This window comes from Nomia melanderi, chromosome 9 (genome assembly GCF_051020985.1).
Source record: "Nomia melanderi isolate GNS246 chromosome 9, iyNomMela1, whole genome shotgun sequence".
Taxonomy (NCBI): domain Eukaryota; kingdom Metazoa; phylum Arthropoda; class Insecta; order Hymenoptera; family Halictidae; genus Nomia; species Nomia melanderi.
In genome coordinates, this window is record NC_135007.1 from 8795943 (window position 1) to 8868031 (window position 72089).

General features: G+C 42.7%; 1 long non-coding RNA gene across 2 annotated transcripts; it reads right to left on the reverse strand.

Moving 5' to 3' along the window:
- Nucleotides 1-31910: 31910 nt before the first annotated feature.
- Nucleotides 31911-60047, reverse strand: LOC116427788 (uncharacterized). Of its 2 annotated transcripts, none has more exons than XR_004235156.1 (4): nucleotides 59860-60047; nucleotides 33017-33189; nucleotides 32617-32904; nucleotides 31911-32524 (listed from the first exon to the last, which is right to left on the reverse strand). It is a non-coding gene; the product is annotated as an uncharacterized LOC116427788 (long non-coding RNA). The 2 variants fall into 2 exon arrangements; XR_004235155.2 differs by lacking the exon at nucleotides 59860-60047 and adding an exon at nucleotides 33561-33654.
- Between the last annotated feature and the right edge of the window lie 12042 nt (nucleotides 60048-72089).

The window sequence follows — 72089 nt, forward strand, 5'->3', positions numbered from 1 at the left end:
TGACAGTATCTCCTATAACTGACATTTATTATTGTTATTTTTATTATAAACCATTTCTTATTACAGTCAAAGATATGCATAATTAATAGGAGGAAAAAGCGAACGCAATACTGGTTGTAGTTCCTTATCAGACATTCTTAAAATGTATGTTATAACTGTTAACTCGAAACATTGAGCACAGTTTTTTTCGCGCAATTACGTTTCCTAAATGGATGTCGATCGTAATTCAAACGCTAATGGCCTAATTTTAATAAAACTTTGTTATTTACCGTACCGTTACATACGAATAACATACAAATTAAAACAGCTATTCCTATATATCAGAGCAGCACGAAAGATTCGAAATACTTTCGTACTTCTTAACGTTGGAAACTTTATACGACAATGTTTATTATTTTAACCTCTTCGTACTTAATCTGCAGTTACGTAAATGCAAAGCAAATACCAATCCTACTTTTCATGAAAGAAGAATAACTTCGATCAAAACTGGATTACGTAAAATCAAATAAAACGTACAGATCGATACGAAACAAACTGAACCAAATCATTCGATCAACATTATTTATAACAAACATCGTCAAAACAGATGTTATCAATTACAATTTCGTATATCCACTGTTCTCCGCCTATTTCTCGCGGTGATCACATGAAATACAACAAAATCTCCAAAAGAACAATGAATGAACTAACCTCGAAAGTATTTTAATATTCTCCGTGCAACATAAAATATTAATTATATTCTTATTTTCTCGTTAAGAGTGTAATGGTGCACGAAATCATTCATTTTTATTTCATAATATTGATGTCGAGGAATGTTGAACGTTCACGAAAGGTTCCAGTACTATTAACCGAACATCAGCGGAACGTTCTCACGGTAAATCCTGAAGTACCAATAAGTTCTCGCCAGTAATGGCGAACCGAACTCGTTCCAAGTTAATCGAATCCTCTTAAAAATCTCCTGGATTCGCGAGCTGATTCGCCTTCGTTGACCGTTTGCCTGAGCAATGCTAATCGGGTACGCGAGGCCCCGGCGTATTATGGTTCGCGGGGAAAAATAATAGGCCGAGCAGGTCACTATGGCGACATTATCCCGTTAGGCTTGAAAGTATATTTTCTACTTGTTGTGGCATTGACTGCGCTGCCTGGCCGGTGCGCCGGGCCTCTTTGCAGGCCGGCAGGACGACGTTGAACCGACACCGATGAAGATTACCGCTTCGGCACCTGAGCCTTATTCGATTAACCGGTGGCGTGTATCGACTATTTTTACCACCGAATGTATACGCACGCTTTTCGAACGTCACAGTACTCATAACTAATTTTTGTTCACTCGATTTCGTGTTACTTCGTTTGAAATAAGAAATTGTAGTTTACTTTTAGAAGGCTTTTTATTTATATGATTCGTTCGATGAATTTTGTGCTGTGTTTGAAATGTTTAGAAGCAGGATGGACTGGTTTATAGAATTGTTTTTGTGATAACGACAGAATCGAATTTTTGTTGTGGGAACGTTCGATACGGGAAAATGTACATGTCGCTAACTTGTTTTATGTTTTAACGGATTAACAGAGAATTATTTTAAATAATTGCCATAAAACTTACCTGTATTTACATAAAACCTTCGCCAGCCTCTTAGGAACCTTTATAACTTCCCGAGTCGTATTTCACGATTAGTAACAAATAGTTTGGTGCATGCTTATGTAAACTCGTATTTACTAACAATCGTTTAATATTTTAGGTTCCAGATTATAAATTCTTCGTTTTACTGCTATTTTCGTTCTCGATAATTCAGGAGTATTTTTCAGTAACACGTTAAAGCATCTACTGAACGTAAGCGTCCTATATTCTGGATAATAATAACAATAACGTGTCTTCATTGTCCTAAAAGGTATATCGATATAAAAAGAAGAATTTTTATTTATTAATACAAGCATTTCGTAAAGTTAGACCAAGGCTAAAAGAAAGGAATCACAAGAAACTGAAGGGACATCACACAATGCAGACAGGACGTTGTTAAGCGGAGGCGTTAAGGTCAAGTGAAGGTTAAGTTCTTTCAGACATTTTCTATCTACTTCAACCACAATATCCAACATCTGACCTTCGATTAAACCTTGACCTCAATATCTTCAAGTACAAAGAACAATGTACATTAACATTTAAAATAGACCATTGACGCAATTCCTCTTTCTTACTCTCACACCATAAACAGTTACTAAAAACGAAGTAATAAAACAAAGTAATAAGTTACTTAACAACGATAAAAAAAATTACTGAATTCACCTTCTGAAAATAATACTCAAAACAATTAATATCTAACAAATCATCGATCATTAGAGCACAATCACATCCAACACCATAAATTGAAATTAATCAAATTTAAAACTACAAATTGAATGATAAATCAGGAAATTTACTCGTGATTCATGGAAGAATTTCAATGGGAACGGTGCCTCCGAGTGCCTCCAGCACACAAAGGGTTAAAACTGCGTGGCGATCGGGCGAACTCGCACGAGAGAATCCTCTCGGCCGCATCCGAAGAATGCTCCGCGACGTTTATTAACGCCCCGAACAAGCGGGTTCTCATGATCGCCGGTTTCGCGGCGCGCGGCGCGCAACTTCTTCCTCTTCAGCATCTTTTTCCTACGTCCTGCCTCTTCCTACATTCCCTCCGCCTCGTGCGTTCCACCCGTGGCCACGATCTCCTTTCGAAACGAGCAGCCGGGTTCGCGCGTTTTACGGTGTTTACCTCGGCTTCTGCTATTCTGAGCCGTCCGTTGTATGAACAGTACACCGCGCCACCGGTTTTTTAAACATTCTTCCTGCGTGTCGTGATGCTTTTTATTGTCCAGATTATTTTGAGCGCACTCCGCCGAGGGCGGGCGTGGAAAGAAGAACGGCCGTTCTGCGGTTATCGGGAAGGTTATGGTCTTTAACGCTGCTCTCGAACCTTTATCGGCTGAGGATAGCAGTTGCTACGTGACTGCAAAGTTGTTTCTAATTGTCGGTGCTGGAAATAACGGAAGATTGTTAATATTACGATCAACAGAGGTGTTTATGGGAATTTTTGCGAGGCGTCGGATGTTTCGAGATATATTAAGGAACCTTGGTAAAAGAGAATATTATTATTTATCAGTTCAGTTTGTTCGTTTAGAGTTTTTTTTGGGACTGTTACTAGAAATGGTAACGAAGGGAGAATGAAGCGTTGTTTGCTCATTCTCTTTCATAGGAACAGCCGTTTTTTTTAAACAAGTCCCTATTATCTTACATTTTCCATTGTTCACTTACTATTGTACACTCGACTGTAGACAAAGAAATCAATTTTCAACGGTTTTAATTAAGTTAACTGAAGAATTTCAGTTCTACAATAAAGCTGGGTAACTGAAATGAACTCAGTCGCCAAGGCGAAATCGTCGATACCGTTTTTATCGTGTTTAATACGTTATCCATTAATCGAATAAAATTTTGCCCACAGCCCGCTCTCCGTCTTCTTTTATCTCGCATCTCCTACACCCTACGCTTTCCTATTTGGGCAAACGAATCGAATCCCATTAGCAGATTGTGTAACCTAGTAAATAGATACGGATCAGATTAAATTTCTTTGACGGTCCTGTTGCTCTCATTGGGGTCTCGAGCAACTAGAGCGGTAACTATCGCCAGTTCTCTTAAACGAATAATGAAAAGAAATGTGTATATATATAAGAAATGTGTATATGTATATATATAACACATAAGTGTACATATACATTTATATACATATAGAAACGCATAGATATATATACAAATATATACGTGTACATACATGAAATAATATAATAACACCGCTACTTTCGAATGCGCGCCACGCGAACGGTGTTTATACCATGGATAATTAAAGGAAATATGAATAAAGTGAAGTTTTTATTAATTTGGCGCTGCGCCAATTACGCCAGCTTTCGTACGATTCGATCGAAACTATTCTCCTAAGAAGGCGCATGGCTGTTTTAAAAATAGACGCCGGCCATTACTACTCGCCGGGCCGGAAAGAAAAATTTCTGTTTTCACCGACGGTCTTCCTTAAATAGCAAAATATTCCGTACGGTAGGCGTCGAGGAATATTTTCGGAGGCGACTTGTATCTACCGTTTGAATGGTACCCTAAATTATCCGGGGTTTTAACACCCGGATTCCGAAATTAGCAGGCCCTTCGAACACAAACGAGAACGGCGAGGAGGAAAGGGGGCGTCCCGGTTTTCCTTCGATTTTCCGTTCAAACTGAGGCGAGCAACAATGTTGACAAATAGCGGACGGTAACGGTGACGGAGATGCTCGTTCGCTCGCAGGTCGGTCGCCATTGTTGCCGACAGATTTGCAGACCTGCGACCCTCCGTCAATCAGCCCACCCCATGGTGTTTTTGTGGAAACGAGCCTGAAAGCATTAACGGAAGCCCGGGCAAAACACGGTATTCTCTTAATAACTTCTTTTCAATTATGCATCTGAGCGCAAGCCACGAAGAAACGAAAGTGTTTCAGATTTGAAAGATAGACTTAATTAAATTGAAGTAGGTTAGTACGGAAATTATGATGCCCTCAGGTGAAGGTTAACAGAATCGCTCAGGTTAATTAAGAATTGGAGTTCTAATGCAGAAAGTGGATTGCGAAAGCAAATTGTGGTGGGAAAGGTAGTAAATAGTGGATTTGTTAATTAAGAACCTTCAATTCTGTGCTTTGTTTGAATGGGACTTTACTGTTTGCTTAGGTAATCGTACTTTTTTCATTAGGTCTATCGAGCTGTTAATTTTAAGTAGTATAAGTTAGGTTTAATTGAAATTAATTGATATGTAAATAATAACAAAAAAATGTATTGTACACTTTTGACAGCGAGGGTATAAATGAAACATTCTAAGTAAACGTTAATAGTGTTTGAAGTACTCAATAGTTTGTTTAATTTGCGTAAATATATTTCATAATATTTATTAATGATATATACATTTATTTGTTCGTAAACGATTCAAATTTATTTAGACAGGTAAAAACGATCCTCTCGTAAAGTATATGGTGTAAAATGAATTCGTGTTATTTACTGTAGCTATAATAAATTTGTCATCCCTGGTGTCAACAGGGTTCTTTGAAACACATTACTTGATACTTGTAACATGAAATCAATTTTACCATCAGAAAATTACAACCTGAACCGTGTTCTATAATGAAGTAATTACCAAAAAACAACCCCATTGGAACATGGAATAAAATGGACTGGTTACTCAATTTGACAGACAGAGGGCGTTTGCCTGCAGACCTGCGTAAATGCTCGAGGCATAGAATGGTGGGATAGTGAAGCAATATGGTGGGGATAGCTCATCACTGGCCTTTAGTGGCCAGTTAATTTCATTCCAACTGCAATTTCAACACCTACAACACTGAAACATTCTCAGAATAATAAAATAATTCAGCTTTGTAAGCATAATTTACTGTATGCAAATGTATTTAATGACAAACTTCTAAGAATAAATGGACTAGCCAATGGAATAGCCTTCATTCTTCAAGTCTCACTCATTTTCTTGAAAAATTGATTCGCCTGGAAAACCCATTTCACGATGTTATTTTCATGTTCTGTTTATTTACTATATAAAATCATTTCTGTTAATATTACAACATTAATACAAATATTTACATTTTTTTGTCCCTACTTTTTCAAAACTTCAGCAATTCTAATCGATCTCTATTAAGTTCATCGACTTATATTAATTATATTAAGTTCCGCTATAATTTTATATCTCACTTCCCATTCGTTCTCTTTTTCTTCCTCTCATTCCCACATTTCCCTGAAATACTTTTCAATTAGCACGCGTACAACTGTACATCCCTTCACTTTCTTTTATTCTCCATACGCCCGACGAAAGATAATTAATCCAATAACAACAACAAACGTCCGAGTAACCTAACACTCGAACCATCCTCGCCGCAGAGAACCGTGCAAAGAAGCCAACAACATTTGCGATGACCTAATATTTCCGTCCGCTTATCTGAACACAGGGGCGTCAATATCGGTGCGTCGTATCAGCAATTTAAAAGCTCGGGGATTCCTCAACTTCTGTTTATACCGAATACACGTGTATCCGTGGATGATCGCTGCAGGTGCGGCAAGTGGCCACTGTCCAGTTAATCTAAAACTCGTGTCTTCGACGGCCAAGAGGAATCCTTCCGCTGTTTTACGAGAGGCATCGGTGGCGACTGTAGGGCCGCCTATAGGGTGTCCGAAGGCTGCCCCCAGATAAAGCCGACCCTCGAACGACTTGTTCAGCGCCGTAGGGTGACTCTTTTTCCCCGGGTGCCGCGGCACCCGTGGAATAGTCGCCTGGCCCGACAGCTGGCCTCGGCTCGGAACATCGCTCGCACCGAGGCCGAAATTTTAAAGCCAAATACTATCCGCCTCTACCGCTTCATCCGTTCATCCGTGCCCCGTTCGGCGTACGATCCGCACATCTGGTCATCGCTCCCGCCTCAGCTATTCGTAGTCCACCGCAGTCGCTACTCGCTACTGCTAACCAGCCAATACAGACGCCTAGCGATGGAGTCGAGTGTCTCGTGTCCGACCTCTCGAAACGATTCTTCTTCGTATATTGGAATCCCGCGGCGCGGCTGCCGTCACTCGATTAGATTACTGTCCGCTGAAAATGTTAATTGAATATCCAGGCTTCGGATGTTTCTATGAAATGTTTCGGGTTGTCGGAGATAATCCGCGGTAAATGGACGTGGGAGGTGTATAAGTACTTGTTTGCTTTGTTGATGACGAGGCTGTAGAATTGCTGGTGTAACTGATTCGTTGTTTTCTTATTGGAGATTGTAATAATGTTTAGTGGTTTGTAGTTGTATTTGGTAGTAAATCCGTTTGTTTAATGATGTTCGGTAAGGATAGTTATATAGTCTTTGCGAATTATCAAAATGTACTGATGTTTACACACTAATGAAAATTATTAATTATTCTGTTGCTCGTAACGGAATAGAAAATCGGTGAATAGAAATTATAACGAAATATCATAAAACTCGTATGCTGTTTTTAATGTTATAATTAATATTACGAAATTTCGATAAACAAAATCAATTATTGTTCGCCATTTTAGTTTCGTGAATTAATCTCTGAAAGTCCGTAATCGCCCGTATGAACGAATCGTCGTAATTGAATGATGAATGGTGACTGACAATCGGTGGATAATAGAGGAAATAAACAAACGTGCGTATTACACGCGCGTATCGATCGTTGGATAACTTAAATGAGCTCATAACGGGGTCCGAAGAACAATATTTGAGTATCTGATCGCTTAGTTTAGTTACTTAATCATACCACGATGCACGGTCGAAAATGGAACATGGTTGTCTATCCTGGCTGCGGGGCGAATCAATAGCACTTCACGCACCGAGTATCATCGGGCTGACGTAATACACAAATCAATGTTACGTACGTGTTCCGTGAAGCGCGCATTATTTCTCGCAATTCGATCGATACAATCGATAAAGATACTAGCGTACACAAAATGGAAACGTCCGATCGATAAACGCTAAATAAGTACTAATCCCTTTAACCGTTAATCGACATTTCAGTCGATCCTACGGTAATGTTTATACAACTTATAGGCAATACTGATAAATACATGGTTTATATGAATTTATGGCTAATACAAAAATTTTTTTAAAGAAAAAATACAAATTCTATGCAGAGTTATCTTACTTTCAATTAACTGAAATTATTATGTTAATCATATACTGTTTCACATTTATTTTTAACGCATTCAACGACCCCCTAAAGGATTAAGAATACGTTTGAAGTCTTCGTGTGTTTAAAACAATTCTGAATAATGGTATTAAAAAAAAGTAAGTTGTAAAAATGAATAATAGCGAGGAATGAAGGATTTAAATATGCAATAATATAAGAAGATAATTTTTAAAAAAGCAGTAGTAACGTAACAGCAAATAATAAAATTCAAATTTGAGTTCTAATAGGTCCGAACTCTATAATCCAAGAATTAAATCAAAGTTCAGAAGTATTATAAAAGCAAAACATACGAAGACCATTGTTAGCAGGCACTTACAGTATATCGATCTCACGATACACACATGTACAACTGCTTAGGACTCTGAGGGTTAAAGTGTGCTCAAACTATACACAACACAAATTATTAGTCTCGACATCGCAATTTCCCACATTACACTCGTTTTCTGTAAAAACAGTCCCGAATAACAATTAAAAACTCCCACGTACCAATTTACAAACTACATATCTTCGCCTTGCATCTAGGGTGTAACAATTTGCATATCCTAACACAACGAACCTTCCACAACAGATTAAGGGTCGACCTCCATGGAAACCAGTATTGACCACTACTTCCGTCGAAACGGGAAAGCGAAATTTCTAATTGCAGCCCAGGGGAAAGGTCCCCGCACAATTAATCCCAGATTTCCATTTCGCAACATCGAAACTCATGTTACATCCGCTAATACTAAAACATCTTTAGCACTTTGGAATCTAGCGGAATAAAAAGAACCCCAACTTCTTAACATTTATATACGAACAATGAAATGTTTCTCATCCTGTTTAACTACCAAAGAAGATACTTTGTACCCGCAGTATCATATCTTCCACATTTCTTTTTATCAATCGACAAAAGTAAAATTCTGAAAAAAATACCGTTTCAGTACAATTTAAATGTTTTATTTCCTAGTAGACTCAAACAGTTTACCACAAATATTCAAACTTACATAACCGTTATAAACAATCACACAAACAGCAAATATTGATTACGGTTACTTATTTATTTTAATAACTGAACATTAGACCCTAATTAAAAGTAACGTGGCGTAAGATCAAAAGCCGTGCACGACAGCAAAAAAGGAATAAATGCAAGTTCCAGGCTGTTTTATAGACGTTCCGAGGTAGCTAGGGGTTAATCAAAAGCAAAATAATGAAAGTCGAGTCGAACATAGCGTTATCGCGCGTGTGGCGTCTACGGAACGCGAGGGTGACGAAGGAAGCCTAAGCGGGGCGGAGGGGTGGGATGAATCCGTCGCCGAAGGTGTCCCCGTGTGTCGGGGAACGGCGTCGACGTAGGCGTCGCGTAGCGCGACGCGGCTCCGTCGTCGTCTACGCTCAAGATATCGAACGTCACTCGGCTCCCCGACCATTTCGAAGAAATATGGGGCAAGGCCGGCACCTTGGTCCAAGAAGGGCGCATGTCGACTCGGCAAACTCTATTATCCGGACTATACATAGGTTAACCCCCCCCGGACTCGTGCTCATCGGCGGCGTCTCGGTCTGTGTGCACGCGCGCACGGTGATTTTCGGCTGGCGGAGCAGGAAGGACGAAGTAGAAGAAGAGCGGGTGAAACGAGTGGCGGGCGAATAACTGGAGGAAGAGAAGAAGAAGAAGAAGCGTTGCCGCGGAAAGCAGGGAAGGAGGGGAGTTATACGCGAGAGAGTGAGTCCGGCGCAGCGCGCAGTGGAGCCCGAATGAACGAGGCACGCGGTGCCGATGAAGAAAGGACGAAAAGAAGACGGAAACGGATACAGTGTCGAGGCGATAAAGAGGAGCAGAGAGTGCTGTGTGCTCGGTCGGAGGGTGGAGTTTTGCGGGAAGGAAGTATCGCGGCGCGGGAGGTGGGAACGGAGAAAGGAGCAGAGGGCAAGGGGCGCTGGTGGTAGTAGAGGGGAAGGGTGTACACAGTTACATAGTATCCGATACATGTGCACGCACGCGCTGAAACGTGCACCTACATCGGCCTGTTACACATCGGACTCACGAGCCGTATTGAATATTAAACCAATAAACAGGAGAGGAGGAGCGGTTACAGATGGTCGAGGACACTTGGCAACGCCGCCAATAGACGGAGAACCGTGGCAGCCAGTTCAAGCCTCGTTCACAGTGGCGCACCGCTCGCGAAGGGGAAGGAAGCTGTGTGTCGACAGCGCCCGCTACGCTCTTCCGAGCGTGCACAGGGCCCGCCAGATGAGGAGTGGTTTAAGACAGAGAGGGTAAAGGATTGCGCGCCTGCTGGAAGAAGGGCGAGGGTGCCCCGCGACCTGGAGGGGTGCAAGAACTGGAAGCGGATAAACGAAGGGCCAAGCATACAAGTGCCGGGGAGTAGTACGTGCGCCTCGGCATGCACACGCTCGACTCGGCTCGCCTCGCCACGCTCTTTTCTAGCGGGTGTTCGTGGAGGAGCCGCAGGATCCCGTCTCCGGAGACGAGAGAGAAATCGATGACGTTTCCGCTTCCTTTTTTTCCCTCTCTTCCCTTCCCTTTCGAGCTGCGCGCTCTCCATTGTCGCGCGCATTTTCTTCTTTTTTTTTTGTTCCCCTCCTTTTCCTTCCCCCCGCGCCCCTTTCGACGAACGACGCGGCGACATATGGAGGCTGAGTCAGTTTTCAGATAGCCGGCTGGAGGGGAAGGAGCGCCGGAAGCGCCACCATGGTGTCGAATGGGATTTGAAAAGACACGGGGGCCAAAGGTCCTGGAAGTTGTAAAAGAATGGAATGTAGGAGAGTCGGATGAAATAGGACGTAAATGTTTTGACAGGGTGCCACGGATGCAACGCGCATATAGTATTTTATCGGAAAAGTAGCTTTTATTGATTTATCTGTTGATACAGGGATACCTCTATCCCCGATAAGCGGTCCGTATAGGGATTTCGTTTGTCCAGCGTTCAACTCGGACGACACACCTCGTGCGAGATTTGTGTGCATTGGATCAGCGTTTCGGGTCTTCGAGCGATCGAGAAACGATCAGTATTCGAGCGTGGAACGGCGACGAAAGAGGAACGCCACGTCCGGGCTTCCCCCTCGTTCAAAGAACCAGGCATAACGTGCTGCAACCTAACGGCGGATACCCGAAGCTTCCGGGCTGCGTACAATGTCTGGCGCGAGAGAACGCGTTTCGAAAGGCCGGAAGGACGCGCGCGTTCAACCCTGCCGTAATCTTTACGGCAACTTATCGCAAAGAGCAGTCGTTAAAGCGCGTCTCCCTCCGCTCCCTCGCCCCTCCCCGCCCGCGACCGGCCTCGAACAAATAATTTCCCTGCAATTAGCCGCTACGGCGAGTCTACACCTCGAGCGGTACGATGGTAGCGTGGCCGCGCGCATCCGAGCGGTATCGCGTTTCTCAAACAGCAGCGTGCTCGCTCGCGCGAGCGCGCGGCCGATGCATCCGTCTAATTGAATAACAATAAGTCACGCAACTGCAACTGCCTTCACCCTACCGTATCTGTTTCTCAGCGATCGCTGGAACAGCCGCGATCAACGAAGGAAACTTGGGAAACCGAATGAAACCGCGGTAAATCGGGGAGCCCTGTCTCTCTATCAACGCTTCGGACTCGCGAAAAACGGTTTCTCGGACAAAGGGAAGTCCCCCAGCTACTTAGAGCTAGCTAGCATGCTGCTCAGGAAACGTTGCCGTCTAGTCGTGCGCGACCTACGATCCCCCCCTTCTCCAGTGGCAGCGCGCAGGAGCCCGAGTATACGCTACGCGTATCCTTAGGTGTGCACGCGAGCAAACGGCGGCAGGTAACCGCCTTAAGGAGTTTGTTTAATTCCTCGTCCTTGCAAGCCACCCTGTATTGCACACAAACGAAAGCCCGCCACGGCTCTCCATGTGGCGCAGGGAGAGGAGAGCCGCCGAGAACTGTCGCTCGAGAGTTGAAATAGTGGGGACGACTGTGGCAGGGCGAGGCGGGAGGAGAAGAACGGTACGGCGTTTCGAGTGAAGCGGACGACAGGAAAAAGAGAGCGTCTTTCTGTGTTCCCTCTGGAGGGAGAGCGAGCGACAGCGCGAGGGAGCGTGGCAGGGAAGAAATCGAGCGAACAATGAACAAGGATAGTGGGACAAGGGGACGAAAAGTAGGCACACGTACGCATACGTATATAAAGCAGAAAGAAAGAAGGAAATAAGGGAAGAAAGAAAGAAGGAAAGAAAGAAAGAAGGAAAGAAAGAAAGAAGGAAAGAAGGAAAGAAGGAAAGAAAGAAAGAAGGAAAGAAGGAAAGAAGGAAAGAAGGAAAGAGGGAAAGAGGGAAAGAAGGAAAGAGGGAAAGAAGGAAAGAAGAAAAGAAGGAAAGAAGGAAAGAAGGAAAGAAGGAAAGAAGGAAAGATGGAAAGATGGAAAGAAGAAAAGCATGAAAGAAAGAAGGAAAGAAAAAAAGAAAGAAAGGAAGAAAGAAGGAAAGAAAAAAAGAAAGAAAGAATGAAAGAAAGAAAGGAAGAAAGAGAAACCGAAGAGAAGAGTACGAGTGCGCAGGGTGGGGATGCGTTCGCGCGCTCATCGGGGCTGCCGTGGTGGGGACCGGCAGTCGGGACGTAAGGGTGAGAGAGCCGTGAGTCGCCGATGGTAGGGAGCCGGAGGTAATAAGTGGTGGGTGACGCGATTCGCGCGCACGGAACGAGACGAAGTAAGAGAGAGAGAGAGAGACAAAGACTTAGCTTGAGAGAGCAAGAGGAGATGAGAGAGGTTAAAGAGGGGAATCAGGCGCGACGTCGACGAGAAGGTCACGCACCGTAGTCGCCACACTATTTAAATAATGTATTATTTCTATCTGGCCGGCTATGTGTATCTTGCACGGCGGCGGAGAAAGGGAGAGAAAGGAAGGAGAGAGGGAGAAGGCGCACGGGCCGGCGCGAAGAAGCGAAGCGTGGGACGGACGCCCTGGCTGGGAAGGTGGTTGGGGGCAGGGTGAGAGGATGCGTCTCCGAGAGATCCACAGACTCAAATTCCATTGCCCTTCCTCGCGCGCGGGTCACGCCGCCACGGGGGGAAAGTGTGAGATGAAACGGGCAGAAACGAGCGGGAAAGACGCTGTTCTCGACTACGTCGGGAACATGCAACAATGGGACAACGCCGAGCGGTGTCCCGTCCGCTCGACGAAATTCGGCGTCGACTGACGATTCAAATTTTCCCGCGGAATCGAGTTCCACCGATCGATCGCGAAATTTTGAAAAACGACTTGTATCCACTTGAAAGAGGTTACTTGTCCAAAAGCCTCAAAGACGGGGCAACCGTCATCGACGTAGATGGAACCCGCGCGCTTTCGATAATCGATTCCAGTCACGGTTCTCAATGTGAGATCTTCGAGTCGAAATACTAGCGTCGACGACTGTATTTGCGCGCCTCGGTGTCCTCGTTGCATATGTTCGTCATTAGCTCATCGGCGTCGGTTGTGAGTCAGTCCGACGTTTCCCAACGAAGGGATTCTTTCTCCGTGATTCTGCGCCTCCCCCGGCCCCCGCCATCGCTGCCACCCCGACCTCTTGCTCCCCCCGTTCAACTTAGAAATCACTGTCGGAGCGTGCATGCGGAATACACGATTTGCGAACGCGCACGCGTGCACGGGCGAGCGGGCGAGCGAGCGAGCGTGCATGCGCACCGCTTCTCTTCTAACATAAATGACCGTTGCTGGCCTGTTGCTACCAGCAGTTTGTTGGCCACAGGCTGGGCGACGCCGCGCCGCGAAACAGACTTTGTTCTGACAAAACCTCCGGCGGACTCTCCCGGCTGCGGCGCGCGCGGTGAACGTTTTCATCTGCGCAGATGTATGCACGCGTCCATGCAACGGTCCCGACCACCACGTGCGTCCGCTGAAAATCTATGCAGTTCCATATACGATCTACCCGGCTGTGTACGGATAGAAGAATACTTCGGCATCGCGATACCCCAAGCTCGAAGAAAAGTTCGCGGCAACAACTACCGTGGAAGTAACGTTCCATGGTTGTGTAATTGCAGCGTAATTTTCTAAACGAGACGCCAGCCATCCTTTGGCCAATAGCACCGGATGAACGGTGTCCTTAAGCGAGCTGGTCCTTGGAAGATTGATTCGGGATCGTGATGTCAGTGTTTCCTCTTTGGCGCGCTCCAAAATGGATTGCCACCTAATAGAGATGCTTAGACTTTTATTCGGTTGAAATAGAATTAGCTTGTAATACTATTTCTTTAATCTACCATTTGATTAGCTTCGATTAGCACTATAAAATCTGAATCCCATAGAAACCTGAAATGATCCTTTTTCGCAAGGAATATTATCAAACTATCCCGTTTACGTAGGCTAGCTCACAGGACTCGAGTAACAATCTAGCACCATTGTACACGCGCACTAGGTCAAAGGTGATGCTCGCCGCGTCGTTAAATTAATCTTACTTTTAATGTAATGCCCTCTACAAAACACATTTGTATTTTACTCCGTCTGGCTCGTAAACATCGGGAGACAGCCATGCAGTCGGAGGCACGCGAAAACTTCTCATCGGTCCGAGCAAAGTTCACCTAAATACTTGGGGCGACACGCTGCGCCTCGTTCCGGGTTACGATCAATCCATCTCGACAAGGTCATGATTGGTCGTCACGAGCGTTGTCGTATCGTGGCCGGTTCGCACGAACGACAGTCGCGATAGGAGAGAAAGTCAACGCTCTAAATGTCCGAGAGTGAAAGATCGGCCGTGAGAGTCGCGTTCGCGCGCGCTCGCTCGGCTCGCCCGAGAGAGGCTCCCTCGCCTCTCCTTCTCGCCCGCTCGCTCGCTCGCTCGCAAGCGTTCGTAACAAAGTGGAAGCAGAGGCAGTTTACGGTCCACCGTTCTTTCTTTACGCCGTTTATTGGCCCCGTTTCAATTAAACCGTTCAGCACTCTCGGGCCGCGTCTCACTTAGCCCCCACTCTCCCCGAGGCCCGGGCCGCGTGGACCTAAACCGCGGCCTCCTATAATCCGTCTGATCTACGGCCAATACGGTTCCGCCTTGTTTTCAATTATCCTACGTGCCCGGCCCCGACGCGGCGTGGCGCGTGCACGCATTCTCGAAAAACTTTCACGAGCGATCTCTCGTCCGGGAGAACGCTAGTTGTCCCGAGGATCCTCTATCCATTGTGGATCGTCGCGTTTTTCGACCCCGATTCCGGGGCACCGCCGTGGAGACGCAGAACGCGGTCGAGATCTTCCGAGCATCGCAGACCTCGCCGGCCCGATTGTCTCCGCGTTATCTAGATAATTGATCTCGCCATCTGTAAGCAGCGTTGTTAACATTGATTGCGAAGGGTGATCAATACCCAGTAGCGGCGTGCGGCTATCACTCGTGCCATAAGGGTTCTAGCCTCTCTCCCGCTCCCCCGCGCCGTTTCCCGTCCTCGGTGTTTCTCCCCTTTGCTTCACCCCCGTAGAAACGAAGGACGAGGAGACCGGCTCCCACCTAGAGCGATAGAGACGAAGAACCCTGACGCAGATAGCGCAAACCCACGGCAAAGGGTGGCGGGGTGGAAGGAAGAAAGAGACAGGGGTAGATAGGCCACGGAAGAAAAGAGCGAAACGCAGAGAGACGGCCGCCGTGAAAGAGGAAAGAGGAAGACAGAGCGAGGGAAATGAAGGGTGTGGAAGGGAGAGAAAGAGAAAGACCGAGCTAGAGAGAGAGAGAGAGAGAGAGAGAGGGAGAGTAGCGCACGCCACACCACGCCACGCCATACCGAGCCACGCGACACGTGAGCCACCGCTAACAGTGGACAATGAAATTATTTCGGCGTGTATCGCATGGTATTGATCCGCTCTCTCTTCGTCGCTCCCTCTTTGCGGCTTGCCCTCCGTCTCTCTCTCTCGGGGACCGAGCCTCTCTCCTCGCGTAAGCGAGTGCGGCGAACGCTCGCGCGGAGCGTCTTACGAGGAACCCTTCGAGGAACCGTCGCCGGCTTTTTACTTGGCCACTTTTGCTCCACCTATGCGGACCCCGAAACCACCCGACACCACCAACGAAGAGGACGAGGAGGAACGACGAACGTTTCCTGAGCGTTTCTCGCGCGCGCGGTTCGATCCGACTGTATATAGCTTGAAACGCGGCGTGCCACCGAACCGCGGGGCTGCACCTACGCCAGCCCATTGCGAGCTTGAATTACTGGCCAACCTGTTTCATTGGCTTCGAAGGCAAGCCGTGGCATTCTTTCCGGGCATTCGAAATGGAACCCCGTGCGCACCGAACGCCACGCTCGGCGCAGGGACGTGCACGACGCTCGGGGCGCCCTCTTCGGTATACCCTTTTAGAGGGTATGCTTGGTTTCGAGTCTTTGACGGTTTTAGTTTCTTTTCTTTTTCTTCTTCTTAGACTCCACCAAAAGATTGATGTTGCAATTTAACGTATCGGGGGTGCGTTGGGTATTGGTAGTTGATGTTGGGATTGATTGTCGGAGTTGGTTAAAATATAGTATAATATTTGGGAATGTTTGTAACGTTGATTGGTGAGCTTTAGTAGAATGAAATATAACGACAGGGTGGTATTCGATCAGTTTTTATATTTTACCGTTATATGTAGGGATGTATACACGGTCTAGGTTCCAATAGATTTTCGAGTATTGATTTTACATTTTGCGGGGAGAATATAAATCTACGATAAATAATACGTGTAAAATCTGAAATTAGTCAAAGTCAATTTGCCATGCCTAAGCCAGACGGGTTTCGGAAGTCTAGTGTAGAAGTTGAAATATTTGTTACACAGCAAACTGCGCGTTTAAAATGATAACGTGCAAATAAAGACACGCGGCTTAGTACTAATTCGCATTTTTCTGACGTAAGAATATTTTTTGCATAACGATTACGTTATTGAGATAAAAGTAATAGGAAAGTTGTAACAATGGTAAAGGGATACAAACTTGAATGGATCGATATTGCTTATCTGTTTAAAAACTCTATTACGTAATATCTGCTTGATTAACTAAAAATAATTATCTTTCCTGGCTCTTTGCGTGATTCGAAACGCAATTTCTTTAGGAAAAATTTAGGCTACACTATTATCAGAGGAAGATAAATTAATGACTCAAGGTCTTTCGCCCCTATATGAATCACATCAGGCGTGGATAGTAAACCAAACGCTATAGTGGGGAAAGCCACTCGATAACATTGATCTGTCTATTTCGTTCCGATTATACAACATGTTTGCCTTTTCACTGGAAACCATGAACATAAAACAAAAGTAAAGATATTTCACTTTGTTGTCAGAATCGCGATATAAAAGGGATTTAAATATAACAAAATATTATGGTAAATCAAATGTTTTTTTTCTGACATTCACGAATTTTATCGATTCGTGTTCCCTCGGTTTATCTTCTGTATTATATATTTTTAATAAAGCTTTGTTATTTGAAACGAAGCCTGTGTCTCACCCCCCATGGGATTGGGAAATATTTGTTGTGCGCGCCAAATTTCGCTTTAGGTATGCATCCGAGGACCATACCACACCACAGCAACATCGTCAATAAAAAACAGAACCTGCACTGAAACTAACAATAATCGAAATTACAAAAAATATATTTAAATTTCTGGTTGAAATCTATTTCCATGCCACGTTCAGATTTCGGATCTTGAAACTTTAATCGCTGTTGGAAATGAAATATTCACAATTATAATACTGAAATGAATTATTAACACTTCTGATTTATTCATATAAAAATATATTACGCCACAGGAACATGTCATTTTTAATGTTCCACTTCTGTTGGTAATAATCTGTTCCATCGAAATACGAATACAAATGGAACGTCGCTTAAATTACTAAAACAAACAGATAATTAGATGAATCTGTTTTTCCGTTGCAGTTATGTTGGCAAGTCTCGATCATATCTAGTTGAGTGACGAACAGTTTGCACAGTCGAATTCGAAAGCGATTAGAAAGTGAAAAATATCCTTATCGGTCGTGGTCTGTGCGCTGGTGTCGTCGAACTTCGCTGGAAGTTTGTATCCGAGAGAATCGCAACGGGGATAAAGGGAACTTCATTTATGACAAACCTGTTGTCGTTGCGTCCATCGATCACTCGTTGCGCGACGCGCGACACTTACGGAATTCGCCGGTTGCATTTATTGCCGCGGGGGATGGAATTCTTCGTTGTCGTTGCCGAATAAATTTCTGTGGCGAACGGTGTATCGGAACAGCAACGATTTCTGGAACGTTATCAACCGTAATAATTCATAAATACATGGCGTGAAACACGTTGCGAATATTGCTCCGATCAAATACAATCGTTAATTAATTCACTGATCGAAATGATTTATTTCACTTTTTGAACGTTCTCCGAATTTGCTACTAAAACATTTAATTGGTTCGGTATTTATATAATTTCATCAATTTCTTTCACTTCTAATTGGCGAAGTTGATCAGTGTAACTTCTTGAATATTATCAAATTTCGATAAAAATTTTAGTAACTTAACAGTCACAGTCAATTATATTCCATTTTTCTGTTTTCCATTTTAACGAGTTAATGGCTATCGTGAGTGAAGGAACTTCAAAAATTAATATTAATCGGTAAAAATTATTATATTGCGAATTACGAAATCGTTGGCGGTACGACAAATTTACCGTGCACAGAAATTAGTACAAGCAAGCGGAGCCTTGTCTCCGTCGCTGTTCATAATTTGTCGCGCACAAATTGTGTCGCGAGAAAGGACGATTTAAAATGTATGAGCCTTGGCGGCCGAGGGCCCCAGAATCCGCGTCGCCTATACGCACGAGCTTCTTGGCTCGATAGTTGCGATTCAACCGCTTCTTCCAGCTGCAGTGATGAATTTATACAAAACTGATCATTCGGAATTCATACAGATAAGTGAATACCGTTCTTCTTGTATAACTGTTGTAAACTAAACACGTATTGCAAAATATTCCTTGACATCTTTTAGACATCGGCAATCAGACGGCTGGCACTTGTACACCATCAACCTAAATTTATACCAAATTTTAAAATCATTATGTTATTACAAGTACGCAAAGCCTTCCACACTTAATACTGTCATGACGCATTCAATACGCGATACATCTGGAAAACAACAATTCCTCAAACAGCCTTCAGCGGATTGACATCTACTTCTGAAAATAGTTCGTTTGTTCTCAAATATTTATGTGTATGCACAATGTCTGTGAGTCCCGTATAAATTACTACATAAAAAATTCGTGGAACTACGTTGACAGTTGCTAGAAGGGAAAAGGACATTTTCGTTGCATTATTAAAATACAATATTCTGCTAATTATTTCAGTACATTATACGGCGTTTTTGTTTAATAAATATCATATTTTCATTTTCGCTTTATTCCCTAGATGTATCGTACATGTCACGTATAATTTGTAGCACCGCAGTGCTCTAACTTCGCCAGTCTTCTAAAGGACAATTAAACAAGCAACAATGCCATTGAACGGCACCGCCGCGAAAAATCGTCGCAACGAAACAGCGGTGGAACCGAGCAGCCACCTGCTACACCGTCGGCGGGTGCTACGCCTACGGAGCGTCATCCATGTTTCCAATTTAATTCGCATCGTCTGACGTAAAACGAAGACGAGGTCCCTTCGGGGATCACGGGCCACGTTGCTCGTTACGCCGAGGAACAGCTCTCCTCCGCGCCCCGCGCGACACAGCGAAATCTCTCGCAAATCACAGTGGTAGCATCTCGTGACCGGTGCACGCGAGCGCGATCGACACCGTGGCGGAACGGTGAAATCGGCGTTGAAATTGTGAATGGTCGCGGCGGGCATAGGTTTTTCGAGCGGGGTCGGTATTGCGGCAGGTGGCAGACCCGCTCTGCGCGGCCGCTCGCTCGCTCGCTCGTCGGGGATCAGGACGCGGCGTGTAAGGACTCCAACCGATTATCGAGAACGCGGCCGGCCACGCCACTGAAAACGAGCAAGACCAAAACGGAGCGGTGTGTTCTCTGGAAGCGCGGACGAGGAGAGGAGAGCCGCTCTCGTGGGTCGTAAGACACGCCATTCGGCAAAAGGTTGCGCGTGCGAGAGAAACCCTGCGTCGGACGAGGAGGTGCCGACCCGGGCCGCGAGAGGGAAAAAGAGAGTAGAAAAGGATACGGGACCGGGTAGCGGGAGAGAGGTATCGAGGAACGGGGAGGGAGAGGAACGCGCTGCTCTCGGAGGACAAGGAACAGAGGCGCGCGGAGAGAAAAAGAAAAGGAGCCGGCCGGTTGAAAGAAAAGGCAAACAAGCCGGGATAAAGCCCGTTGAACGGTGATGAGTTTCGTGGAAAGAGCCGACACAGAGCTGCGCGCGGGGAGCGAAAGAGAGAACCCGAGGGAGAAGGGCAAGCTTAATCCCGGTGCCGAAGACCTTACCGTGGAGGAATCTCTTCTCTTTGCCTGCTTTCGGACCTACAGCCTTCCCGGGGCATTTCTCGGGAATCCCCGAGAATTCGACAGTCGCCGTGGCTCGCCTTCGTTTTTGAATCGGACCGGGAACGGACCTGGTCCGTTCCCCGACACAGCCTGCGGGTTCTGTTCGAGATGGCCGAGCGGCAGACTTTGTAACAAAGCGTCGTTTTCACGCCAGCCGTTTTGTAATCGAAACAAACGCGGACAGAACGAGCGAGCGCGATGGTGGTGGTTAATTAGTGACGCGACGCTGGGGAAGGGAGAAAGAGGACTCGGAAAGCTACGACCGCTCGCGGGGAAGGTAACGTCGGGTTGAGACTATATTTTTGCTAAACGGTCGCGAAAAAACTCTCGGCAAGAAAGTTTCGCCGTGAGAGGCCTCCTGGCCGTGCTCCTCCGCTCGTCCTCTAGCCCAGCGTTTTAATGGACGCTCGCGCGCGTATAAACACGCTTCGGCCTTATCATCAGCGCCGTTTGAGATAATGGCGCGAGCTATCGCCGCAGAAGCAACGGACGGAACAAATAAGACCGTTCATTTCACGCGTCGAACGAGAACGGGGTTCAGAACCAGTTCACCGGGCAACTAACATTAACGCCGCTGATACTTTTATCGACGCGATTATCCTTTCCAATTTTCTTCCAATAAAACTGTAGAGTCGCTGAATAATCTAGTATTGGATCTAACTAAATGCTCTTCGGCCTACGACGCGAACAATTCTCGTATTTCACATCTGAAGAACCGATTCCTTACCAGGACTCTAAACGCGGCCGCCACTAGCGCCACCATTGTCGTCGCAGAAGTGGAAGCGTTCACGGGCTCGTTCGAATCCCGCTAAAGTATCCGAAAGTATCCCGCTAATCCGCCGCCATCGGGGGAAAAGGATTACCTCTTTCTAATCAGGTGATGTTTATTCAATGTCTCTGTTTGGTATTTCATTGAACGGAGTCGAATTTCGATGGGGCGGGCTGAACGAAGCGCGTCAAACGGTTTCGAAGTGTTTCTCGATCGAGCATCGAGCGCCCCCGCTAGAAAAACGACGCACGGCGCACGCTCGGCCGTTCGAAATCACGCGAGAAAGTCGGTGTGTGTATATCGCGTGGTGAGAAGCGCGACGGAAGGCACGACCGCGACGACACGATGAACGACGAGACCTCCGCTCTTCCTCCGGACAAATATGTAATACGATATGTGTACGTGTGCTCGCGCGCGCGAGCAACCCGGCAAGCGTACGCGTACACGCATACGCACACGCAGCCGTGTAGAAACGCACAAGCTGGCCAGCCGAGTGGCCGCAAGTACAAAGGGGCCACGGCAATATAGTTTTAAAACGGAATCGAGCGAGCGAGCAAGCGAGGCGGCGAGCGCAGGAAGGGCAGAGAGGCAGCAAAAGCGAGTCCCGACGAGTAACAGTGGGCGACCCTGCTGCCGGCTGCCGACAGCATTCCTACAACAACACAACGCGGTCCCGCGAACCCACACATCGCGTACAATACACGCCAACTACTGATGGCCATTCAATTCCCTCCGAGTTCCTCGCAAGTTTTCGAGCAATTTATCGAGGTTAGGATCATTTCCAATCGCGAAGGTTGCTCGCGCCGGTGATCCTTGAATTAGCAAAGACGTTTGTTAGTTTCCTTTTTTTTTTCTTTTCCTGGGGTCAGGTCAAAGTCTGCAAATCTCACGACGCCGATTTGAATTCGGGCGGTACTTGTTTTCACAACCTTAATCCCGGTCGATCAACTTGGTTCGAGGATCCGTGGGTCATTCGAGAATTTCATGTTTCTACAGTTTGTAATTACATTATTCTTGAAACGATCATTTGAAATTAACGTGTAATTGATCGATCGGCGTTGCAATCTTCGCACGATCGCTATTCGTTCGCTAACGACGCGACTCATTGACATGCATTGTACAGGAAGTATAACGTTATACAAACGTTTCGAGTATCCGTCGAGGCGGACGCCTCGTCAAAGAATGCCTTTTGTGTCGAGCGTTTATGGTGGGTCCTAGCCGATGACGTCTGATATAGTGGACATTTTGTTTACGGCCCCGAATCCTCGAATGCCGTGGGCCTACGAGCCGCTTAGGCCACCGGTATACGGTATGCTATTTTCGACACCTTGTTTCACTGTAGGATATACACGGAATTGGGAAACGTTCAACAATTTTGGAATTAATGCGAAACTGGTTTCGCGAAAGATCTCGGAGGCCTTGGAACAGTGGATTCTGTTTTCTTTTCTTCTCTTTTCTCTGTTTTTTCTTTTTTTTCGGGGAGAGAGGAAGAATAGAAACCGAAGGAAATCGTGGACGTGTCGAAACGTCTGTACATAACTGTGTAAACGCGGTTGCATTGCTTCGAGATGTCGAAACCCGTGTTACCGCTTAACACGTCCGCGGCGTTCAGAAAATTCGAGACTCTTCGAGCGTTTTACTTTCGACGGTCCGCGGCTTCGAGACCGATCCCAAAGTTTCGTATTCAAAGCGGTCTTAAGCCCATCGCTACGCGAACAGTGTTGGATCAAGAATCCCCATCGCCCTTGGTGGCCGGCAAGCGCGATTGCTACAAATGAGTCATCCGGCCGGATCGAATTTTATTAACCGATTTCCACCGGTCCGTCTTCTTCTTCGTTCCCGATCGGCCTGAAAGGCCGGTTCGCCGGTCACGGCGTGGTAATCGACGCCTATGGAATTCATTCGCCGCGCCGGCTAACCCCGTCGCGTCGCATCGCGCCACGCGATCGCGTTTAACGAACTTTCGACGATGCGGGACATCGATTGTCTGGTCTCGCGAGTTCCGGTTCAAAAACCGGGTGAAAGTACGGAGGATCCAGCGCGGACCATTTCACGCGCAGGAAAGTACCGGGGAATCGCGAGCATTAGAAATTACCTTCCGAGGCATAGCCGTCGGCGGGTATGTCGTGTGATTGATCCGCTCCTGACGCATGCGCGGTCGGGGGCAAGGAGACTGTGCCTGTACTTACACGAACCATTTTTAAATCGATCGTTATAGAAACGATCCTGCACGATGTTTACCCTTCCACGCAGAAATTTCTCTTACGGTCTTACTATGGAGCTAAACACCTCGATTAACAAATATTCAAACCTCGACGAGTAAAATCTTCCTTTAAATTGATACCTTCTCCCATTATCACGTTGAATGTCATGGGTTCATCGGTGACCGACAAAATCGAATTGCTATAGTTCACTCAATTAAACGATGATTATTTAAAAACATTTCTATATTACAAACAACGCTACCAAATGCCGGTGGCATTCAGTTAGATCACCGTGCAATAATAATAATAACAATTACGTCTTTTTCATTTTGTATATTTTACTGTATGAAATCGTGCGGCATTCAACGTGTTAACGACAAAGTATTAACTCCCAAATACCTGAACTTTCGAAACACTTACACATCATTATAAACTTACCAGTTGCTTTACAGATTCAATCACGTTCGAACAGATCGACCCTACCGAAACAAAATTCGCCGATCGATCCGAGCTAAACACGCGGATGATCGCGAAGTAGTGCGCCGATCGGGTGTCGTAATTCACAGACAAATTCAAACAATCGGCCCCCGTCCCTCCCGCCGTCCCAACCTCTCTGCCGGTCCCCACCCCTCGGCCGCCTGCCCGTGATAAAGATCGTTGGCAGCGCGTTCGGAGCCGGCCCTGCTGCAAGCGTAACGCGACGTAACACGATGCAACGCGTCGCAAGATTTCGGACTCGATCGTCCGTCACCGGTGTTGCTCGGGCCGCGTCGGTGCAGCTCGGCGTCCCCCGTGCTCCGTGCTACGTGCACTCCGCGCGTATCGTTCCCCCGTTGGCTGCTCCGGTAGCACAAACACACAATACACAGGTTTCAGGGCAGCGGCGGCGGCGAGCTGGGGCCGTGCTCTCTCCTCCGCAGCGGCGAGGAGGCGGCCGGCCTCCGCGGCAGGAGAGGATGCAGCGACCCCGAATAATAGACCGCTTTCGAATGACGCGGAAGACCGATGATCGACCGGGGGTTAAAGCAGATCGCGGTTGCCACGGCAACTCCCGTCCTCGATGGACCATTTCCGGTTTCGAGACGCCCCTCGTGTCCCGTGCTTTCGGCCGACCTCTCCGTCGCCGCCTCTCGCCACGCCGGGCTTCCCTCGACAGACAGCCTCGACAGCTTCGAACGCACTCGAGACCTAGGTCGCGGAAGGACGATCGGTCGGCACCGGCGAGCGGAGCCCGCGTGAAAGGATATCCAGGAAAACCGAACGGGGAGAGAAACTCTATGCCCCCGTGCGTCCCCTCCGCTACCTTGACTCTCCGGTGTTCCTCGCCCGACGACACCTTGTCCTCGAATTATTCGACGATACACGCGCCGGTCAATATAGCGCCGATGGCTGTTTGCTTAGGACGAGGATCTCGGGTTTTTGGAAAGAGGACTTTCCGCTGGGTCAATAGATCCCGTAGAATTATGAATCGAGAGCGATATATTTGTTGGGGTAATATTGGGCGGAGATCATTGTGGTTTCGGTGTTGCTCGATGTCGATGAGGTCCTTCACCGACGTTGGTTTCACTCTTGAGTTTGCTCCTTTTGTAACGGAGAACGCGGGAAGAGTGTGTATAAAGTGTACACTTGGTTTATGGGATTCCCGAGGTTGACTCCTGTGACATTTACCGTAGAATTAATCAAATTCGGGGTAGAGCCTTTTGTGTACCAAAGCTACGCCCATCTTTTGCTACGCGATGGAGATAATCTAGAGATTATCTACAGAACCTTTCGACATTTCTAGAAATAATCAAGAATATGATTAAGAAATTAACAAAGTACATGACGGTCTTCTTTACATTCGTAACGAGTCTGCGAACCTTTTGTTGAGAGTTACATCGCAAGCCACGCAGTCGTTACCAGACGTCAGGAGGAATTAAAATTGACTCGCGTAGTCCGCTCGTCAACGCAGAAATTCGTCACAAAGCGGATTCGGCCGCGTATTCGAGGTTCGCGGTCAGGATCGTTCCGCGGGGTATTTGTTTGCGCAGCGCGTGGACGAGTCCAGCATACGAAAATAGCCGCGTGCATACACAGCCAGGCAAGAGATCGCAAGGTTACCTGTTCGCACGCCAACGATAATGCAGTCGAGCACTCCGGTCTCGTGTCAACGATCGGCGAACGGCCACGAATCTCGACGTGTGCACGTCCGCCTAAATGTACCTACCTGAGAACCTTACGCCACCCAGCTGCCCTCTCCCTTGCATTCCCGCGCAAGTAAAGACACGGCCAGATTGTGCGATCTCGAGCGGCGCGCTCGCGTATTCGTGTTACCTCTGACTGCGATCCGCGCCGGCCCCCAAGGCACGAAATTATAAAAGTCCTTCCTTTCGAGGATTATTTTAATCCCGTGCACGTTATCATTACATAAAATCTCCCCGGAGCCGACGGTGGTCCCGCTAAAGTAAGACTTTGAGAGGAGAAATTCGAGCTTCTGTTTTTATGGCCACCGGAAGCGCTCGTTCGGGACGAAACTACTAAATATGTGGCGTCGCGTCGTGCCGGACAAACAAGAAGTCCAGAGATCTCGCGATACTATTAACTCGATTATTTAATAGTATGTTGGAATCGTTTAATCCTATTAAACATGTCTCCTGTTCAACTTCTATTCGCATCTCTTAAATATTCATCGAAACTGACAGAGATATAAGAAGTAATAAGCTTAATTCTATGATGAATTCTTCCGTCGAAACTTCCTTACTAACATCTCAGTGATCATTAATTTTTGAATTCTCGAAACTTAATGTTTACACGTTGAATGCCGCACGATTTCATAGTACAAAATACTCGAGATGGAAAAAGTATAATATTAAATCATTTGATTGAATTGCATTGTTATTATTGCAGGCTCATCTAGCCGAATGCCTGCACGTTAGCTAGCATTATTCTAATATAGAAATGTTTTCAAGTAATCATGGTTTAATTGAGTGAACTATAGTAATTCGATTTGGTTGGTCACCAGTGACCACCGTGACATTCAACGTGTTCTCCGATAGTGTCTTATTCAGACCGCTCGATTCAATGATCACCTTCAAATGGCAATACGCCTGTTCGTATAGAAGATACGAGGATTCCGATTAAAGGAGAAAAAAAAAGGAACGGCCAGTGAAACGGCGGAACAGAGTAGGTACTCTCGCAATCCACGGTATAACCGTGGTTCTCGCAATCGCAGCTTCTGTCTGAGCGCGGTCGCGGTCGCGCTCGCGCGCGCAAGAAATCAGGGTTCCACTATTAAACCGTCACGTCGCGGAATAATGCGCGACTATACAAACGAGCCGGCTACACCCACCGCGAAGTTAAAAGTTCTCCGCGACGGGAGAGAAAGCAAAAGGAATTTCGCAGCCGCGATATCACCCGGCAGAACATTATTTTCCCTTCACCGTCCACCTGCCGTCCTCCGACATTGCACGCGATTTTCAGAGGCAACGGTGGCCGCCGTACATGTAGACGGTATCCGCTTATTCATACACCTACCACATCTTCATTAGAGGCGCACACCGGCCACGGATGATTTCGTGAGATCAGCGAGCGCGCTCCTCTCCTGCAGGATCTCTCCTGCAACGCGCGCCCGCGCACTTTTGCGTCCACCCGTATTCGTCCTGGTCAACCGGACGCCGTGCACTTTGTGCTTCCTCGTTGCTTCACGTTTGATCGCTGAATTTGAATTTCGCCTCGCTTTATGTAATTTAAAGGCGTACCACCGAGTAATTCGTTCATTGGTCTATAATCATTTATGAAGCAACAAGTAGAGAAAGTATATTTTTTGAAGCTGGTTATATATTCATGACGGCGGATCTGGAAGTTTCGCGCAAAAGTTTTTCACATTCGGATAAAAACGATATTGATGAATACCTCCGTTTCGTGTGATACTTTTTCTATTAAAATACCTGTTCCATGCCATTAAAATTCAAAAGCTGCTTTCCTATCCATTATTTATAGATCATAAGAATACCAATACTTTACCAATACCTTATCAATAACACAAATACGGAGACTCAGAAAATAATCTACAAAACCAAAGTCAACCTAAAATTCCTTAATTCTGCGTAGCTTGCATCCGAAACCATATAAAATAAAGCACTGCAAATTTCAAACGGAACGTCATAAAATTACTATACCGATAAAAATATTCCATCCGACCGCTCCGTTCTTCCATTCACCCAAGACCAACTGCGCATCATGGAACAATATATTCTCGAATCGCAGCCGTACGGGTAGCGAACGGTGGTCCTAAAAAGCGCGTAGTACGTACCCATCGTTTGCGGGACCCTCGATCGGCCGCAACCCCACGGAACCCGGCTCGAGTCCCTTTTCCCATGGCCGGGCGTCTGAAAACGGCGCGAGGATCGAGCGAGCGATCGTCGCAGGGACAGCGCGCGGCGCGCGTCCGCACGAGCACACGTCTAAATAGCGCGCGGAGAGCGTTAAGCGGGCACAGGCGTGTGCGTACCCGCGAGGAGAGAAGCGAATTCCCACCGTGGCGCGGCGCTGGGGCCTTACAAGTTCCTGATGGTGTGTTCTATAATATAGGCAGAGTTGCCGTTCGTCCGAGTCCTGGCCGCGGGTTGTCCGGCGAGTCCACGGCCGGGACTCCCACCAGGCCGACCTAGCCTTCTTATGTTGTACCCACCTACTCTATCGAGCAATCCAAATGCATTCTTTCTTCTCTTCTTTCCGTGCCCCCGGCACGGGGGACTCTCTTCCTTGGTCACCGTTCTCAGCCGCTCTTTTCTTCCCACAGACCCCCGGATCTCGGCTCGTTCGGGAGGCGCGCGCGAGCTCGATCCGTTTCTCTCTTTACGCCGCTTCTTTCCTCCTTTTCCACAGGCCCATGTCCTCCCTGCTCACCGTTGTTCAGGAGAAGTGCCCTGTGATGGCACAGGGGCAAGAGTATCTTGCCATGTGTTCTGTTCGTAGTTTCATTGGCTGCGTCGTAATCGGATTAACGCTAGAACTACCGAACGAGTCAAAATGACCCATCCCAGATTTCCTCTTATCGCGATTATTAAAAAAAATAGATGCTCCGGGAGTTATTAAAGAAATTAATTTGGCAATACGCAAATTGAGTCATGAGTTAATTAACGCGTTGCATGTCGCACGGTTTTATCTAGGAAAATACATAAAATGATAAAAATATGATATCAGATTATTTCATTGTATCGTTTCATTATTATTGCACGTTTATCTCGCCAAATGTCACCGCATTAGGTAGCATTATCAAAAATATAAAAATGTTGCAAATAATCATCGTTTATATCCCTGAATTATAATAATTCGACTTGATCAGGGGTCACCGGCGACCCCCACGGCGATCAATGTGTTAAAGTCTCAATAGATGCACTCTTGAAGTTTCCATAGAGAAGTTTCAGAAAGTCAATTTCAGTGCTCGGTAATTCTAGTGTTGTGGAATAGAAAATTAGGGTATGTCGGAGAGATGGGCCATTTATCTTCGAAGAATTGTTACATATTAAACATCGTTAATATTTCAGAGAACAGAATATGTTTAGGAAGGTATGTTACGTATACGAAGAATAGTTAAGCGGGGATCTGTGCGAGATGCAGCATGCCATTAAAAACAATTGAAGACATAAGTGTTTCACGCAGAGCTATTTCACTTGAAATTATTCTAATATCGAAAACGAGGTGAGAAAAGATGAAAGCTAACCGATTAGACCCGCATTCCTTTCGGGGCTCTTCTTCTGAACAATGCTGAGTACATGCATGCTTCTCCTCTCGTACTGGTCTCCGACGTGTACCACAGGCCACGGGGAAACGCGTCAATCGGCTGAGGAAACGAAAACACGATCCCGGGAATAAGATAGGTTTGATTGGCTTCTGGGAGTTAGCCGGAACGGTCTGTCCAGCAGGCAGACTCGATCGATGATGACGTGGAATTTTCATGTTTCGATGGTTTGCGCGTGGTGAAGGTGTAGGAAGGGTTTCAAAGTTTGAGGGTAGATGGTATATGTTAGGTGGATGAAAAAAGGTGTAATGAGTAAAGGTTGAGAAATTAGTAGTTTGCGAGTTATGCGCGATTTTTGGGTTGGGATTAAGCGGATGGCCTGGCCGAGCGAGGCTCTGCCGTGACAGGATAACGAGGGATTATTGGTCCTTTTCACGCTTTATGCAGACATATTATGATAGTGAATTACTTTATACTGGAGATTTAGCAGTCAATAGCTGCAGAAAGTGAGCACAAAATGCTTATAGTAAGAATGGCGTTTGCAAGAATGCAATTTTTTTGGAAAATGCAATTTTCTGATAAAGAGTCGAATGCACGTAGAAATAGAAGGAAAATACGCGGAAGATCTTTTTGAATTTTGAAATATTAATTTTTCGAAATATCTTTTGTAAGGATTTTTTCTCCTGTTTGGAAAGTATTGTTATTGATATGTTTTTATAGACTGTAGGAATATATAAATAAGAAGTATTCATTTTGTTCAGATTTAAAGGAAGAATAATGTATTCTGTTACTGATACGGTTAAACGCAGTACTCGCCGGTTAAATAAATACAAGTGTGTGAAATCGATTGCGAGTGACGAAGTAACTCGGCTTCTTATGTAAGCGCAAATGCATAAAATACAGTCTCGGTATAAATAAGCTTCTTGGAATCATGACTGATCATCTGCATTTTCTATAAACTTCTCGGTCTTACCATTATTAATTTAAATGTTTTACATATTATATACATTTCATAGCGAAGCGAATCTGAAATGAATAATTATGTGACATCTGTCTGGTATAATTCGTACGAAATATTATCGAAATATCATAACCTACATACATAGTTTAATTATTTCATGACGATTAAAATACTACAGACCCTCGTGCATTTTTGTTTCAGTCTGAAAAAAAGTATACAACACAGGAAATATAGTTCTCCTATTATTTTTCTTGTCTTACTTATTATAGATTTCACGCCAAAAAGGTGAATTTATGTAAGTATCCTCAGCTTATCGATCAGTTTGACTGCCGCGAGGCTCGGATATTAGGTAACCAAATAAGTTCGTGCGGTTTTCCCCTCATTTTATTACCATTTGCATTCCTTTAATCGTTCGACGGTCTATCCTCAACAGTGTGTCCCTTTACCATCCACTTTCACAAAAACTGATTTCCTTAGACAAAGAAACCTATTCCAATCAAATGATCCGAGTCATAAAATTCTTTTTATCACAACTCCTACTATATACGGTCTCCTGTTATTTTACTGGAACAATTCCCCAGTAAATTTCTCTATCAAGAACGATATGCTAATGGCGAGCCCTTCGCGCCAACGGATGTATTCCAAGTTTCTCTAGTCCCCTGATGCATAAAAGTAATAAAAACTAGTAAAGTACCTATGTAACCACTCAAAAAGGACCGCACAAACTTTCTCGGTTAATAATACGTTGCAAAATTTATTTAGCAAAGGATTCCGAGTCTCGCCGGCGAGGATACCGGTATACGGTTGTGCATGTAACAGCTCTTTCCATATCTGCGTGCAGTTCGTGCATACGTGCACTCATCCTCCTCGGTACGGATCCAAAAAGTAGGGTCTCTCTCGTTGCTTCCCGCTCGCTCCTATCATCGACCATAACGCCATTTCTCTCTGTTCCGCTGTCCCTTTCCCTTCGTCAAGCTGCTCCAGCCGCTAAGCCCTCTCTGTTCAACCGAACGCTGCCCTTCCTCCCACTCATTCCACCCGGACGACCGACGACGACTCACGCGGGGACCTTACCATGCGTTACGCACTGATTTCGATTAAACTTTCTGGAAACGTGAAAGAAGCTTAGCCCTTGTGTTACCAACTAAAATGTTTCCGCTCTAACTCTGATAGTATATTGTCTGCACGCAAATTTTATATTTTACGAAAGTCAAAGACGAAGTAAATGAATGGAAAAAGCTAATATGTGGAATACTCATAAATAATGTAAATGTATGGAGAATTCAAAAAAACTTTCTGGAAATTTAAAAGAAGCTTAACCCTTGTGTTACCAACTAAAATGTTTCTGTTCTAATTCTGATAGTATATTGTCTGCACGCATATTTTATATTTTACGAAAGTCAAAGTCGAAGTAAGCGAATAGAAAAAGCCAATGCATGGCTTTTAAAAAAGAGCCAACACTCATAAATAATATAAATGTATAGAAGCTATTTCGCTGAGTCTTAGTAAGAACAGAACTAATTGTATACCAGAAAATTGTAAAGATGAATGGTAGCTTGTTAATATAATGGTGAAATTGTAGCCCACGTAGGAACGTATTTGCAGGTATGTTTAGTTTATTAGTTAGTTATATATACAGTGTTGTTTTAAACGTTACAGGAAGTACTCGCTATTATCAGCGAGATAATACAAAAGATAATGGAAATGAATATTTCAGTTTGCAATGTAAATAACTGGTTGTACTATTTATATAAGATAAGAACTCCTAAGGACGATCTGCCTGAAAATATGTTTTTTTTTGTAGAAATATTCTTTTTAGTCTAAGGCAATTTGTTATAAATTCTTTCTGTGCGAGAAAAAATTCAACTGTTCCGTATTTGTTTATCATGGTGGCACGTTGAACAATTTTAATACGAGCGTTATTTCGTAAGAACTTCAAATATTCACAAAAATATAATTATCGTGATATATTTTTGCTATAAAAAATTAATATACACGGTGCACTGCGTTCAATACCATTTTGAATGTAAGAACTTAATATTACACTACTAAGTGACTTATTACAGGAATCAATTTCCGTTCATACAATGTTGTTTTCGTTCAAGAAAGTGTCTGGATTGATATACAAATTTTCCTGTGACTTAATATACTAGATCAGTATGTCAAATGGGAAGTACCCTTTGAAACACTTCAAGTAAATCCGCTGGATGAAATGAAAATTGCTTTACAACGAACGTCCTTCGAGTTTTCTGCGAGATAATTCGGTATTTGAATCAGTCGTGCGAGTGTATTATTTCGTGGGTCGGCCACCTACATCGGAATCCGATACTTATTAACCTACAATTACCCTGTGTTCCGCGAATAGTTGTCACAATAGCAATTTCGAGGGGACGCAAAGTTTCGCCCGGTGTTGCCTGTAAATTGAAGCTACGTCGATAATGTGGGCAGCGAGTGGGCTTGGTCTGACTACTTGTTAGCCAATCTATCTAATCAATAGTATTATATTTTGAAGCAGTACAATTTTTTTCCTCTCCGGCTCGGAAATAAATTAATACCGATGATGTGGGGGGACTAGAGTCACTTGGCCTGATTTTCGTGCGTCTACTTCGGTCTGATCACTGGATGGGGTAATCTACTGCGATCCTGCCGAGTACGAGTGTAGACATTGCCAGTACTTCGAATTGTCGTCCTTTTTAACTACAGTATCATTCGTTATTAGCACAATCTGAAACTGTGCTTCAATATTATCAATATTATAGTAAAAAGCTTATAAATATTAGTTGTTTTTATATAAAATATGTAAAGAACAACAAAAATATTTACCTTCTCGTGTAGTGATACTTTCTTGGAACAATTTACGAATAAAGGATTGAACAAATATTTACTTCTCCATTAAGGATTTCCTTTTGTTAATTGTAGATTAAACATTTCATTGTTCTATTTATACTTTTATACAAGAAATTATCAGTTCCCTTCTAAAGTACGATAATCTATAAAGTATATAAGAATAACAATTTTAACGTTGAAGAAAAGTGCATGCAAAAGAAAAATCCATCAAATCGATAAGTTCGTCTAGACTTTCCAAAATTGGTATCAAGTAGTGGCAACAATCTGAAACAAGGGGAATTGAGAGAATCATTTTAACAATGATGAAACGAAATCTAAAAGCAGGCTACCAATGAGAGGTGACGTCCACCAAGAAACTCCTCCGTTCCCTAATTACCTGCTGCCAAACTTGGATCGTCGTGAATTCAAACGCATCGACGTAGGCGCGTCGAATTATAGTCGTCCTGAAAAACTTTCCTGCCTCGTAATCTACTCCCAATTATATTAGCCTCCGCGTAGCGGGCTGCAACAGTGATTCACCTTCACGGAATGTATCTGGCCTCGAACGCCCTAAAAGAAGGTTCAACTTCTCGATACTATGAAACTCTGGTTTGTAACACATCGGTCAAGTGGATGGAGATTTATCGCTGCGCGATCGAGACATTCTCAGATTAGATATAATCTGGTAGCGATCGTTCGCTCGGGGATACGCGTTCGCGACGTAGAGATCATCGCTGATGAATTTTGCGGTTCAGACCACTAACAATTCATCTCCATAGAGTTCTGAAGATCAAAGGCTATGCCAATATTCAATCTATTACAATAGATCATCTATTAAACTAACCTATTAAAATATATTAAAATGTATGTATATAACGATAGGTAAAACAATCACGCGGTTACATGATTCGTAATTAATGGCGATTACAATAGTGAATTACAAGGAAAGAATCTCGAATGTTACATGTTCCATGTAATGTTCTAGAAAAGAGTATCTTCGATGAACAGAAATTTGACCAATTCGAAAGATTCAAGTATTCCTGCCTCCTTGCGTAGACTTCTCTTGATAAGGCAAACTCGTTTCGTCCTTATTCTAGAGATCAATGGTATCATGAGTCTGTGCGGAGTCCTTAATTGCTCGGAGTCGAGGCGAAAATAAGTGATAACCGGTCACCTATGTTCGAGTTTCACCTGATATGAGATTAATAAAATTTCATCGGAAGAACAAACGGTTATTGTCAAGATTAATTCTAAGAATGTACTGCGGAAGTACTTAATATAATTTTCCAGTAATACTTGTTGCGATACAGCTGTAGAAATTTTCACTAATTCTTGATTGTACTCAGCTATCGTTTCTTATCGTTTCCAATCATAAATGTCAGTTGATTTTCAACATTTGAGTATATTATATTTCATTTGCAGATGTTTAAACGATTCCCCAACAATATTTTTCTTATCATGTACCGGAGTGTCGGTTGAGGTCTTATATTGTTACTTTGTTGTCTCCAGCGTCGACCCTTTTTTGCGTTCGTCTCCATCGAACCGGCGAAAAGGTCAATTATTGCATTACAGTGTGACGTAGATGCGGGGGTGGAACGCAAGAGATAAATTCGCTGTCGGATGAACTGTATACACGTTCAAGCGACTATAGATGTCTGGGAATCTTGATGCCGTGGACGCGTTTTCAACTAAAAATAAGTTAACCTGGTCGTGGCTATAAGAATCATGATGAACGTTGTTCAGAAATTTTTAGCTGGTTACTGAAATGTCTTTGCTTGTGGTTGAAGGAAGGCAGTCTTGTAAACTAAGAAAGTTATCTCGGATAAAATCCTTTTTACATTACAGATTTGATTAAATAATTTTTAAAAAGTCCGAACAACAACCTAGACTCTTATCAGAATCTCATTAATATGAGGTGAAATAATGTTGTTTCCTTGGAACGATACTCGAAAATCCTTTCGGTTCAACCCTTCAAAGACGAATATCGTTATGTTGATGAAATCAGGCTTGTACTGAATTCATGCAGACACAAATTCAATTTTTGTTATTCCGAGCTTTGCCGCTTATTTTAAACTGAACTCTTCTGTGCCCACGTTTATGTAATGCGTATTTTCCAAGCACAAAATTGGCTCTATTGAGTTTACACGAGGACTATTATTTTCCGTGAATAGTGCAATTTATTTAAAGTTCAGGATAACGCAAAATGGGTTAGAAAGCAACGGAATATGGTTTAGTAATTTAAATGTCATCCGAAATAGACGTGGATAATCCTGGCTTTGTAGTTAGTTGATGTTACAACTTACATACTTCACACTTTCCTTTTATTTCGTCACATCGATTTTCGTTTGTTATATAGGAGCGTGTCACTTCTACGTAACAGGTTTTCTTAATGTTGAAATCAATTTTTCACGAAATTAGTTTCGTAGTAGTAATAGCAGTAGCAGTAATAACACTTATCAAAAAATTCTGAGCAGCGACGGTTTAATACGTTGACTGCCATGGGAGTCACCGGTGACCCTCGACCAAATCGAATTATTGTACTATAATTCACTCAATGAAACGACAATTATATGAAAACATTTCTATGTTGTAAATAATGCTACATAATAGTGAAATTCAGCTAAATGAACGTGGAATAGTAATGCAATTCGATCAAATGATTTAATATCATATTTTTTCCATTCTGTGCATCTTCCTCTTGAAATCGTGCGGCGTTTAACGTGTTAATAAGCAACAAAATGAAATGCATCTACCAGCGATTATTCAAATAACAAGAGATTAATATGTAATTACCTTCTGTGCTACTATTTAAAACATCCATGCACAAGTCAATCTCTCACAATAAGATTTTTATAAATCCTACCACTCTAACAGGCTTACTTTGTTACCCCCAAAAAACTGTTATTAGCTCGTATAATATAAACTGTCGAATTTTTCTTACTCATAAATGTTTGTATTCCCTTGTTTCTCATGCAATCTCTTAAACAACTTCATCGTCGATTACCAGAGTAACTTTTTGCATAAAGGTTTCTCCGAATTGTCCACAATAACTATTTCTTGCGTCGTTTCCCAAAAACATGGATACCGCGACGATTCGTGTAATTTTCTTATATGAATCCAAAACACGGAGATTACGCCGCAAAAACCGCTTGAAATAATCAAAGCATTCAGAGACAACACCGTGAATGAAAGAACATGCAGCCTTGATTTACAAAATTCCGTTTCGGTGTTATTTCTATACAAAATGAGCGTGATAAACCCGAAACAGTAGTTTACAACGGTCCTCGCAATACATTAATCCTAAACATTTAGAATTCTTCAAAAAAAGGTATACATTCATAAAAACAACTCGAGCGATGTGCTTCGACTCTAACAGACCATGTTTCCATTGAACAAACAAACTTTTAGAACATCAAACAAGGTTTCCTCTCTCCCGCAAAACCCAGCACGTCGTATCGCACGACCTGATACAGGAGTTTTTTAGAAAATCATCACCAGCGAAATTTTAATAAATAACAAAGTGAAACCCATCGACCAGTCGATGGAATGTAAAGAACCCCGACGGTTGTGCGCGCGGGTCGCCCCGTCGGCGTCAGCTTGGCACGTCACTGTGCCCGGTCCCCGCGACGGACGTAATATACGCCGGCGTTCGGCATTCACGGCGATAAATATTACAATATAATATTCGCGCTCGGGAAGAAGGACTTCAACGGCCGGGCTGCAGGACGAACGGAAAAGCTGTATGACGGAGCGCGGCCGCGCGGCGAGCCGTGTGTTACCGGGGATCGTATTACCCGGGGACAAACGAATGGCGCTGTACGTCCGGCGACGTCGACGAAACGTCCTGCTTTTACGATTCCGCAAATAGTACGACGTCCTCGGCTCGTTTTTTACCAATCAGGAATTAAACGCGTCGATGGATACCGCCGCGAGAGCTGCAGGTGAGGAGGGTCCATCGCGGGGAAGACCACACGACGTGTTACGCTGGAATTCTCGTCTCTCGCGCGGCGGCTCGCCGAGGAAACTTCGTTCCCGGGATCGTTTGGTAATTGATTATTTTCATCTCTCCGACGCCAGAATTTTTCGATCGTAAACGCTCACGCGGACACGTAATTAATAGTGAAAACTACGCGCGATCACGAAAACGGACGGAACAACGAGTTTCTTGTTCTACGATCACCGGAACCGCGCGGGCGCCCGTTATCCTGGGAGCCATTGAATATATTAATTTCTACGCGGTAATGGAAAGGACACTTCGGAAAAATTGCGGTTGCGTAATTTTTTGATAGGGAGTGTGAAGCAATCGCTTCGAAGCCACGATAATTTCAGTTGTTTATGTTTGTGCGGGATATTACGCGCGAATATAAACGCGAGATTTATTGAATGTGTAGATACCGAACGCGGGAAAAATGTTTTGGATTAGAGAAAGGTATAAATTGCGTGCGAGCAATTCGTGCATGTCGCCTAGGTAGGTAGCCATAGGATCACGTTCTCTTCGTATAATCGCGCAGCTGAATTCGCGTAACGCGATTATACCGAACGGCGGGTTACGATTTTGCGATCGTTCGCTTCTGTTTTTCTGGCGGAAACGACGAAGGACAGCGTTTGAATAGGGATAGCGAACAGGAGCCTTGTAACGCCGTGCGAATGACAGTGGTATTATAAAGGAATCGACAGATTAATTTTAATGTTCGCTCGATAAACACTTATATAATATATTTGAACCGCGCGCAGGTATATAGAACAAAAGATTAACTTCAACGAGAATTAGTTGGATATTAACCTTATTATTCTACAATGTAATCATCTGCGACGACAAAAATACTAATGAAAGATGTAGCATGAAATTGCAACATACGATTTCATCTTCTTTATTCAATTCTTATAACCGTTTGTTAATATACGAATATTCCTCAAATTAATAACATCAGGCACTTCCGAAAAAGGAGTAACAAAAATGTCTACAACAATTGTTACTCATTCCCAACAACCACATGCACGATCATTATCAAATTTAAACATGAACGTATTCCTATTTTCTAATACTCCCGAATACACTAAAATCATGACACTAAAAATCCCTTGGTATTCTTACCAATTGATCAGATTCTTCAAATTAACCCTTTCCTAACTCGGGAAACGATTCTCAGTCGCTTGATTTGATACAAAATTATAAAATTCAATACGCAATACTACCTCTATAATGCATCAACACCGTTATTGAAATAAAATACTGTCGTCCCTTAATTCACGTCTAATTCCTCATGAACTTAGTGCCAGAAACATCCTCTACATCTTATCAGAAAACCTTGAACGTTCCCAGCAGAAAACTTTCGAGCGCGAAGGGTTAGTCTCGAGTATAGAGTCCACTGTCTTCCCGTAGCCCAGGCCTGAATCTCCATGTTCCCAGGCCGATTCTGATCAGTCCGTTTTTGTTAATACAACGATGACGCATGTATACGTGGCCGACGCCAAGATGCTCCGTACTCACCCTCGGCTCGCTGCGTTTGGTCGCAGGTCGTCCCGGCGTCAGGCTGGAACGTCAGCGACCCCGCTTCCTCCTCGCCCTCCTTCTAGGAGAGCCACCTACACGACTCTCACACCCAGCCGGTTTACGTGTACGTGCACGTGGACCGTGTACCGTGGAGGAACCGCAGGGAAACCACTACCTAACGGACCGAGCAGTCCGTTCTTGTCGACGTACCACTACCCGGACGAACGTGCCGCACACAGACACGCGTACACGGTAAACTTAAACGATTCGAGTGCGCAGAGAACGCAACCAGCTTTCCCCCACTCCTCCGAACGAACATACAGCACTCGATCGTCGGAAAGTTAAAAAAATCCCCTTTTACAAAAACCGTGAAACCTTGACCGTTCATTCTGGAGCACGGCTCAATAATGGCATCGGGAAGCGCAGATGATCGGTATTCACGGTGATACGGTATAAAGATCGAAACGCGTTGAAGATCTTAAATTTTTCGTACAGCAGGTGGGGAATCCGGTGTTGACACGGACAGGGTTCAAGAAAAGGATACTTCGGTTCACGATACGATTTATATTCTAATAAAATGTGATATAGTGTCACCTTTCTAAGAGGAAGGGACACGGTTTTGTGTAGTGGTTAAGAGAGTGGTTCGTAAGGTCTACGCCGCGTGAGGCTTAGGGGTGCATTGTGTGGAGCAGTTCACGCTTTCGAATAAAATGGAAGTGTCTTCCTATTGTAAATTATATTAACCGCCGACTGCAATAATCATCGTAGAAAAAATGACGATAGACTGAGGGGTACCGTAAAGTTCGAGAATATGGAGACTAGCGTGATATAGTGAAGTAATGCGATTACAAGGAGTTATAAACGACGATGATAGTGAGGAAATGCCTTCATAAAGATTAGTCTTTCGTCGGTAATGGCACGAGCTCGGTATAGTCCGTCTATAAAATTCTTTCGGGTGCCTCTCGCCAAGGGTGTTGCTGTCCCCCCACCACTTCGCGAATTGACCGATAGTGGACTGTCTTTTAACGAGCCATGTTCGCGCATCGGGCGAACTTATAACCGGAGAAGAATATATTTTTCTTCCATCGTATCTCGTACACGCGCGGAGTGCGTTCTAGATGGGCATACGAAAGACGATGCGGAACGGAGTATCATGCTTCGTGTGTCTCACGTTAAGCGGGATTCGCTGCCATAATGAATGGGATTCATAAAACAATGAAGAATGTTTATATAAATATGTACCCCGTTTGGTATTACGTTGGAACCAGCCATTTTGGTACTTTAGCAATTCTTGGTGTCTAACAGATTGACTTATTAGTACAAGTAATTTCCTTGAATTATTATTGGTATTTTTAATTATCACTTTTGTATATATTATTATTAGTGTAATAGTTTATAATTTAATAAAATCGAATTACTATAATTCATTCGAATAAATGATGATTATTTGAAAACTCTTCTATATTACAAGTAACATCACCTAATGCACTGACATTAAACAAGATAAACCTGTAATAATAATAACACAATTCAATTGCATAATTTCATATTCCATTATTTTCATTTTGTATATTTTTCTCGGCAAAATCGTGTAACACTCAATACGTTAAGAACTGAAATGTATCTTCACGTAACTAATGGAATTGCAACATAAAAATGGATGAACCTTAAAAGAGAAGATAGAAATAGTATTTCCTACTAATTCTTTTCAATATTTTCTATAATATTCAATACGTCTCATTCTTAGTACCGCTTCATCGGTAAGAACACTCGACCAATGAAATTGCATGAAAGCAACACCTTGCCTCCCCATAGACGCGTCAAGATGGCGTAGCTCAACTGACAAGCCTACACTAACCACAGACATTTTCCAGTTCCAACCGAACGTAGCCTCAACGTGTCCTCCTTAAAACTTCAAAATCCTTCTGCAAATCGCCAGAACCAAAGACATGCTCGGCGATTCAATAATCCCAGCCCACAACATCAAACGACCACAAATAATTCTCCCGGTTCGCAGAACCGTTTTCCGACTCGAAACTCCCAGCAAACATCATATAACGAAACGAATGTCCCAATTCTTGCAAATCGAAGCGCATATATCGATATACCGTCGACGAGAGGGGCCCCTCACGCGCTTTCGAACCCCCTCCACGGCCAATTCCATCCGCGCAAAACACACAGCCGCACACTAACGAGGGAACCCAGTGAACGTAGCGATGGTGGTACGGCAGGGGCATTAACGGTGGTGTAAAGCGGAGGGAAGTTCCCGTGCAGTGTGTTGGACAGCGTCGGTACACGCGGAGGAGGAGGCGCGCGGCAGGTGAGAAAGAAGGACAGGTACATAAACACGAAGAGCCGAGAATACGCTCGGGAGAAAAGCGATATAGCGTAAAAGCTACGCTACCTGTGAGTATGTGTTCTTCGCGCGGGAGGGACTTCTATCCTTTCCACGTTAAATTGAATGTGTGAGTGGATGAGGTTGGTGTGTTGGCGGGGGTTGGTCGAGGGCGGGGGAGGGAGGCGGTCGGCGGAGGAGGTCGGGCGCGGAGAAGAGGCATAGGTGAATCTTGACATTTATATGTATGTGACCTGTCTCGCGGAGGCATTCGTCTACTACGCATTATAAGGTGCGCGGCTGTGTGGGTGTGCGTACGTATTATTGCGAAGATCGGTGTGTTTTATGCTCGCGGCTTCTAGCTAGGACATGTACCGTACAGGAGAGGCTTAAGCGCGACTGTATAGAGAACCGCTGAGTGTATTGTGTGGGAACATAGCCGCGGGCAGATTCATAGATACCTGTTTATTCTAATATATCGTACGACGGGGCTCTTCTTTTTCGCGATACCCCGGTGCGGCGCGGCGCGGCGCGTGCGGCGAGGAACGCTCGCTCGCTCGCTCGCTATCCGGCGTGTTTCACGTACAGGCTCGGTCGGCTCGCGAATAACTTCCTACATGGGCGACGAGACTTTGTTGGGCTACGGTTAAATTCAATTTCTTGTTGCCCGATGCACTCGGTCTGACGCGTGCAGACGATTTTTCTACGGATTTAATCGACAAGAAGGCGACCCTGTTTGGTTGGTTCGAAAATGGAGTTGGATGAGTTTGTTGCTGGTTCGAGCAATTTTGAGTAAATTGTGGAATTAAATAGCTTTTTGTTTGTAGTTGTGTAATTATGGTGTATTAGGTTTGGGAATGGCAGTATGTTTTCTTTTGAATGGATGCGAAGTTTGAAAACTCTTAGACGATGTGTAGATGTGTTTGTACTGTTTCATTATTCGAATGATGGGATAATTTTATATAATATGAATAGTTGATTTGGTAATGTTTAGATGTTCGGTTTTTCTCGTTTTCTTGAGGCCATGTTTTCAAGTATGAATATTCTGATATGCTAAATATTGTGGGAAAATATCCTTTATGAAGGTCAAAAGGGCTAGCGTAATAATCATGGTATACGAGATGATGTCAGATTTTCGCGAACAGCGATATATTGTGGGAAAAAGTGGTTTATGGTTCAAAGGGTTAATTCAATAATTAAGATACGCATGTTAACGTCAGATTTTATTGTAACAAATTGCAGCGTAGATACGTTGTGGGAAAATGGTGCCTAGTCGAAAGGGTTTCTTTAATGATCGGAAGACATAAGATTTTAGGTTTTCCAAAATGGTAATGAAGCTGGAGCTCTAGTACCACTCAATTTTCATTTTCCCATATATAATCGTATTTTCCTGAAAAGCTGCATAAGAAATCAGTGAGAGCCGTTTCCAAAGATGTCGAGGCCTGTTTAAGTTAGCACGTCCTAAGTTTCCTACGCGTTCAGTTTCGAGTCCGTGTGGATAGACACGTGCACCCCGTAGATTTGACGTTTTCCCACAGGCGCGAAGGTTTCCTCGTTGGAGCGCGGAGGACAGATTTCATGACAGCCAACGAAGGCAGAATGAAGTTAGGGAGGAGTACTCGCTCGTTTATGCGCCAACCGTGTATGAAACGCACGCACCAATAGCAGCACGTGTACATGAAACTTTATTACATTTCATTTAAAATCAGAATTCTAGATAGCTGTACCCTCAGGTGATTATTAAGGCTACCTTCCAGAAACCGTGGGTGTACGTTTATTTAACAGATCATGCGAAAGAGAAGCATTTTTATTCAAATTAATAGATACTGCTCGCTGAGAAATTTTCTTAAAAAGCATATCTTGCGTAACTTTACAATTAGAACGATTTTGTAATTGGATTTATATCTTAATATCACAGTACTTGGAACCTCCTACTAAACAGCAATATACAAAAAGCATCGGAAAATTAATTAGATTACAAAACACAAAAGTGTATCCACGAAGAGTACCTTTCCTAACAACTACAATCTCGAAATAGTTTATCACATTAGTTAAGCACTCCTGAATTTTCACAAACACCAAAAAATCCTAAACCAAGAACTGTACAATCCCTCCAAAATCGCTACCTCCACTTGGTACCTCCCGATCTCCAACGTATCTCTACCAGTCCTATTCCACTTCAATATGCCAACAATCAAGTTCCCTAACAACAAATCGTTTGGCGACATCAAGGAAGATACGAAACACTCTATGAATACATCCCTCTTCGAAGTCCCAAAAAATCAGCAAACCCGAAAGCTGCGTCGATTCAACGATCGGTGTGCACAAGATGGCGTAAAATTTCGTGGAAGGACTGTGAACCCCGTGGCAGGGACGCGTACGCGATGGAGCCGCGCGCGCGCGCGCGCCATTTAAATCCGTGTGGACGGATCGGGGTCCAGCGTATTATTACCATCTATAGGAACGTTGGCGAGCCATCAAAAGGTCGGTGATTTATGTGGTTGGCCGTCTTGCGGACTACGCCTCGTGTGCCACGGCTGTGGCTGGCGCTGCGCTGGTGCACGCGCGCGTACGCGCAAGCCGGTCGGAAGACGAGGAAGAAGGAGCCCGGGGACGAGAGCGCTCACCAAGAGAGAAGAGCTTCCCCCGGACGATCGGGATGCTAATTCGTTTTGCTCGCTTCCTCGGCTTCTTCGTCCTTTTCTGCGAATGCAGATCGTCGGCGGACGACCTCGTGGAATGCGTTCCTCGTCTCGTCGAAGCGAGCGTGTCGATGCAGCCTAGGCCGAAGGGACTCCTCTGGACGTTCATAGGATCACGAGCACTCGTTCGTTCGTTCGTTCGTTCGTTCGTTCGACTCGACTCGACTCGACTCGACTCAGCTCTCGGACGCTCGTTCATTCGTTCCCGATTATTCGAAAGGACGATACGCTTCCGGTTCAAGAAAGGCCTCGAACATCTCGTTCATTTCGGTGAATCGAAGCCGTCCCGCGGAACGAACACGAACGGATATTCCGTTCAAAATGCGCCCTTAAAACCGGTTAAATGTAATATTCGGTTGAAAGGATTACACGGTGCTGCGTTCGATACGCGGATCTCCATTATTCGTACGCACCGCTGCGAACATGCCTTTTTTATTCGCAAATTGCACGCCTTTTTTTTCTTTAAGGGCAGGCATTTTACTGCGGTGATAAATGTTGATCGTAACTGCTTTAGGAAGTACAATGTTTATCTCTGAGGAAATTGGAATATTCTGCGGACGCGGTGATGGTTGGTTTTGGTTTGCCGAAATTTTGCGCTATCCTTTTGGAAAAAGGGCATTTGCAGGTGAATATATGAAAAAATAAGGAGGATGCGATATAGTGAAAATTAATGACTATATTCGTTTCGCGAACTATATAGGTGGAGATTTTTCAAACAGAATTTCCGATATCTTTTAAAATCTTGACAAACGTATTAAGTATTCTATTCCTTCAATCGTTTTGCCATTTACTATCTCTGAAACACGCATACAGGTGATTAAACTGCGGTTATTGATTCAAACGTATGAACATTTGTATACACATAAATACACATTAGTGTCAATAGGAACATAAAAACATTAGATTCAACAGAATAGTATTTCCTTTCCAACTGTCTACTCAAAAATAGAAAAGAATTTCACTGGACACTATTAAAGTTCGAAAATTACCATTTTTCAAAGGTTCCGTTGACCTATGTGCGCGCAGACGTTCACAGGCTGACAATGACGCCGCGTTTCTCGAGCCGAGTTCAAAACTAGAAGCTCACGTAAATTGATCACCCGAGCCGGTTAAGAAACCGTAGCCTCGATAAATCGCGGCTGTGGGAAACAGGTAGGCGACAACGTAGTTTCTTGGACGGTCTCGAAAAATGAATCGAATCATTGACTGGCGATGGAAAGTGTCAGCTCATGAGGCTCATCGAGAAGCAGATATTTCTCTTTATAGGACATCGATCTCCCATCTGGGCGTCGATTTCTCTTTTTTTCCGCACAGTTAGAGAGCATTTCCCCTTTCGCTCTACGCTTGTCCGCGGTCATCGAGTATCGCGCCGGTGTCTATGAACGCTCGACGAGGATAACAATGCCGCGGTGTCGTAGCTATAAACGCCCGGTGCCCGCGACAATCCTTTCCATCCCTCTTTCTGTCCATTCTCTTAGACAGAAGAGAAAAGAAACCGAAATATTCGAAATATAATAGAATTACGTGACTCGGAATGTTTCCTTGTTCAATTATATCTTTATTGCAAAAAAACGAAATATTAAACGATTAAGAAACGTGAAAAATTGACTGACGAAATGTTTTATTAATGAGTAGTGAATGTTTTAGACAGTCTAACAGTTGATTCTTACCGCTAACAGCGGAGCGACTTACGACTCGAGCGGCAAGGATTATTCGAACGTAACGCTTCATTGATTCTTGACTGTTATAAGTGAACAACTCGCGTCCTGACAGTACGAATTAGAAATGTATTGTGTATCTATAAATAGTTTAAGCAACACGAAACGTTTGTTTTCTCGTACATTCTGTTTCTGAAATACATTCTAGTCATTCTTTGTTCGAAATATTTTGACATCGAGGAGTCGTTGTGCGAATATATATATATATATATATATATATATATATATATATATATATATATATATATAGATTCAGGGATGATCTATAAATATAAATTTAAATAAATGTACGTTTATGGTAATAATTTTGGATAATGTTCATATTGTTCGCAAATTGACACAAATTTATTTGTATTCGAATTTTACTTGCACTCTCTTTTTCTTACAATATTTCTATTGTATTAAATTTGTCTTACGATATCGTGTCAGACACAAGGCGAAGATTTCTAATATGATTTAATAAACATAAATGTCATTGAGTTATGTTCAGTTTAAATGAAACTATTGTTCTTGTTAGCAATTTGTATGGTTTATACTAAACCTAGGCATAAAAAGATCATGGAATGTTTTCTTTTACTAGTGCATTGTTAACGATAAATAATTATAACAAATGCACCTACGAAATTCCATCGTAAGGCAAGGGATTAATTAACAGAGTACGCGTATAACGTGACAGTCACTTTGAATTCTAAAATAACAAAGGGTTTTATGATTATTAAATCGGAGTTACGAAATTCGAAACTCGCTTAAGAAATATGGCGACCTTTACACCGATATCGTCGAGGCACCGTTGTCGATAATTGTAAAATTAGAGAGCATGCATTCGCACCAGCGAGACAAGAGAAACGAGTTTAGTAGGGGAAGGGGGGGAGGGCTTTCGCGGTCAAAGAATTCAGAAAAGAAACTCCGGGAGACGTATGGTACGTGCCGCGAATTCGAAACCACTCCCACGATTCTCGTTAATATCCTATCATCGTTCATCGAATTGATCTCTTCATCAAGTTCATATTATCGTTAACAACACAAACGATACAATAAATTCATCGATTGCGCGCGTTACGCGGGTAAGGGGATAACATTCTTTACTTTTTACGAGGAAAAGAAAACAATCATACATATCTGCTCTACAAATTATATACTTTCTTTATCGTTCGACAATGTATACACACAACTTTCTAAAGATCTTAAAATCGCACGACCAAATAAAACGAACATAACTGGACAAGCTCCAAAACCAATAACTCAATCAGAAACTGTAATTTCGAAGACTTGTTCGCGAAATCAATAAAAGTAAAACGTTAGTCACAAGAAATTAATGAAAAGAATAATACCATCCACAACAACAATCAAAGAATAATAATTTAAAAAAAAAAAAAAACAATCAAATCTATTATACGCGACACTGTATGAAATTACATTACCCATCGACTAGAATCGTTATCAAATCGATTCTATCCATTTCAAACGCCGAAACCGACGGATTCGCACGTTTTATTTTATCAGCACGTATCAAAGTGACGCACGCGCGACGCATAAAATTACAAGCTGACCGTTCCGATGGCCACGGTATCCGCGGTATTAATTATATTTACATAGCTGTTTACGATGAAAAAATCGATCGAATAACAAATTAAGATACCGCTTAATTAATATGCGACCGAGTACAAGTAGATATGGAGTACACGCGACGAGTAAAACGGAGATCCGTGTGCTCGTGGTGGTTTTGCTTTCGCCGCCGAGTGGAAACCGGAAACGAGGCTTTTCTTCCGGTGTAACGCGGGTTCCTCGATGAATTTCACCCGCGGCCGGATTCGTTTATATCAATTTCGTCGGCGATGCCTATAACGTGTCGGCATACGGCCATACGTCACGCGATATCGGCCTCTCGAGAGCCGCGCGGCCGCAATGGCGGCGAAGATAACGAAATACCGAAAGGTTTTTCGCGATATTCGCTTAACCGGCGGAATATCGGCGCAGTGTTATGTCCTACATAGTACACATTCCACCGCGAAGTCATTTACTCCTCGTCAAGACGGAATATTAGCGGCCGGGCTGTTGCGTTTCACTTGGCGAATCGGTTAAAAGCGTCGGGACGGCGTATAAGGACTGAATAAGTGAATACCAGTTTCCGCGTTGCACGGACGAACCGTATAACCGTAATTTGCGATATCGAGGGGCTCTCGAAACGAGTGCGCTTTTCATACGCGAGAAACGGTGAACAAAAATTAATCAGCAATTTGTAACTGTTTCCTGATTACCCCGATCGCCGACGATGAAAAAAAAAATCTCGTCGGTACCCGATGGCGGGGCGAGGGGAGGAAGAATACCCCTCGAGTCGTTACGCGTATCCTGGTTTTTTCGAACAGTTTATTGAAAGTTTCCTTGTGGTTTTTGTGTGTGGCTTATAATTTGACTCGAAAGAATCGGTTTCTTAATATTTTTTTATATTTTCTTTTTTATGGTACATGCGTGTTCATGTTTTGAATACAATTTTTTGAGTACGTAAAACGGTTGTTTGTTTTCGAATAATTTTGATATTTTTATCGTTTCGAATGAATTGTCGTCGAGATGGATAATCGAATGATTTTAATAACCCATATTATTGTAATGAAGTCTGATGAGCAGCTGAGAGTTCCTAAGAAAAGGAAAGTCGAAATTAATGAACCTTGATGGGTAATTAGACTAACATTCCGAAACTCTATTGAATTTTTCAAAAATATGATACACGATATTATTGAAGAGGATACGTTTCCGCGATTCCAAACCGCACTGCGCGTTTCCACGCGATCTCGGCCAATTGCCGATTTCACTCATCAAAACAAGCATCGCAATTGAAATATGAAACTGGGAAACGCAATTCTCCGTCTCACCGAAACTAAAACTTCTCCCTTCTTTCCAAATGACCGCCGATATCAACTGCAATAATACAAAATTCCGCCAACGAGATCCATTAAAAACACAATCACGAAGAATCGCATCGTCCGATTCTCTTCTCCAGCATTCGAAAAAAAATACGGCTCTCGCCAAAAGCGACTTTTACCGAAGTAAGCCGCGATCCTGGCGCAGTGGTCGCGCGTGTATCGTAACAGGATTATGAACGGTCAATCAAAGTCTCTCAACAAAGTCTTTATCATTGTCATCGTCTGAAAGGGTTCGTTAAACGCATCGCGCTTCAAAGTCTGGTTCGCGCGTGCTCGGTTCTCGGCGAGTGAAAAAAAAAAAGCGTTCGCTCGCGGTAGAAACACGGCCGGCGGCGGCCCGTTTCACCTATCGCGAATCGTTTAAAGGTGGCGATCTGTCACCGTGGTGTGTAAAACGATCGGCGAGAGCCCGTAGCCGTAAAGCGAGCTGCGAAACGCGCTCGCCACCGCTCGGTTCCGCTCGCTCGGCGCGCGCGCGCGGCACTTCGGGATCGAGCGAGTGACCGACCGAGCGCGTGCAAATGTTTCAGTTTCGTGAGTATAGACTCGGTAGGAGTAATAATCGTATACCGTTACTTCTTTCGAAAGGCCGTTGACTCAATTGCGCCCCGGATAAAAGAGGCGGTTCACGAGTCCTCCGCGAGAGCAGCCGTGCACGGGATATATCGATGTTGCGTTGTTACGCCGGTGCGGTGCCGGCTTGTCTCTCTACACATCTACATCGCCACGTGTTCACCTACGAAAGAAACGACGCCTGGCTCGGCTATCCTCGGGTTCGACCACCCGGCTTCGATTTCGAGACCCGGCTAACGAGCGGATCCCTCCGGATAACTTCTTCGCCTCGTTTCTGACCCGATCCCGTGTGATCTACGAACTCGGGATACATTGAGCATACTTTGTCCTCGACTGACGCGTCACGTCTGACGGCTGACACGATTCTTTGTATGGATTTTTTGGGAATTTGCTTTTTTGTTTTGTCGGTTGTGTTAGGTGAGGCGCGTCTCGGGTAAGTTTGTCGATCCGGGATGTTCACTGTAAATTGGGGCTGGGATCACTTTGTTTGGTACGCTGATGAAGACCTTTTATAGGTGTTTTCGTTTGAAATTAGCTTTTGTTATTTATTGGGTTAAGAGAGGAACAAGTGGTTCGACTGATTTTGTTGGGTTATCTGTTAAATGTGAGGATCAGTGGTGCGAATAAAAGTCGCGTTTTGTATTGAATTAGATATTCCTTAAAAGATTTTAAACTCGTTTGTTATGGAATAGATTATTGTTTTAATGTCAAGTAAAGTGAAGAATTTTGTTTATCTTTGTTGAAATTATGTATTTGAAGAAATAAATTTTAATTTGTTCGATTGGTATAGAGATTGATGTTCTTCCTAATTGTTATGCTTAAGAAGGCAATTGTTACGAAAACTTGAGGAATTTCTTGTGGCGCTTGTGCAGGCGTTGAAATCTCTGATACATAACATTAGACACGCTAACGTAATTATTATTTGCATTATTGTAGAAGAAATTGTCAACCTTTTTGCAGGTAGATATTGTTCAGCTGTTGTATAAGAAGAACGTTTTCGAGGTCATTCTTTCTAGATAGACTGTTTAATTAAGTGTTAATGTGTATCAGTGTTTTATTTATTCAGTTTCGGATGACTTGCAAAACAACTATTGCAAGATTGCAAAATTATATGGAGATATTGACACTAGCGATGTTTTTTAGATTTGAATTGTAAAAAGTTTAAAAATGAAATAATTATAAAAAACTGAAACTGGCAATTATTTATGACATCTTCAAGTTCCTCGAATAATTAACATACCGTTACAACCTTAATATTAATATTTCACTATTTCCCTGTAAAAAATCATACAAAGTAACCGATAGAAATTTAACTAAAAAGTAAGTTATATGAGAAACTTGCACAACGCATGAAAGAACAATTTTAATCTAAAATACCTGTACTAAAATAATTATTCAAGCTTGTACATTAAAAACAGTCTTTCCCGTTTTTCAGTGCAGATTATTTGAATTTTCCGCCAGCAGATCAGGTTTATGTTCAATTTGTGTAGCTCGCTACGGACAACAGCGATGCGGGATTACAAAACACAATTAATAAATCAATGACGGATTTATTCGGCATAGGGCGGAATGAAAAGCTCCATTGTCGCGCATATACCCCGTTTGGAAATCGAGCGTCGAACATGTTCAACAGATTTTTGCCGTGAAAGTGGCACACAGCGGAATCACTAAACAGGTATTTAGCGCGGCGAGCAATCAGGATGAATTCGGTCGTGAATGTGTTTCAACTTTCAAAATGCACCCGGCAAGTAGCGTCGCCGTTTGCCTGGGAAATAGGAACTGCGCTTAGAGACAACTGCGCTTTTTCTTGCGTCCGGATGAGCACGAACGGGACGCACGGTGGTCCGGAGGGCAGTATTTTGTGACCGTAATTAAAAACACCTTTATGTCGATTTTTGTCAGCAAGAATTAATTTTTTCTAACAAAACGGGATTAATTATGGTACCTGTTCCCGAAACGAGCAATTATTCTTCCGAAAAGAAAGAAATCTCGTGACCTACGATTAAACATTTTTTTACGTCAATTATTTCGAACAATTATGTTTACTCCTTTCATTTCTTTCCTTATTTCTTCAGATTTTCTAACATTTCTCGTTTTCGTTGTAATGTTTTGTTGTTTAGGATTATTCGATAAATTTTCCTTTTGTTAAAAATTACATTCCGAGGTTCTTAATTAATTTAAGAATGTAAGTATGTATTGAAGGATTGAAAATTTGTAATTCGTTTTTATAACAATAATGTTCTCTGTCTTTTCTTCGTTGAAATTTCGATTGTGATTTTACGAGAAGTAAATACGTATTAGTTTGAAAAGTACTAATCGCTAATTCAAAGAAAGAGGGACAACGGGAAGTATCTTCAATTTTGAATTTAATGAATATGTTACGAAATTTGACAATTGAATATCCTCGTACGACTGGAGGAGAGGTTACACAATCAGAAACTTCTAACAATGTATACACAAATATTTCGAGGGTTTCTGAATATTGAATTTTCGGACTCTACGGTCTGAAGATTACCACCTCAACATCGGACCCAAAAGAAACCGTGTCCAGTTGGGTCCTTAAGTTATTATAGGTTCTATTAACTGTAGGGTATAAAAGTCATAGGGAAGAGCCGAGGACAGAAAAAATAGCCTTCGGAATATTGCTACTTTCGAGATTTCGGTATGGAAAAAGAAAGAAGATGTTAGATGGCAGATGTTCCGAGACCTTTCTGGAAAACTTGTAGCACTTTTTAAATACATTTTTAAAGCCTTTCAACATATAAGAACCGCATTGAGGCATTTAAATAATAAGTGTTATCATTTTCTTATTTTAAGTATAAACGTATACTTTCAAAGAAAAAAACTAATAATAATAATAATAATAATAATAATAATAATAATAATATTATAAAAACTATTAACTTATAATATTTTTTTTATAATATTTATACATGTTTAGACATAATAATATTTATGAAATATTTGATCATATATTTCCACCATGCATTTGATTGTTCATTTTTGTCGTTGACCTCAATCGATCTCAATATCTCAAGGATTTCTCTAAAATATGAAACATTCAACCCCAAGAAAATAAATTGTCTATTACACATCAACCGCTCTCTATCAGCTCATATAACAGAAGTTCCGTCGCACCTCTTATTCCAAATACTTTAACGATCGTCATTAATTTGTACAGGCTATTATGTTTACTACCTGAAAGCCAATAAAAGTGGTCCCTCCGTGTAGTCAATTAAAATTCGTGTAACACTGGATCAAAGACCAGGATACAGTAAAACGACAATATATTATATTATAGGCAGATCAAAGAGAGGGAGCTTAGAATGGATTATTTATTTATAGAGTTATTCGAACTGGCATTCTTCGCTTCTTTGTCTTATTTTCATTGCAATACACAGATGATGAACCTCGTTATTCTATGAATGTACAGTATTTAAACAGTCTAACAATTTTAGTTACAGTTTCAAGTTTTCAAATAATCACAAGATCTGTTTTAGATTATTTCATAGTTTCCTAAAAATGCACAGTTTAAACTTATAGCCTCTCAAAATTTATGAGTTCCAACTTATAGTTCGCCAACAATCCATCACACAATAGTAGTTCAAAGTAGAAGTTCTCAAACAATCTGTCAACTGTACTTCAAACTTGCTGCAAGTTTTCCAGCAATATATCGACTCCGTTTCAAACTTTGTTCTCTAACAATCTTTCAGTTATAATCCAAACATATAATCTTATATGTTAGTTAACAATACACAACGTCCAGGATTGATCATGATTTTTAAATGAACAACTATAAAAATTAACAAACAGTAAACAATTAATTTATATAAACAGAGAAAGGATACAACACTTTAGCCATCCAGAGGTGAATAGTATATAAGCCATAATCTTTCGGAACATTGAAATAAACTTTTGATCAAGTATCCTGGATTATCTTTCTTAATCCTTTCCAGTCCTACATCGAGGCAAACTTCGCATTCAATTTGATTGCATTTACATATTATGTGAAAGGAAAAAGATCTATTTTTCAAACGTCACAAATAAATTAACACAGTATCAATTCTCTTTATTTAACAAATTCTGCAGAAATTCTAAAGTAATAACATTCTTAACCCCTTGCGATTCTGTGTTATTCATAGGTGTTCTTCTATTTTGCTATATTTTTAAATTGTATTACATTATTACTGCTTTCCACCAACAATCTTTCAAAGCACATTCCAAATAAAACATTTAATACTAAAATTACAAAACCTCTCAATATAACGGATACTATTTTTCATAAACATTGTTCAATAAAACCCTCCATCAGTTTTGATTGAATTATAGGAATACGTATTCTAACCTTCCACTTTGAAAGCTCCAATCTCCAAACCCCAAAACTAAACCCCATTCCCGAAGGAATACTCTAAAATATACAATAACTATCCATAAGTCCACTATTAAAAGATCCTACAAAATTATCAAACGAAAAATACAAGAGGAATACGAAAGTGCAAAGTGTTAAATCCTCTACAACATATCCCCACTTTATATTCTATGGACCCATATTCGTCGTAAACGTGTAAAATACGCCGTCTAGTAATCAGATTACATTTTGCCTGGCTCCGGAGGAGATGTTGGCAGCGCGCGGAGGCTCGTGTAGCCGGAATCGAATGTTCGGTGTCACGTGGCACGAGCTCGGTGGCCACCGGGCTCTCTTCCCTCTTTATCCCGTGGCGAGGCGCGTCCCGACTTCTTGAGGTCGAGGAATTTAATAACGGACGAGGTCGAGTCGCGCACTCGAAAAAGAGAGCCCCGGACACGCCGGTGACCAGAGCGGAGAGAAGGTTGCGCTCATTCATAGGAATTTTACAGGTTGTCAGGCAGGTTTGACCGGCCTTTGTCATGGAAGTAACTCCATGGAGAGCCACCGACGGGGCTCATATTTGTTCGCTTAGGCCGGCGACGAATCACGGATGAATTTAGACGCACCGTATACCTGGCGGGACCGCGAGGACACGACCCCCGAGGCCTGCCGCTCGTTAGACGATTATTCGGAGATCGATGTGAACGGGTCCGGGGAACACGGGAGGAAATAAAGAGGAACGGGGGAAGAGAGAAAAAAGAAATATCATCCTGAAGAGGACTCTTGCAAATTGAATCCTGATCGGACAATGGCACACGTGAAGGCTGCGCGGGGGTCGTTTCATTGAATGCCTAGGATGATCGGGTAAATTAATTATTCCGCTTGTCTCGAAGAGTTTCTGGACGTTATTTTCAATTTGAGCTGCTTCCGGAGGTTCTATTATTTGGGGAAATCATTTTTCAAGCGATATTTTCCGGGATTTATTGTAACTGTTATTATTTTTTTGGTAATTCTTTTATTGTAAGGTTTGTTCGCGACGATCGTGCATTTCGGGATTCTTTTCACTGGTACTTACATCTGAATTAATACTAAGGGATTGATTATAAATTTAACGCTTTGCATCCCTTGTTAATGGGGTATGGAAGAGTATGTTATAAGTGTGTATGGATTCGTAAATAAATTGTGTTCAACCTTATTTCATGCTTTACAGTATCGAACACAATTTCTTCGTTTCCATATAACCACAGAGAATTTTCATTCTTTTATTTCACAATTAGTATGATACTATCATAATACATATTTAAAGTTCTACTATTAACGACACAGATATTCACGTATTTAATCACAAACGAGGTATTTGAATAATTTATCTACTAATTAGAATTACATTAGATCATAAGTATTTCCCCACAAAAATCACATTACGACGGCCAGACAAATCAAAACAACCGAAACCCCGAATTCAACCCTTTAAGAACGAAATAACAAAATTACCAACATAAAATTGAATTATTCAAATAACAAAAGACCCATACACGGTTCTTCTCCTTCAGTACTCCAAAGTTTACCATAGTTAACCCTTTGCACTCACCACTTGATTACATACCGTAAAACTATAAAATTTAATACTTACTATTAAACTTCGTATAATGCATCAATTTGAGAAATATCTAAACAAAATAGCTTTGTCTTTCAATGTAAGTATGATTTCTCGTCGAGTTAGTTTCACAAAATATCCTCTCTATCTCATCAAAAAATCTTAAAATATTTTCAATGAAAAACTTCCGAGTGCAAACGGTTAACTCTCTTCACTGAATTCTTTGAATACTGAAAAAATTCTGCTCCGCGAAGGGTTAAAACTGTACCGCTCATCAGAGCCACCGTCAACAACAACAACAACAACAACAACAACAACAACAACAACAGCCTCCGTACCGCAAAGAACACCATAGCCGCGGAAAACACCGTGAACAATTCGTGTCGGTGAATGCCGGACGCGTGGTAGGATGTCGATCGAGTTTCTTCGCGTGACAAATAAAAAAGTCGCTCGTTTTAAGGACACGTCGAGCATTAACGAGGTGCCGAGGAGCAGGATTATCCGCGGCGAGGAGGTCAAACACATTCTCGATCGTCAAGGTTGCAGAAGCGGCCGCGCTAGTACTTACTCGCGCTAGCATATCCGCACACGCGCGCGCGCGAGCGCGAACGCGAACGCGAACTCGGTGCTCGGCTGCGGGCATTTGCATGGCCGCGACTGTTCTTTAAATTTTCTAACTCGAGTAGCAGTTGCCTGGCCGTCCTTGCCGGATGTCTCAATTTTCCGTGCGGTATGCAGCTATGACTAATACGTCGCGTATCGCAACGCGCCAGAAATGGCAATCGCGGCGTATTACGACAGTCGAGCGAGACGGCTCGGAAAAAAAAAATCCGTCGGATGGACGAGCGGGAAACGTTCGCCTTTCGTTCTGTTGTTCGTTCGTACCGTTCGACGTTTTCTTGCGCCGGGTGTTTCGCGTCGATCCGCGACGACCGGAGTTTATTCTAACAGGTAAGTATCTACACCGGTAGAACGGAGAACGAAAGTATCGGCGCAGTGTGTAACAGCGTAGAAGTAGGAGTCATACTTTTTACACATTATCAACGGTGGGAGTGACTACAACCGACTGGTCCGCGACTATTTATGAAAATTAATGAAACGTGCTATTTCGGATTTCGTTGAAATTGGATTGTACACGTAAATCCATTTATTCAGGTCTGCGCCGGAAATTGGGAATTCATGATTTCAATCATTGCGAAACAAGATGTTTTAATGAGATTTGTAGTCTTAACTTAAGCTGATCCTTTAATTTTCTGGTGGATCGAACTTTTCATTTGTTAAGTGAAGAAATATGGTGGTTAGGTACTTCGAAATTCGAGGTTATTTTCGAGGAATAAAGGAAATTGTGAGCTGAGATTTTTCCTTGTAGAAGAGACGTAGAAGAGAGTTTTGTATTTGAAGCTTGATCAACTTAACACGTTCGCTACCAGGGTTTATTTCGATGAGGACCTCCTCAATTGTAATATTTTATGCAATTCAATAAATCTTCTAAACGAAATATCGAGAAAATGAAACTGGAACGAGTTATTGAGTTCCTAAGTATAATGCCACAGCTTATAACTTTAAATAACAATATCTATAAGATTAATTTCATTTGCTTTATGTAAAATATAAGATTGCGCCCGTCACATATATACGACACTAGTAGTGAACGTGTTAAGCTAAATAATGTTGGATATTATTAAACAAATGGTTTATTAGCTTAAAAATGCTAACAATTATTAATATTCGTTTAAATTTCATATGAATGTGTTATTAATATTAAAATATTCTCTTTTATTAAGTACAGACAATTTCTGTGTCATAAACGAATCTAAATAAAATCAAATCTCGAAGAGGAAATGAATCTTCTTTCCAAAATTTTGTTATTCTTTCATTGAAACAGAATGTATTTGACGCGCTGAGATATTATAAAAGGGAGTCAATATAAAAACTTGTTGACTGAACAACTGTGAACCATTAATTTCAACTAAAGCTATTTCCCCTGAAATTACAGTTTTCAATGGGCTGTTACCTAATAAGAATGTAATTAACGATGTATTAACGATATTATGAATGTAATCTTTGTAATCAACAGGTGGCGGGCAGTATTGAAAACCGCAAGTTGACTGCCGGAGACAGGTGTGTACCTTTACCAGAAACATTGTTAAAACGGCAGACAGAGGGTATCCTTTGTTTGCGCCATTCAGTTTAAAACAGTCATATATTATATAGGTTTAAGCGTTTCAAGATTATTGCAAATAATCTGTATGGTTGGCGAGGTGCTTGGTCCCTTATCCTCGATTACACGCTTATCATGCTCTTTGTTTTTTCTTTGGCATACGAGTAAACGACCGAGACACGTTGTCTTTAAAATTTCTCGGTCCTTGGTGAGGAAAAAGAATGACATTACAGTGGAAGGATATGCATATCATTCCGAATGACGATATAACAGCATCGACATCCATACCGCAACTGCATACTGCAGTTTCGAAGATGACAAAAAGTATACTGGATTCACATGCCAAATCTAAAAGTAAAATCTTTGCACGAGGTGCTAAAGGATACAGCGTGCATTGTAAAAATTATGTCGAGAAGCTTTTATACAAACTTATATTCTTGCATACCAGTTTTCCTCAAAACGAAAACTACGGTTGAAAATATTCTCAAAGCTGCAACTATATTAAATATAAAATGGAAATTCTATCGTACCTTCTCACATGACTTTTTATTGCACATGTTCGTTTTTCTATGATCATGTAACATTCGTAGTATTAATAATCATCATTTCAAACTATTCACAAATGTGATTTAAAAACATTGCAACATTGAATTGTGGATTAATGCGTGTACAGATATTCGGACTGATTGATATGCAGTGTTGTAAATTAATTGTATATTATTTTGCACAATACATTTCAATGTTACATCCACGCAGAATGCACGTTATACAGTAACGAACACGAGTACAGTCGAATTTGACTGATTCGACCGACAAACCCTAGCTAAGGGGATACACAATTGAACCGACCTGCACAATAAATAGACGTGCATCGGTGTCCAATAATCTCCAAATCATTATCTTAACACGCGGGACGCGTACACGCGCGCGTTACGCAACGCAGCCTTTACATAATACATGTTACGTTAGACTGTTAGGTGTTCTAACTACGATTAATCTGTTCTTACCATTCATCGATGTTCGTTTTATACCATATAATTTATTCGCGTATCAGTTTGGTCGACTTTGACGAACGTTTGAAATCTGTATCTTCGGATCTGCTTACTATACCGCGATTAGAAAAGTGGAAATCATATTTTTCTGTATTTTTGTGAATTTTGTATTTCGAAAATATAAATGAAAGTGAGCAAATGAAAAATAAAAATGACGGGGAATTTTGATAATTTAATGTGACGATAAATCTGGCAGGGTTTGATATTACCTGTCTGGAAAGAAATAGATCTAAATTCGTCATTTTAGAATTTGATTTGTATACTTGCAATAGCAGTAGTTCAAGACTGTTTAGATGCAATTACTAATTTATGGTTCCCTCTCCGTAGTTGTGCCTCTAGGAGCTATTAACACCTTTCGAGAAAATACTAGATTTTACAACCGTTTCATTGGTTCGTGACTCACTGTTGTCTTGTTTCCCTTCTCTCGCAGTTGGTACGACTGCAGTTAGGCTCGACTAGCGATAGCTGCTCTGCATTAGAATCTAAAATGCGGAGCGATCATAACAATATATTTTGCATTGAAATTTTCGTTATTTCTACTACCGATTCTGTTGAGCCTCGTAAGCTATTTTACGTGACAAATATAATTATAAATCAATTAGCTATGAAAGAATAAACGTGACAATTGCTTAATGCTCTACCTCTATCGCAAACCTTAATTAATTCTACTTTCATAATGACAAACATTTTCACCTACTACTTAAATCAGCATTAAATAAAATATTGAAAATATGTTTTACGAAGGAAACCTCCAAAATGAATAATTATATATTAACACCTAGCCTTACGAGTTCTTTCTGAACCGCAATCCAACTACTGTGTTATCAATAATTTATTCAAAACAAGAGAAACTTCCAGTTTTATTCTATATCAACGTCTAAGCTATCTAAGCTATGACCATTAATAAAAGAGAAGCAACATGTAATTTGCACCCAAACAAATTGAATAATATTTATGTTTCCTATATTCTACTTGAACTCTTCACCCACGAGTCTGACACGATATCGCAGGGCAAGGGGTTAACAATATTTTAATATTTCAATTTTATCATCCTTTTTCACAGCAACCACTTTCCTCAGTAAATTGAAGCTTCGTTCGATTCCAACGTACCCGAAGCAATTCAGGAAAATCGGTATTTCCACAAACATCGGCGGCTTATAAATAATCGAGGCCGGCGAGAAAACGCGCGAAACAATCGAATATTAGGCGCGCCTTCGGCAGGAAACAAAGTGAAAGTCGTCGGCACGGTGACGCGTGAAAAAGGTCCGAACGCATCGCGATACGCTCGCGCGTACGCGAGCGAGTCGGAATACCGTCGAAGGTTTCGAGCGGAATCGCACGATGGTCGGGCCATGGAGGAACGCGCGTGCACGTCAGGGCCGTGCAAACACGCGTGTTCCCCGTGAGAACCGATGTCTCCCTGGGAGCATTATTCATACACGGTCACACCAGACGAAGCGGGTGCGCGACGAAAGTCACAGCGCAACCCTGTTCCACGCGCGGGAAGCCGATCTTCGTGCACGATCAATTGATTCCCCGGGATCCGTTCTGTACTTTGTATATTTATATTTATCATATTTATTTCATATTCTCGTTTAACACGTCCAGTACCAGTGTTTGTTTCGGTGACGATCACCGCAGTTGTAATATTCTATTCGATTCCACATATCTAAGCAAAACATTGAAGAAATGAAACTGAAACAAGTCGTTGAGTCCCAAATATAATGCAGTAGCTAATAACTTTAAATAACAATATGTATAGAAATAATTTCATTTTCTTTATGTAAAATACAACATTGCTGCCGTCATAAATATGTGACGCTGGCGGCGAACGTGTTGATATCTTTCTTATATAATGATTTCAATCGTATCACAGACATCATAGACAGAAGACGATTCGTTTGTCCGTTGATATATGTTATTTAATATTTCCATTTAATATTCTTTTTATAAAATGATTTCAATTGCAACACAGATGTCGAAGGCAAAAGAAAATTTGTTATTTTATTAATATAAAATTACTTTCGCGTTCATGTTTTCAATTATATATTCTTCGTATCCTGTTTGATGATAGATCTATGTATCTATAACATTCCACGTCACTCTAAAATATACTACGATCGTAGAATGCGTAACAGCTGCAAGAATCAACCTCAGCTTCAAGACACCTTAATTCACTCCGCTCCCAAAAACAATATAAAACCTTCAAGCAACCTCGTACATGCAAAAACTCTCAGAACCACAATTCTACGTTATAAACCAAGATTTCTTGCAGTACAACTTAACAGTGAATAAACAAGCGATTCAAAGTCCACATTCAACAAAATAGATAATTCTACCTTCGTTGTTCCATAGAAAGTTCTAAGGGAAAAAGAGCGTCCGTGTCAATTACAAGAGTAACAGAAAAAGAAGGAAGGAGAAGAAACGGAATATTTTCATTCCGTTGACACACGCTTCACGATGTACCCGCCCACGCAGGCCAGGTACCCTCGCGGAGCGTAGCGCGCTTAAGTAGCCCGAGCCGCGCTGTCCGTGGCACTACGCATCGAGATTCTTCCTGGTATGCGCGTCGGTGCTCACGTGAACGCATGCATCATTCGCTCGTAAAGACATCTGCACCAAGCGCATACGTGGCCGCGTGCACTCGCGGACGTGTATGCACGCGAGCACTTGCGCGGAACGCGGCGCGTTCGCTCGCCGCCGCCGTCGTCGTTTCCTTCTCCGCCTTGTTTCTTTCCCCGGTGCCCAAGCTTCGCCGGGCTCTATCGGCGACGCTCACTGATAACGAGCAGTGACAGAGATAAGGTACAACAGAGGTCCGGCGCGGCTACCACGCTCTCCTGAATCGAGCTCTCGCGTTCTAGGTCGGTTTAATAATAGGCCCGAGGAAAGTTCCGGCGTTTCTGCCACCTATAACGCGACAGAACGATTTTTCCGGCTTAACAATTCAAACTATCATAATATTTTTCACGGTGCCCGGGAGTCCTTTGTCGTCCTTGCCCGCGGAATCGCTCGCCGTCTTTATTGTGCCGCTTATTGCGGAATGTGCTGTAGACATGGCGAGCATATAAGAGCGGAATACTCGTTTAACCGTTAATTTAAATTCAATTTCCTTTTCTTAATTTTGCTCAATTTTTTGCTGCGCGGCGGTTTTCTTCTGGTTTGTCGGTGATTGTAGAAGATCGGGTGATAAAGAGTAACGAGAGTATATTGTATTTAGGGATAGCGAATATCGAGAAGAATACATTGACTCTTAGAGTTTAGCAGCATTGGTGATAAAATATAGTTATGTGGTATGTTTAGAGAATTTTATAATATAGAGACAATTTGCGAAGGCACGCGAAATGATTATCTCAACTGATGCAAATTTGGGTTCTACAAGTCGGAATAATTTTCAATAATATTCGCTTTATCATTTAGTAATAAGAGTCTTGTTATTTTGGAGATCTTTTCATACGTCGTTTCCTTTACCAACTGCCTAACAAATTACCCAAAAATGGTGTCGCCGTTATCTATATCACCGTAACTCAGGAAAGAGTGAAAATGTCCACTATTCACAATAAGGGTAGATAAGAATCGATCGAGTCTCAGGGTTCGCGAGTCGTCCGACGAATAATTGAGAAATTCAGGTTCCCGTTCCTCGTATTCTCGCCGCAGCAGGAAACAGGAGGGAGAGAGGACGTTCAGGATCGAACGTCAGGAGCCGGCGAGGTCACTGAATAGCTTAAAGGTCGACTGCCTATATCCACCGAGTGAACAATATCCCGTGGGAATCCTTTTCTTGATTGAAGGAGGGCGCGATGGCTGTTGTTGCCGCGGCGCGGTGCGGCTACGGCTGCTCCGGCCGCGTATACACATTTCCCCGAGCCGCAACTTTGAAATCCTTCTAAGAAAGATGGCGGCATAATGGGGACCGCCACGACCGTAATCCTTCGATGGAAAAGTATTCGATGGCTCGAGCGAGCAAACGAACACTCGGCGTTCCTCCCATTAACGAGGCGAACCGAGAAGGTCGGGCCTCGGGAAGCGGCGAAGTCTACCGCGCTGGTTTATCGATGACTTCACGCGATCTTCGCGCGGCAGGATCTCAATGTACACAGGGTTTATCATATCTACGCCGACTCTTACTTTCTTGCGGCAAATTGCGGCTACGCCGGCAACGATATTGCGATCAGCGGCCTGCTGATGCACGTGAATTTTTATTTTCGCGCTGGTCTTCGAAGATACGTAACCACTTTTATTGCTTCGCGTACACTCGCGCTCACAAGTTTCGAGCATCTTGTTAAACGTATCAGCAAATTGACGCGGTTTTCTTACGAGTGAAGTTTCCTGCTTTGGAAATTCGCATTGTTCGGGGAACGACTTCTTTATTGAGAATCAAACTTGAAACTTGATAGAGATATGTTGTACAGATACAGGGACTTTAATGTGAGGATAACGGTACCTTTATGAAAATAAATGCTTAAGTTTCAAATGTTATGTTCTTAACTTCAAAAAGTATGATACTTTTATGGCTTTACTTCATCCGTTCAAGCAGAACTTCGGCCGGCAAAGAATTATTTCTTTCTTAAAATATATTCCACAACCCCAAAAAGTATCACGAGAGCTAGAATTTTCAGGTTGGAATGGAAATTTTATTTAAATTCAACATACCTTCCCGCGATTTGATTTGACGAGAATATAGAATGTCGGGGAACAGTGTTGAATATTATATAGGGAGCGTATCTCCTTACTTTCCTTCGCATATCGGATTCGACGAAAAACAGTACAGTACCCATTACCGCAACAAAAAATCTCCTTTCGGATAAATGTTTCTTGCGTCGTATTTGTTTAACGAAATAAGAATCTGTACACATAAAAACATTCTGAAGCATCCTTCTCACCGATAGAAACCGCCCGGTCGCTCCAAAGGAATACCTATTAAAAGGAAAGACCTAAACAAGCTTAGGAAACCTACGCAACAAGACCACGAAGACGAATGTCAGGAAACGTTCGCGGCCATCAAACTTTTTCACTTAAAACGAATCCCGAAGTCGACACCATCGACGGAACGACCAGCGGCGAACGTTCATCGCGCGCATTTGCATCCACCGTGAATGCATAAAATCGGCGTCACGTAGCTCCCCGCGACCGTTTCCCTGGTCCCGTATCCCCGGAAGCAAACGGAACGCCCACGAAAAGGAAAAAAAAAAACGGACGAACGCTATCGTCCGGGATGATCGAGTTCACCTCCGCGGATCTTCCACGCGCCGGTGTCCCCGAAATCCGTCCGCGGCTCGATTAGCGTCCCGCCGGCTCGATGATGTCTCTAGAAGCGAGCCGATGGAAGGTGCTTTCGAGGTCGCTGTCCACCCTGAGGTCACCCTCCTGCGCCGACCGAACAATATCCGATGGGAACCCTTTGGCCGCGAGCGAGAAGTGGCAGCGGAGAAACGGAGAACGCGCCGCAGAAGAGAGAAAAGCCTGTTGGGGCCGATGGAGAAGGTGGAGGAGGTGGTGGAGGAGGTGGAGGAGGTGGTGGAGGAGGAGGAGAGGGAGGTGGAGGAGGAGGAGGAGAAGGAGGTGGAGGAGGAGGAGGGCGAGACGGCGAAAAAGAGACAAACGGAAGGGAGAGAGAGGAAAGGAAGAAGGAGAGTGATAGGGACAGAGATAGACGGACGGGCAGAGAGAAGGAGAAAGAGAGGAAGAGAGAAGGAGCCGTGCTAGCTGTTCACATTACCTTACTTACTATACGGGGTCAATGCCACCGCGTCCGTCCCGCGGCCCCACTTCACTTCACTTGGCTTCACTTGGCTCTCTCTCCGCCTCCTCCCCCGTCCGTTCGTTTCGTTTCTCTCTCGGCAACCCGTTTGCTCTCCTCTTCTCCCTATCGGGTTGGTCTCTCTTCAACCTGCGTCCCTCCCGAGGCCTTCCTTCCCCTCGGCCGCCTGCTCGAGAACCATCCCGTTCCTTCCTCTTCCTTCCATCCACACCCGATCCTTAAGCGTGTCTCCTTCTCCTTCATCGGTAACCCACCTCCCTACCCCCTCGACCTCCCTCTTCAGCCTGGTTCCCGCTCCTCCTCGCCCGTTCCATACACCCTCGCATCCTTTCCCCTCGGTTCCTCCGCGAGACCACCCCCACCGAACATTCCCATCGACCGTTCGTGTATAAGAGCACAGAGAGTGGGCTCCTCGGGTATCTTCTCCCGTCGATGTGTCCCTTCCCCTCCGCTCCTTCCTTCCCCCCTTTCCATTTTGCTTACTTTTCTTCTTCCTCTTCGTCTTCTTCTCTTCACTTTCTTTCTTTCTTTCCGCCGTTCTCATCTCTTTCCTGCGCGCTCTCTCTCTCTTCCTCTTCGTCACTCTCGGCCGAGGATTTCCCCACGGTGTGTGTCTTATACATCCACAACTCCTCCGGTGCGCGCTCTTCTTCCTGTTCGTCGATTTCTTCGTCCTCCGCTCGAACTCTCTCTCTCTTCTTCTCTGTTTCTCTCTTTCTTCTCTTCCTATCATCCCCCTCCGCGCGGTGCACACTCGGCCGTCCGTCCGTCCGACCGTCCTTTCCCCCTACCCCCTGTGCATCTTGGGGCCGGTATAAACTATTCCAAAAATTCGTACTGTTATTATTATCACTTAACCATTCCCAGCAGCCAGGCCTGCTCGCAGCGCACAATGCGAGACTTTGTTCGCGGTCGATCCAGGAGCGCGTCCACGGGATCCCCCGTCCCCCGCAGCCGAGAGAGGCGTTTCTGGTGCCGTCTCTTTGGTGGTCTCTCTCTCACGTCTCGAATCGATTTTACGAGAGTTCCTACTCTTCTTCTTCTTTGTCGTCTTCTTCTTCTTCTTCTTCTTCTTCTTCTTCTTCGTCTCCTTCATCTCCTTTAACCTTCCCTGCTCCCGCATCTTTTTTTTGTATTTTTCTGTAGCCTTTTTTTATTCTTCTCGATCCCCTCGCACTCCCCCTTCATCGACGAAGTCTGCCCCTTTCGCGGAGAAGAGCGTCCTGCTCTCTTTTTCTGGTGTTCGGCCAGTATTCTTTCATTCCGGGATCGAGGGTGAGAAAGGATGAATGATCGTTAGGGAGGACGGGCCCCGCGGTTCGGGCTTTAAGCCTTGTTCCGCTGGGATTGAAAGAAGCCACGGCATCCCTGGAGAAGCTTCCCGACAGTTCAACACCGTGGATTGGTGATAGCCTATCGCGAGTCTACGATAAGGGAGCAGGAATTAGAAATTTCGTGGCATGGTTTTTGAACGAGCTGCTTCATGTACAATGATCGTGACAATGGATGTCCGACCCTCTACAAGCGCGTGGATGTCATCAGTCTGGAGTGATTGTAGTAGGGTGGACAGCCATTGTGACACTCTTGGTGGATCTTGGGGATCTTCTTTGGAAAGAGAACTGTAATTGAGACGGTGAAAATTGGAGCTGTCTGAGGCACTGAATTAGTCTCTTATGATAGCAGGAAGATCAAATTCTTTGTACAGGAATTTAGTTTTTAATAAAATTTAGAATTATTTCTCAGATGTTTGACACGTAAACGTAGCTAGTTCGTGTTGTGCAATGATAGGTTGTACGTAACTGTTTTAATTTTAATCCCTGTTACTTGAGATAGTATTTTTGAACTTACACCGTTTCGATTCTTGAGAGTTTAGATCAACTACTATAAATAACTCTGGCTTTCAAAGGCTCAATTGTCATAGTCGATGATGTTTTGTAACGATGATGTTGGATATAGTATATGAAAATTGATACTGAAAATTCATCGATCAACAAAGTATTAGTTTTCTGTATATCTGATTTCGAAACGCATTCCTCGATTCATCAGACCAGGCGTGCACCAGTTAATTGTTGCAATTAAAAAGTTACCTAGTTGAAAAGTTGCCCGCAGTTTCATACGATGGAGGTTAAACAGATGGAATTGGGTTTTAGTATATAATATGAATTTCATGGAAACCACGAGTATGACGGCTCTCCATTTACGAGGAAAGAGGAAAATGTGAAATGAAACAGTTTAATATTCATTCAGTTCATTCGTTCTACAAACTTTATAATGACCGATTCCGATGAAGGTCAATCCCTGCGTTCTTTTTTTTTCCAAAACTTAATACTTATTCCTAGAACCGTTTTAATATTAGCTGCGTGTTTTAAATACCGAACGCATTTTCCGATTTAGCTGCGTTCTAAAATTATCCTGTTCCATTTTTAGAGAAGGTAAAGGCGCCGTGACTTCTACGAACGAATTAACATTCAACTAACGAATTGTGCATTTTTTTCCGTTTCGGAGAGCACCGCGTGAGAATGAGACGCGAAAAAGTTTTCAACGGCACGATTATTGTGTCGACGCCGTGGCGTCCAAAGGTCGCGCCGCGTATTGTCGAATTTATCTACTGGCGTGTCCTTTGTCATTTATGAGAGGCGTTCGTGGCTCCCACGAATGGTGTGATTGAATTATCTGGAAACACGCTCCAAGTAAATACGTATCCTTTTACGCGGCTGACGTCAATGACGCCGAGGTGAAGTAAATTTCGCGATTTGCCCCGGTCGTGGGTGGCTGGTTCGTTTCATTCTACGAATCTACGTCACAGTTCATTCACTGCCGCGCTATTAACGCCCGAAGTACGCGCACCTCTAATTTTACACCCACCGCGACTATCGGGATTACTCGGTTTCGCCCTGCGTGGAATCATCTTGTATCATTTCGGTGACAGCGCTGTCAAAAAATCTCTTTCCGTGATCGTTCATTCATTTCCCGTTGTATCACTGAACCGAGCATTACACAGATACTATTTCTTTATTTTATTATTAATAGAATTTCTATTTTCATCTGGTATTTCAGTGAGTCGAAAGTAACAAGTTTATTCTTAATTTATTAATTCATACTAAGATAACTATTTTCGATCTTCCAACACGATCGCTACCAAAGCTATTTCAGTGACGGTCTCCTTAATTATAATATTTTCTTCGATCCAATAAATCTTCTAAACAAAATATTAGAAAAATGAAACTGAAACGGGTCATTGAGTTCCTAAATATAATGTCGTAGTTTGTAATTTCTATTAACAATATCTAATTAAATTAATAGGATTAATTTCCTTTTTGTTATGTAAAATATAGGATTACGGCCGTCACAAATATGTAACGCTGGTAGCGAACGTGTTAATCATAGTCACGTATAATTATGTACTTTCCGTTTCTAACCATTAGATTACCTAGTAAGTTCGTAATATTGTGTAACTAAATATATTTTCGTAAATTATTTTAATTGTTCAGTCATGTGATAAAGGATAGTTTGTAGACAATGAGAAATCGTATGATTCTTTTCCTGTTGAAGGAATTTATCAAGTTCTTCAAAGATAATGTGAATAAGAAATTGGATGTGAATTATAAACTATTTGCAGCACGTGTTACTAACATGAGTTAATACGAAATTATATCTTCTTATTAGATCTGTCTAGCATAAAAGTCGAAATTCTTTAATTCCCTCTACAAAGCAGTTTTAATATGTGAAATACTGTCTATCATGTTAATACTCGTTCCTATGTTTTCGAAAGTTAGAGTCGAAGACAAATTTGGTTTACCAAGTAACGGGTTCATTAACCTTGGAAGCATACCCCAGAGTCATTCTAACCCCGTAGAAAGTAAGTTTTGCACAAACTTTAAAGGTATAACTACTCCCACGTCGATCTTGGAAAATATACAATTTTTCATACTATACTACATGAAATCATTAAATTATTCAATGTAATACTTATAAACTTCAATTGACATCTAACTCAATACAAATAAATTCTCTTATGTCTGCGGAAAGAGAAAGACACCAAGAAATATTCACAAAAATTGAGGATATGTTTAAAAGTTTAGTCTGTAGGCAGCAATGCTCGTTACTAAAATATTGGAAAACACCAAGTAAAAAAACTAAAGTGAATACATTATTATCGCGTTAACCTTGTTAAACTTCATTTATTCGTAACTCGCGTATACGCCACAAACGTATAAATAATATTATATATTCGACAAACAGGAAAAGAATATTCCTAAAAGTTCAGTTTTAAGGTAATCACGAAAAAAAAAACTACGCGAGTCTCCGTGAACAATTGAAAACCAGCACGAGAATATTATAACTCCCCGATAAAAGGTTTCGTTTGCTATATTTTACGCTACATTTCCTGCTATAAGCACGCAATGTATAATACATAAGTTTTGAAAAATGAATTTTCGTTAATGCAAATCGCGGACATCCTTGAGGGACACGTAAATCACATAGAAGTATGTCGAGCGCGTTCGCAATTGAACGGATATACCAGTAAAATCGAAACGTCGTCGACAATTGTCGAAAATCTTCATTCTTCGTGCTTCAAAGATCCACGTATACCGCGCATACACGAAGTCCTTAGTCCAGTGATAAATATTCGCGCGAACAGGTCTCACATGCATGAGTGTCCGCAACCTTCTGCGATGGAAATGCAACGTGACCAATGTCAAGGCTGCGCCAACAGCGGTAGCCGCATTCGTAGGTGCCTGCAACAAATCTCGCATGCTCGCGAGCATAATTCCGTCTCGGTGACGCCGACGACGGACCGTCGAACAAAAGGATCCTTAATATCATGCGAATTCCGTACTTCTCCGGAACGCCGGCCGCGCCGCGGCGCCATCGGGATCTTCCCGCGGCGAATCGCTCCGCGAGCAACGCTAAACGCTCGTCACGTTTCGCAGCACGTGGGCCGGAAAAATTGCGATATTATTAGCCCCACTTCGGTTTATAGAAATTTCTATATTTTAGCTCCGCTCCCTGGAACCTCTAACATACCAGCGTCAGTATTTGGAGAGTTTCGCATTGCAAGAATTGCGCGACAGTGATGTGACTTTATATATGAAATTCTGTAAATGTTTTAATATAGGTTTTTCATGATATTAATGATCGTGTTATTGGTTATAAGCAACACACGCGTATCATTTCTGTATTACAGTAAAATATTGTTATATATAATTAATGTTTTCATCTTAATTAATGTTATATTATGGTAAAAACGTGATATTAATGATGAAAATGTCAATTATATGTAATAATACTGGACTATGGTAAAGATACAAACATTTTAAGAAGGTCACATTGAGTGTCCAAGTACTTAATGAACGGTAAGTGTATGGTTCCACTCGGTTTGATAAGGAGCAATCGAAAATTTCGCTTATAATAGATTGCGGTTATCGTAACTTGGACTTTGAGACGGAAAATATCGAAATACGGGATCTTTTTAGTAGATGTGTATATTGTTATAAATAACTTAGTGTTATAGGAGTATCGATATCGTGGATTTTGCGAAGCGTTGATAAGAGACAATCGAGGTATTTTCAATTTGTGTAGAGGTTACGATAAGTATACCAATTGTGTTTTGGAAACTCAGGATTTTTTGTTCAGTATGATAATGCTGTGAATATTATGGAAGTTCCTTTCGAAATTACGGGAAAACAGCGGTTGTTTCACGAACAATTTGTTATTCGAGGGAGAGCGCAAGTGTTGAAAGAAAAAAAATTTGCAAGTCTGATTGTCTGCGTGACGTTGTGCCAATTAAATCAGCCTGTACTTGTTATCAGTGGTACACTTTTCAACCGGAAAGCAGAAATCGATTTCTGGCGCGTATTCGCTGAGTTCATTGTTCACGCGTTCAAACTGGAACATTGTTGAAAATTTCGATCTCGTATCAATTGGAGCATAAAAGAGGAAACGTAATGAATCATCTGTTGGTTTGTCATCTGCTGATAAAATTTGCACCGTTTTTGGTTTCGAATCTTGATACGAGCCGCTAGATCCCTTGCATGTTGTTGTTTCATTTCCTTTTTTTCTGTTTTTCTTTTCCGCGGACCGCCAATGTTGATTAAGGATGCATTTACGTGACATTGACAAATGCGAGGCTTATTGCCTTTCATAGGAATACAGCTTAGCACAGTTATTGTTTATAAATGGAAGAGCTGCATATAAGAGTGCTTCTTATTTTTAATTCAAATAGATTTGAGAATATTTTATTACTGAAAATATAGTTCTATCTTTGATAAAACTATAGGGAATCTCCTTTTTTGCTTAAAGCAAGTACATCTTTAAACAGCGAAGTATGAGATCTTTGAATGTCTGTTTGGTAGACAGATTTCAGAATTTTTGAAAATAAAGTTATTTTAAGAATTCCAGACGAACTGAAAGTTATAGCAGATAGAATAATTTCTTACCTGGACTCTTCAATCTTTTTTGCTGGTTTCAAACAGAAGTATTGATCGATATCAACTGAGAATTCTATGGTCGTACATAACTAAAAATAGCTAGTTTCTTAGAATATTTAAATAGAAAGGATCACGCAATCTTCCAAGGATTGAAATCTTAATATTTAATAATTATGAGCTCCCGTCGCAAATTCTAAAGAACTAACTAACCGTAATATAGTAAATGCTATCAAACTTTATTTTCGCAAATTTTAGACTTAAGACTACTTATTAGTCTAGGAGCTAAACAAATCTGCACATACATTGCTATTTTAAATCAGGTATCCCTGTTCCTCCTGCAGCATGTCAATCCAAATTATTAAGTACAACAATATTTCATTTCGCTTAAATTTTAATAACAATATCTTGATTGCCACGTGTAACTTAGGTTAATGAGAAGAATAAGCAAGATTCAATATAACATTGCCTTTTTTTCTAAAATATTATAACGCCGAAATAAAAATTGTTAATATTCTCTAAAAATTGATTGAATCATATAAATACTATTAAGAAATCAGATCAACCTCTATATACTCTTTCTACTCATCATCCACTACTCGCATCAAATAAAATTCCTCCTATCCATAGCTTTAAATATAAAATTAACTTCCTCGTCCCAGTAAAAAATACCGAATACACATCTCATCTGTAACCAGTTTCCGATAACTAGACTCTATAGACTTTATACACTTACAGAATATACAAATGTAAATTATAGAATAAACTAGAAACTTTAATGAAACCTTCATAAATTTTTTATTGGAATTACTTATAAGTAACTGAAACATCTTCCCGCCATTTTCTCCTTCGAAAATGACAGGAAGCGCTAGACAACGAGAACGGGTACTATTAAAATAGTACAGGCTTCCTATTTCTTCCAAAACAAATATCGAAGGTAACAAAAAGGCGACGCACCGATGTTCAATCAAACAAAATCATTTAAAAAGGACATAAACCCCTTTGATTGCAGACATTGACATTGATTGCAGACATTCTTTACGAATATGAATTCACAGAAACATCCAACATTCGCCCAACCAAAAATCAAAACTATGAAACAGGGAACCAATCTAAAGAAGGATATAATAACCTTTTGAGAACAAACGTTGCCACAGTAACATCAGACTTTCATATTCCGAATAGAAAATTGCACATTTAATTTAGATATTTAAACGATAAAGGATCAATGCACCGTTTTTTCCTTTAAATATCATTTTCTATGAGGAATATTTTCAATACTTTGAAAAAATCTCCATTCGTAAAATGTTAAAAACAAACGGAAAGATTAAAATATAGGAAAGTAAATATGAAAAAGAATGAAAAACAATTACAATGATTATTAAGATAGTTTCACATGTACCAGATATAGAAAACCAGTTCCAATTCCTAACTGCGAGGCAAAACCTTTCCACAAAGGTCTCAACGGTAAATCAGTATAAGACACATTTTCATTTTAAACACTTAAAAAACGTGTCCATTATTAAAACTTTCGGTTAATAATGCAATTATGTTACTACCTTCGTACTTAAGACTTAACTCTGCAGGCAGTGTCCCAGTTATTTTACCGACTCAAACTTTTAACGATCAAAACTCTTTCAAGCTACGTGAAACGAAAATGCGACTTACATCGACTGACTTCCTCCCCCCCCTCCCCCCTCCCCCCGTACATTACACGGAACAGCCAAAGAGCTAAAGACAACCCTTCCAGTTTCCCCGCGAGCCGACGCGATTGATGGATCGTCCGGCGTTGGATCATCGATCGCGGACGGCAGCCGGTCGAAGATCACGCGCGACGGACACCGTCCGCCGGTGGCGACAGGCCGGCGTGTCGGTCGTCGAAAATCCGTGGAGATGCGGCTTGTTCCAGGAAGTAGGAGCCACGGGGATCATCGACCCTTCACGGCTATTTCAGTTATTTTGCAGCATGCAGCTATTTTAAATACATATTGTGGAGTAGAGGCGTACGAGCATGAACCATACGGTGGTAAGGACGGCTGAAGAGAGACGAAGCCGGCTGCCGCTAGGCCAGGGGGAACGGAACGAGAGACAGCCAGAGAGAGAGAGAGAGAGAGAGAGAGAGAGAGAGAGAAGAGAGAGAGAGTGACGAGGAGGAGGAGGAGGAGGAGGAGGAGGAGGAGGAGGAGGAGGAGGAGGAGGAGGAGAGAGAGAGAGAGAGAGGGAGAGAGAGAGGAGGAGGAGAGAGAGAGAAAGAGAGAAAGAGGGAGAGAGAAAGAGGGAGACGCGCGCGAGAGCACGTTCAACGATGAAGAAAGAGGGAAACGGAGGGAACGAGGAAGCAGAGGAGTGTGGCAGACGGATCAAAAATGAGGGAAACGAG